The 72089-nt window shown below is 38.1% G+C and overlaps 1 protein-coding gene and 4 long non-coding RNA genes across 8 annotated transcripts in view; 3 read left to right on the top strand and 2 right to left on the bottom strand.

The window, feature by feature from the left end:
- Positions 1-184, bottom strand: part of LOC124153433 (vesicular integral-membrane protein VIP36) — a 22915-nt gene extending 22731 nt beyond the window's left edge. For both annotated transcript variants that reach the window (XM_046526578.1, XM_046526579.1), the window contains exon 1: positions 1-184. This exon is cut by the window's left edge and continues 33 nt beyond it. In XM_046526578.1, coding sequence (XP_046382534.1) covers positions 1-94 — 94 coding nt within the window. In that variant the 5' untranslated portion in view covers positions 95-184.
- Positions 185-13982: 13798 nt separating this feature from the next.
- LOC124153432 lies at positions 13983-19282 on the top strand. Of its 3 annotated transcripts, XR_006863650.1 has the most exons (7): positions 13983-14285; positions 14458-14744; positions 14925-15190; positions 15357-15563; positions 16780-17179; positions 17577-17727; positions 18367-19282. It is a non-coding gene; the product is annotated as an uncharacterized LOC124153432 (long non-coding RNA). The 3 variants fall into 3 exon arrangements; XR_006863651.1 differs by lacking the exon at positions 17577-17727; XR_006863649.1 differs by lacking the exons at positions 16780-17179; positions 17577-17727.
- Positions 19283-27535: 8253 nt separating this feature from the next.
- On the bottom strand, positions 27536-34361 carry LOC124153427. The gene is made up of 3 exons (XR_006863643.1): positions 34049-34361; positions 32731-32971; positions 27536-27803 (listed from the first exon to the last, which is right to left on the bottom strand). It is a non-coding gene; the product is annotated as an uncharacterized LOC124153427 (long non-coding RNA).
- On the top strand, positions 30217-50338 carry LOC124153430. The gene is made up of 4 exons (XR_006863647.1): positions 30217-30402; positions 30883-31231; positions 36013-36119; positions 49649-50338. It is a non-coding gene; the product is annotated as an uncharacterized LOC124153430 (long non-coding RNA).
- Positions 50339-50594: 256 nt separating this feature from the next.
- On the top strand, positions 50595-53202 carry LOC124153429. Its single transcript, XR_006863646.1, has 3 exons — positions 50595-51391; positions 51863-51960; positions 53130-53202. It is a non-coding gene; the product is annotated as an uncharacterized LOC124153429 (long non-coding RNA).
- The last annotated feature ends 18887 nt before the right edge of the window (positions 53203-72089 follow it).

The raw sequence follows: 72089 nt of genomic DNA, 5'->3' as shown, positions 1-72089 counted from the left end.
TCATGTAATCTTTCGTATTCCATTCTGCACAAATATGTGAACTACTCAACAGGAACAAAATATATGATAAAATATAAAACACTTTAGTCCGCATAATTGGTTAACGCTAAAATGCTGACAAATAACGCAACACCTCACAAGGCCGGCAACGACAAGCAGCTTCCTTGGACGGCTGTCAGCTGCAATGCTGCCAACATCGCGAGTATCGCGAGTTTTTTGTTGTACAAAAAACTGAACGAAGTAAAGCGTCATGGCGCCCGATTTAAAGGGGCATAACCACGGGCAAGAACCCTACATAACCGTAGCCGCGGCCATGAATAACGCATTATGTACTTTGTTATACATTAACAATGCTTATATTATAATGTATTTTACATAGCTGTGGCATAACATAGCGTCTAAAAAAGATCAACTGGGAGTCAGCTCCTGCATTAAATCCTGTTCACAATGATAAAAACCTTTACATAATAATTTTCAATAAAATTAGAATGATCTGTCCTTTCAGTACTTCATTCGGTGAAAAAAGTATCCTTGCCATATTGCCCGTGCTTTAAAAAAGACTGCCAAAGTAGAGCCCCTCTCCCACGAAATGAGGAAATACCTATAGATTAAATCAAGAACCATATTCTGAATTAGTACCTATTATGTATCATTCGCGAAGGCATTGCCGCGGAATGCAGTCGTCATGTGCAGGCATAAAGCTTGTGAGGGCCGTAGCCAGAAATTTTGTCACTTGTGGCGACTGGCCACGATACATCTGCTGAGGAGACCACTAGCCTAGGGACATCTCTTCCCGGACGCTTAACTCTTCGGTAGGTATAGTTTCATGTCATAATTTCTCATAATAACTAATGGATTTTATTTCCAGAACTATGCCAGCGAAATTTGCGGCTAACTAATTGACTGCATGGTTTTCCGATGATTTGAAATTGACAACAAATATCAGTATCGGCAACTCCCACGCCTCCCAAACAACCCCAAAGCAAATTTTCGGCAACTTGCGTCGTCATGTGTACTCATGGGAGTACCCAGCGAGGAGCAGCTGCCCCCCCACACGGAAGCAAAATCAGTACTGAATTGAAACGAGAGCATTCAAAAAAATTTCTTTAAACTCACGAAAAATGATATGTTTAGTATAAGAGATATGTAACTAAAATAAAACTATTTTTTCAAGGAAATAACCTCATAAACTAATATCAAAACTTGGTTTGCCCCCTCCCCCTAGACCATGGCTTGCCCCCCCACCCCCAAGTTATGATCCTGGGTACGCCCTTGCGGTAGAGATATCTTAAATACTAAAATTCACTATTCTTAAATAAAAATTATAAAACAATTTTTTTAATGAGTGCAACGCAATGAAGCGTCGATTAACGTATTGATAAAATAAATATGCATTTGAAAAATATCACGCGAGATGGAGGGAGGGGGTCGAGCCAACTCTCACGATATCTAACAAGTGGGGAATTTCCAAAACTTGCCCAAATCACCTCACGTAATTAATCGACGCCCCCACATGTGCTTACTTGTGAGGACTTATACCGCGCCAAGTATTTACATGCTCTTTAATTTCTCAAACCAATGTAACGAACGGCCCGTGACATAAATCACGGGTCGCACTTTCAAGTGTGGCTTCTTGACCTTGGTGTCGGGAAGCGAATAATCACAAACAAATATTTAAAATTCTTACCAGATTTAATTTCCCTTGAAATTCCCAAATTATCCATTCAATGAAAAGGCATAAATTAATAACGAATTTGTGCGTCCAGAATAGCCAAAATTTAGGATATTACCAAAGTCTCGGGAAGGGGAGGAGCTGCTGGTGATGGCACCGGTGGATAGCGAGGCGCTTCGGTAGCACGGGCCATTCGGCCCGCGCTTCGATGCCCGCCAACGGCTACATTGTGACTGACTACTGATGAGAGATAAGTGAACAGTGACTAATTATGAGTAACTGGTGGTGAGTGATGACTGAGTCTGAGTGACAATAGCGTCTCCACTGTGCCATTATCTATAGGAAAGGTGAAACGAGGATGTTTTCGACTAAGGGGAATGGGAAGAGGAAGGTTTAGCTGTTCTCGAAAGTGAAAGGTACAAATCCCGAGGCATAGCTTGACATCGCTGGCTATTCTAAGACGTCACACAACCAGGGGAGCAGCTAGGAATTAAGGCTAGGGGAGGTTTAGGTGCAACGAAATACCGGGGTGTGTGGGGGTATGGAATACCCACCAGGATAAGCGGTATGTGCGAGATTAATTAATTGCGGAATTTTAAGATGAATGGTTCAAAATGGTGAGTTTTACGGCTTTCTGAGGGATATTTTACTAATCCTTACACTATTCTATTAGTAATATCAATCCAATTAAGTAAAAGAGATTAAACAAAACCCCCCCTCGCTGCGCCACTGCACACCACCACATATTTACGCATATCTTGGAAATGGAAATCTTCCATTTCCGGATCACTACACCAGGATCGATGGGGAAGAAAGCCGTGACACTTTTTCTACATTTCCTGTTTAGTTTCAGAAAATAACATCGGAATTGAGAGTCCAAAATTACTCTTGCGATCTCTCTTAGTGAGTGAATAAAAGTAAAAAAGTACGATAATACTTCATACTAGAGGGATCGGGTGTATTACGACGACATCACCCCTCCTCTTCGCTGACTATAATATTGTATCATCCTCCAACCCAACTCGCACTCCCTCCTTCTCCTTACTACGATGCACTTCTCGTTTCCCATCTCACCCACACTTCGTCTACTTCCCCCCAACCCACTCTTTGCACATGATGATACTGTCATGGTGGCATTTTCTCTTGCAACGCTGAATCAACCCTCTTTAAGGAAGAAATAGGAACTTATAAGTTGACAGTAATGCGGCTCCCAATGCCTGGACGGTTTGGTAGGATATTTGGAAGGAGGCGACCGACAGCTGAGGTCATTTGTGCCATGAGGGAACGATGGGTGGAGGGAAACCCAGCGTGGGAACGTGCCCCCCCCCCCCCAGACCCTTAAAAAATATGCAAGATTTTTAATACGGTCCCATTATCCTTTTGCTGGTGATTGATCACCCGCTGCCAAACACCCTAGAGGTGGCTCGCAGGGTATTATGTAGATGAAGATGTATCATTGCGTTCGTTTTGTATTACGAGGTATCCTTGTGCCCCCCCCCCCCCAGAACAAAATCCTGGATACGGCCTTGCTTGTGCCCCCCCACCCCCAGAAAGAAATCCTGGATCCGCCCCTGATTAAGGGGACCACGGCTTTACCTGCCATCGTAAGGACATTCGGATGGAGTGATATTCTTGAAGTACCCTCCTCAAAGCACCCCAACTGTGGAAGAGTATGTAAAATGCCCAGCACCCACAGGGTTTGAATCCGGACCTACAGGGTAGGATGCCGACATGTGACGTTAAATCATGGTCCCCTAGGCACCTTTCGTAAGAACCAGGCTAATTCAGACTTCGGGTTTCTCTACACAATTACTTTCCTATTCTTCCCTACGTGTGGCGCAGCGAGGGGAGGGTTTTGGGGGATAAAACCCCCCCAGAGCTCAGAGAAATTCTTAAGTTTAATCCAGTTTCCTTAATTGTATTGATATTACTAACAGAATATTGTAAAGATTCATATAATATCACTCAGAAAATCGCAAAACTCACAATTTTGAACGATTTTTCTTAAAATTCTGAAATTTATTGATCTCGCACGTACCGCTTATCCTGGTGGATAATCCATACCCCCACACACACCGGTATCAGTTGCACCTAAACCCCCCCCCCCCCCCAGCCTTAATTCCTAGCTGCGCCCCTGTTCCATACAGGCGCGAATGTCCTTAGCTACCGGTCTTTTTATTCTAATACCAGGCCATGCCGTTTTCTGCCATTCCAGCCGGAAGTTATTATATAGCGCATGTCTGATTATACTGTTTGACTAAATATGCGATGCATATACTAAGGAGGCTAGTGGCCTCCCTAGCATTCTCATAGGGGGCAATCGGCACTAGGTACTGAAACATATTTCGGGTCCGGGGGGGAAACTGAAGCCCTCAAAACCCCCTCCCTGGCCTTGGATGTAAAAAAATCGCACCCATGCTTGTCACTGCGTTCTAAGTCGTGTGTAATGTGCAGTGCTCATTAAGAAATGTCTGAATGAAGAAAGCTCTTCTTTCACCCTCACATATCTTTCCCGATCATCTATCCAATCTCTTTTTAAAATTACTAACATGAACCTGTGTGAAAGGCCCCAATCTAGCTGCATAGCTGCATGCACAAATACCTGATCTCAGCGCGCCGAAAATAACCTGACCTTTCGCTTTTACTTGAACCTTCTCACTCATACCTCTCATGACATGAACTTGGGAGAGGCAAAGAACTACTATCTGGGACTTTCCGTCCTGTATGATACGACATAATCTATCGCATTCCATTTGAGCAGCTTGAGGAAATCGGACGCAGTTGAGTCGCAGTATTCGCCTCGCTCTTTCGAGCGTCTATGCCTGAGTCCCATTTGACTCTGGTACCAGAGAGCATTTTGCAACTCCCCCTTCCACAGGCACGCTGGTTGGGGTCTCGAAGTGCGGTCGATGGGATGGGGTTTGTTAGGGGAGGTGGGGATAGATTCGAGTTGCCTCGTCTTGCAAGAGCACGGCCGAGTGACGATCGGAGGTGGTCGGAAGACATTAGCATAGTTCGCCTAACGTTATCTCATCTCTCTCCTGCTGCCTCCTATCCCCTCTCTGATTCTCCCATGCGCCTGTTTCGCCGTACCCCCACATTCCGTTTTGGTCATACGAGTGGCTCTAATGCCGGTATCTTCGATAATGTGGCTGACCCAGTGACGGATACAGAAAGGCATCATATGGTTGGGGGCAAAAGACATCTTAAACTTCCTATACTCTTATCGTAATGAAAAAGTAATCAAGATACGTGCAAAGTTTTAGAATGTTTTATTTGAACTGATTTTTCACACATTGAAGGCAATGCCATTTTGTGACATTAAAAAGTTACAATTGTTGTTCAGCAATCTTCGGCAATGCGAGAGGCCCCCTAAAGAGAGAGGCGTGCGTCCCATATATGCATCCGCTCAGTAGCGTGGCTAGGAATTTCGTTCGGGGGGGGGGGGGGGGGGGGAGGGGTCCAAAACAATGACCCGGCTCACCGGCAACCCGCACAACAAAGGGGAATAGTCCGCTCGCCGCTTAAGGACAGGGCTGAGCAGGGCTTTCCTTTATGATGACGCAAAGTACTATCGTTTTCAAAAGTATGTAGACACCCACGAGCCCCACTTAACTGATGTGGTAGGGTCGGTAAAAAACTTGGAAGGTTGGCACATGAGGTAGCCTGCATCTCTCACCAGTACGCCGACATGAGCCGACGAGGACGGACGCGGGGGCGATCGGGATAGCTAGACAGGAGTCAAACTACAGGCTCAAATGCCCTAGCGGATAGAATACACTGAGGAAAGTCGCGTCCACGCACACGTTTTGGCCGTCTGGAGAGTTTTCATTTGGGCTCCGTGGCGAGGTTGCTCCTCTCTTTAGATTCAAATTTGGACTCACCGAGAACACGGAATGTTTATGTGGCTCCGTGGCTGAGTAGGATTATTACACGCGCATTAGATGCACTAAAGTTGTGGGGGGGATTCGAATCTGAGCCAATTGTATTTTTTTTATTTTGTGAAAGGTCTGTTGATAACATCAACATAACAGATATAGATTACTCAATACAAAAAATTAAACCGAATTTTTTTAGCGACTAATTTGGAAGAGGTGGTAATTTGTCTTTGCTACTGTCCGTTGAAGAAATGGATGATATCCATCCGGTCATAAATTTATAATTATTTATTGTTGTCCGATCAGTGCGGTGTGGTCAGGTTGGTCGGTCGAATATCTCCGGGCCCCCACAACGCTCGCGTCTATCTCGAAGTGTATATGAAAGGTGTAATAAAAAACTCATTACTTGAACCAAATTATTTTTAACAATTATAAATTTCTAAGCTTTGATTATTTTTTATTTACAGCTTAATCAGCATACAAAGTTTGTAAAAAAATAATGAAATAAATGTTTTAGAAGATAAAAGGGAACCTTATGCGTTTTAAAAGGGTTATTCGAAAGTTATTTTGGAGGGTTTTTAGATTTCAGCGCGGTTTTAAGGTACAAATGTTCTAAACAGATAATAAGATGTGTTTTTCATGTGCAGACTGTTTGAGAATTTTGTTGCTCGCAGGAAATGTCAGCTTATTACATTGTAATCTTTGTGAAGTGTCTTAGCTTTCATCGTGGGGTCAATCCCTTTCAAATCACCGAGGCAATGTTGCTCAGCATTTTTGATTATCCTGAATTTTTTATCATTGATTCCCTACAAGTAGACAATCACAAAACACCATTTGAAAAAAATTTACAAGCCATACTTTTTTTTGGGAGACATTTTTAAAAGGGCGAATAGGCCTAAACAGTGCGTGAACTACCACGATTACTTTTGTTACGTGTGCGGTCAAATTACTTTCGAGGCTCAAAGGCGGAATATAACCTTTTTGAGACAGTGTTTTAGACTTTATTTTGACTGGCCGTTGGGTGACCTGGGTACAGGATCGGAGCCTTCTGCGATATGTAACAGGAGTGAAGGGCTTCTCACTGGTTGGACTGATGGAAAACGTCATATGAATTTTTCCGTCCTCAGGATTCGGCGGGAAGCTAAGGATCATATTTCTGACCACTATTTTTGTGAAACAGAAATTAAAGAAATAACACCGAAGTCAAAACACACAGTAAAAGATCCAAACACCTAGAATCAGCCCCACACTTGAAAAATTTACCAGTGGTGGAACCACACAAAATGTTAATCTTAGCGAATATTCAGAAAGTATCTGAGAATGATGGATTCGAAAACTCGAAAAACTCAATTTTCGGACCAAAAATATCTGATAGACCTCATTTTATGACGCAAGAGAATTTAAGTGATCTATTGCGCAATTTAAATTTGTTTAAAAAGAAGAGAGAAATATTAAGATCACAATTGAAGGGTTGGAATTTGCTGGATCCAAATACAAAAATTGAATGACGAATTTAAATATTTTTTTCTTACGAAAACAATCTTAATTTTTGCAATGATGTTCTCCCTGTTATGGATATTCTTAGTTTTGAATACAATACAGATGATTAGGTTCATTGATTCCTTTAACGTCAGTTTAAAGGCTGTTTTCTAACATAATGGAATTGAACTCCCCTCGAAAGCATTAGCTCACGGAACTGACATGCAAGAATCTTACCAGAATACGCAGTAAATTTTTCATTACGCAAAATTTGTGGAAAATTTAAAGTAGCTGCACTTTTACTAGGCATACAGTTTGACTGCACGAAATATTATTGCTTCTTCTGCGATTGGGATAGCGGAGACAGAAAAAATCATTACTTGAAAAAAGATTGGCTATAACGCAAGCACTCGTTACTGGATTCAAAAATGTCCTTTTCATCTTTTTTACGATCCTAAAAATATTATTTTGCCACCTCTAAGTATTAAATTAGAGCTTTTTAAAATAAAAAAAACTATGTGTAAAAATGGTTCAGTTTTTACTTATTTGAAACAAATGTCCTAAAAATCAGTGAAAAACAGATAATAGAAGGATTTTTTATTGGGCCAAAGATTTTTTTAAAGAAGCGCTGAAGAATTCGGAATTTTGAACACAAGAGTTCCACAAAAAAAGCGCGTGGAAGGCATTAAAAAATGCATTTGAAGGTTTTCTAGGAAAGAGAATGGCTAAATATCACCACAATATGGTGGTTAATGTAATTAAATTGCACAAAACATGAGCTGCTCTACGTATTCAAAACAAATCACTTCATTGCCTCACACCTGGACTTTTTCCTACAAACCGTGGCGCCGTTAGTGATCAACACGATAGGTGTTTCCACCAGAATATTTTACTGATGCACGAACGGCACCAACAAAAGATCAGCAACATGTGATCAGATTAGTGGTGGAAACTGAAAAGGGATTCGACAGAAGCTAAATATGCGAGAAAATTACGAGTGAGTACCCATTTTTCACATTGTTTCAACTCACAATATATTTACTTAAACTCCCTTGAATCCCCGTTGAATCCGATTGTCCTAAAAAAACTTAACGTGATAGAAAACATCTGGGCCCAGTTTCGGAATCAGCCCAAAAAATACCAGACGATCGGCCAAAAACATGGCTAGAACAGGAAAAATTATTTTTTGGTTGATCAGTGTTATCGATTGAGTTGCAAGCATCATGATCTACGGCTAACATTGTGATTTCAACAACGAGTGTATCTGGCTATTTATTGAGTATTGTCCATAATATGAGTAGAGATTTTTATCAATGGAAATTTGACAGTAGCAAGGACAAATTACAACCTCTGCCACTTCCCCTGCTTATTTCCACTCTTTGAATAAACTTGCTCAGAAATAAATCTGTTAAGGCAGATTGAGTCATTATTTAAAAAATAATTAGTTACAAAAAAATTCGGTGTTAATTTTTTTTATTGAGTAATCTATATCTCTTATGTTGATGTTATCAATTGACCTTTCACAAAATAAAAAAATACAATTGGTTCATATTCGAATCCCCCCCCAAAAACTTCAGTGCATGAAATGCGCGTGAAGTATTCCTTCTCAGCTACGGAGCCACAGACACATTCCGTGTTCACGGTGAGTCCAAATATGAATCTGAAGAGAGGAACAACCTCGCCACGGAGCTCGCAAGAAATCACATCGAAGGCCCAACATGAGCGTGGACGTGAGTTTCCTATCCACTAGGGCATTTGAGCCTGTAGTTTGACTCCTGTCTCGCTAGCCCGGTCGCCCCCGCGTCCGTCCTTGTCGGCTCTTGTCGGCTTGCTGGTGAGAGATGCAGGCTACCTCATGTGCCAACCTTCCAAGTTTTTACCGACCCTACCACATCAGTTAAGTGGGGCTAGTGGGTGTCTACATACTTTTGAAAACGATAGTACAAGTAATTATGCTTCATCCAAATAAACAGAAATGTGGTGTTGTAGTTATCCGGAGCTTCAAACTCTTTCAAATAAGTAAGAAAGGCTAGAAAAACAACACTAAAGAGCATTAGTTAAAATATATTTCCATTTTAACAATACGTAAATGAATAATTAACAAAATAATGCTCTAAATTACAGCAATAATCTCCTAGTATTTCCACTTCCGGCAATTTCATCGATTACTTCGTCACTGCTCATTGGGGCTGGGTAGTGAATAGATAGTAGAGCAAGTCCATTTAATCTTTCAATGCCCACAGAATTTCTCAAGTAGCTTTTAATTCTCTTGAGAGATGAGAAGGATATCTCTACCTCTGCTGCTGAGACTGGTAATGTAGCAAGCAGCTACAAAAGAAAGGTTATTTCCATTGATATCTTTTAATTTCGACCAGAAATCAGTTAAGAATAATTTTAATTTTTAAAGTTTTATGTTCCGCAAATATTTTTTTAGTATTTGTCAATATAAATAATTTGATTGAAATATGTTTCAATGATGTATCTAAAAGAAACCTATTAAAATGTGTATCGTTAGAGCAAATAAAAGTACCAATATATAATTGTATACGCCTAATTATGTTTATAAAAATAAATAGTTACCTGAAGTGAATAGTTGATAGCAGGGTAGAAGTTTTTGTCGCAGGCGTTAATAATCACCTATTCTGTCTGTTAATCCGGATCAATATGACTACCCTAACTCTTTTGAATTTGATACTATTTAGAGTTCCTTCAGCATAAACAAAAATAAGCCGTTCGGGTGTGCCAAGCGCTACCACCTAGCAGGGTACTCTGCTACCTGCTAGCATCCAGCGTCGTATCAGCGCTCAAAGCCTCCCCCAAGGTCACCTCACTTGCGGCAGCGGGAACCAGAACGACGTCATACGGAGTTTTTCCCAGCATTCATACTTAGCCGTCGCGTTTTCGTGCGCTTGAAAATTTTCACTTTTCATTTAATCGCGAAAAATAGATATCAATATTAAAAAATCTAAAAGCGTAGTAATACGTGCTTCAGGAGTAATAATCTTTCGATTTAGGCAATAAAAAAATAAAAGGAAACCACCCTATTGCTGTTTAAAAATTGTCTTGAGATATTTTTTCAGCCTTATCAAATAATGAGGAGAATTGTTTAATAACGCTGCTATCTTCATTTTCGGACGGGTCACGCAAATACTTTAGTCGTTCGACCGTGTCATCAACAATTTTAAGGGCAGACGAGATGTCACTTTCAGGTTATTGGAAGTACTTCGAAAGAGGAAGAGTGATGGTAAATATGAATTCACACACCACCATTGCTACAAGGAAACCTCCTTTTTCAACAGAGGCCATGCAGGAGATTGGCAGCTGAAGACGATATCACTCTACTAGAAGTAGATAACTCTTGCAGAGTAGCAACAATAGCTGGAAAAACTTCAACAAATGTATTGATAGAATCTCGTCTTTTGATGAATCTTGTGTCACACAGGCGGAGGAGGCGTGTTTTTTGAGAGTCTGGTACAAGATTCTCAATATGTCTTTTCAAAACATCACCACTTTGAGTATTATTTCTCATCATATTGACCACTTCATATATATAGTTCCCAAACAGTTCCTTATGTAAGGGATGTCTAAGGAGTCACTCAAAACTAAATTCAGACAGTGTGCAACACAGTGTACATAAATAGCTTTGGGATGTGATTCGCGAAATCTTTTATGTGCGCCAGGCAAATAAGCACAAAACGTTGAAAAACCATCGTACCCCTGACCAATGACTTTATCCATGTTGAGACCTACACTTGCACAAATGGTTAAAAAAGATTCGTAATTGCTTTCAGAAGAAAAATCAGTTATGTCGGTAAATGCAATGATCTTGCAATGATAAATCTTTTAGGATAAGTTTATTGTCATTCGAAATGTGTCGAATGCAAAGTGAAAACTGCTCTTTTCCAGACACATCTAGCGTTGCAACTCCTAAAATGGAAAAACAATCTGCACTGTTTACAGATTGAACAACTTTTTTCTGCATAAGTTTTCCAAAAATGTCAATAATTTCATTCTGTACTTCAGGGCTAATATAGGTTGCATTTCGTACACAATTAAAAATGTGGTTTTTCAAACTTTCGTCAGTGATTGCTCGGTACCTGAGCAAGGCTCGAAATTTGCCTTCCTTTTCTAAAGGTTTTTCAGCCATTAGTGGCCCACTGTCCCGATGTCCCCGAAGGGGTATTTTATTTTCTCCGCAGAATATAATCGTGTCGATTATAGGCTTGAGTGAAACTCTGTTTTATTCTGCTTCTTTCTTCCTCTGCGTATACAACATTATTTTGATGTCTTCTACTCAGCCAGAATCGACCTTCATAAAGCTTTCTGTAGCTACACAACAAAATTTGTGGTGTTCAGAGTTACTGTGAGAGGTAAGTTTATCTATTGTGTCTTTCCACTTTTTATAAGACATAGTTACAAAGGCTCCCAATTTTTGGTGTTGGCCTTGACCAGTGAATGCATTGGCAAATAACACTCAAAACATACAATAAGTTCCATCCTTAACCTTAGAATAAGCAAGCCAATTGAAACTTTTTAGCCAGGTACTCCGAAACTTTAATTTTTTTATTGTTAATTGCGGTTACAGGACAAATATAACTCTCATCTGGATCAAATAAATCATTCAACCCTTTGCTTTTCAAATCCACAGATTTATAAAAGTCTGTTTTGGAGTGAAATAACTGGTCAGGAACAATTCCCATATTTATAGGGGTTAGGCCAATGATGCTTACTTGATAATCTGTAGGCCTAATACTATTCGACTGGTCACAAGAGGATGAACTTCACGGAGTTGGAATTAACGGATCCAGAATTTTTTTCTGAGGGGACACAACGGCCGGTCAGGCAAACGGTCCTCTCATACTTGAGATTAAAACCAACTTTCTACAGATACTATTCGAAACAGTCTCTTTATTTTAATATGAATATTAAATGAAATGATCAAGGCTCTGCAAACGCAAAACAAAACGAAGGCAATGATAACCGTATTAAAAATCTTGACTACTTTTAATCGTCTGGGGTGGCACGTGCCTCCCTCTAAATCCGTCTGTACTAAATAATCTACGATATATTCACTTTGTTTTAATATGAAAATTATTAACATGAAATTGAACGATTGAGACTCCGTAATACACAAAATAAAACGAACTTAATGATAGCCGTATAAAAAATCTTGTCTATTGTTTAAGCAACTGGGGGGAGGGCACGTTCCCCCGTGCCCCTCCCCTAAATCCGCCTATGCCAGTAAATATAGTCCTCAAGTCTGGGCAGATCGGCAATTGCCGAGGGCCCTGAGCTTAGGGGGCCCACACAACGACCGCGTCTATCGTGAAGCATATATGAAAGGCGTAATAAAAAAGACTCGTATTACTTGAAGCTAACTGTGAGTTTTTTGAAATTTTTAAATGTTAAGTTTTCATTGTTTGCTTTATTTACAGCATTCTCAGTGTGCAAAGTTTTATATAGAAAACAAATTAAATAAAAGTATCATAAGATAAGAGAGAACCTGATGAATTTTTGAGAGGGTTACTGTAAGAGTATATTTTAGAAGTTTTTTTTTAGATTTATGTCGAGTTCTAAGGAGGATATCCACTAAATATATGATAAAACCATAATAAATGATTAAATTTTTAACATTGTGAAATTCTCACTTTTCACAGTACTTTCTATTACAAAATTTCTATTTTTATTAACTTTTATCGAGTTTTTTTAAGAGCCAGAATAGCGTCAAAATCCATTTTTAGGCATGCAATTTCTTAAAATTTTCCGAGGGAGGACCCTCGAGTCAGTGGCGAAGCCAGGGGGGGGGTTTACGGGTTACAACCCCCTAGACCCTTTAAAAGAGGCGACAAAAACGAGTAAGATGGCCTTGATAAAAAATACTTTATTTTAACAAATACTGGTGCAAAGTTACTGTTTTTGAGTCCTAAAAATCACGTTGTCAGCATCAAAAATCCCCGGATCCCCCTTTATCTTGGGGTGTTTTCCATACACCCTGGAAGGGCCCCGTAATTTTCTATAAACCTTTCCCCTCCATGGCCGGATCCAGAATTTATCTGGGGGGCACAAGGGCTTGGCAGGCAAACGGTCGTCTTATATTTGACATTTAAAACGAGATACGACAATTACTGTACGAAATATTATCTTTCTTTCAATATGGACGTTATTAATGTGAAATTAAATGATTAAGGCAGGCTCCGTAGTATGTATAACAAAACGAATGCAATGACAACCGTGTTAAAAATATTGACTATTTTTAAGCGTCTGGGGGGGGAACACGTGCCTCTGGACGCCAGTGGCGTAGCCTTGGGGGGTCCGCCCCCCCCCCAAAATATAAAAACACAATTATTGTCCTTCATAAAAGAAAACAAAATATTGAACAATCAGGAATTTACAAAATGTTGCTTTGACAAATTAAGTTTTTTCGATTATGAAAAGTGTTGAAATTAATTTAAAACAAATTACTTAGTGCCCGGTTTTCAAAAATTTTCCCCCCTGGTTTTGGACCCTCCCCCCCCGAACGAAATTCCTGGCTACGCCGCTGCCGGACGTCCCCTAAATCCGCCTATGCCCTCCTCCCTAAACTCGCCTATGCCCCTCCTTTCATTTAAAAATTCCGTCTTCGCTACTGTCCCGAACTCCCCCGTAAGATTGGCCCCAGGCCAAGGGTCCCCATTCAACCCTGACCGCCCCTAATGGTGAGTCGGTCGTTGTAGTCTCCCACGTGGGTGCGCAATCAAACTCCAGAAACTGGCATGTCGCTCGCGAGGGACTGGCCCAGCTGCTCGCTGCTTGCGTGGCAGGGAAAGGGGAGGAGGCGGGGGAGAGGGGGGGGGTGGGGTGGGGTAGAGGTAGGGTGGGGTAGCCACCCCCTGAATAGAGATACCCCCGACACCCTCTCCTCTCACCAGTGAACTTCTATATAAATTGCGCAGCTTCGTAAGTAAACGGTTATTTTGCCGGTACTCTTCAATCACAGAGGTGCGTCTTCAGAGTCCTAAGTCTTCAGTTGGTGGATGTCATTAATCTTACTGCGCTACCCGTCTCTGGTTCACTCCATCTTCGCAATTTCGCTCTGGTGCAGAAACGCAACTTCGTCGTAGTGCATTGACGACCAGATAGTGTAGTTTTCTTTAATTTTTCCTTTGATGATTTAAATCAAGAGGCAGCTAAATTGATTTCCGGATTTTAACTCTAGTAACCTTTCGCATTGTCTAAGATGTGCGTTCGTTATGGCGTGGCTGCCAAGGGGTCGTTTAGTAAGTAATGTACATATTTAAACTATTGCTTGTATAACGATTTATATTTGGTCGTGCATGACGTAACATTTTATGCACTAATACATGTAGTAATTCTTGAAATATTTTTGTTATTCTTTGCGACACATATTAGGGGTATGTATGCTAACGTTATCAATTTTCTTATTTCCAGGCCGAAGTTGAAGTAAATTCCATAACTAGCCCAATCAGATTACTTGGCGGAATTTGATTTCGTTAACTTGTACGTGGGATGTTTCAGTCGGAAGAGCAAATTTCCTGGGAAGAGTATTTCTAAGACTTTCTTCCCACTTTATCCGCTATTTCAAATGGCTGGTAAAGATTTCCACGAGTTTTCGACTGTTATACCTCCTTTCGCACGACTCTTCATTGCAGCGCTGCTCGCTGATAATTTGCCTTCGTAAACCTGGAGAGACTGCGCTACTTCGGAATATTTTAGTGGTTAGTTTAATTCCAAATCTCTAAAGTGGCCCGTGCTTAATGTAATTGGCGGATATTTTATAATTTATCCATCAAATGGATAAAGAGACATATATTCATCTAATTACCGCTTTAATTTTTATCTTGTATTGGTTGGTTCTAGTTTTTTTTTTGACGAAGTTTTTTAATTTTCATTTACAGGTCTCGTGTCCAGCACGAACACCGGGAAACTGCGATTAGGGTGCTTGCTGAAAGTGTAAAAGATCTGGGGGGTCAATTTTTACCTGACAATAGCTTCAAATCGCCATTTCAAGGAGGAACTTGTTGACCGATTTGAAAGAGACAAGTGAAATAGTCGCTATGACGTGGGCTCTTAGATGAAAATGCTGAACGTTGATCCATCGTGTCGTTTTGTAGAAATGCCCTTGGGCCAAATCTTGAATTCTTCGGTGACTATTGTTGAAATGGTGAGTCAAATCTCTTTGTTCACACCTTCGGATCGCCGGCGTTTTCTTTGTTCAATCACTTAACGTTAACATTAAATTATATGGTTGAGCTACTCTTCTATTTTGCTTAAGTTCTGATTGATATTCTTTCCCTACACCGTAATCATGATTACATTTCAATTTTTAGGCCTTCAATGACTCTACTTCAGGCCTCCACATTCAGCATTCGATATTACCTTGCTGTGCGCTCTTCTGCAACATCGTAGTGCATCAGCTGTTTCGTTCAATTCTCCCGCGAGGGACTACCATGTGAATGAAAGCTTCAACTGGCTTCAACTCATTGCTGCTGTCCAGTGGGAGATTTCGTCTGGAATTGGGGCATTATGCCACGGCTGTGAGTTAATATTTCCTTCATTACAATTCTAAGTGACCATAGTGATCTCATTCATGTCAGTGTGAACAATGTACGTCGTACGTCTTCAGATTGAGATGAAATTGTTTGTTTTTGTTGCGGAAACCAGTTAGAAATATACATTGGAGGCTCGATAATCTGGAAGTGAGAAGGGTAGTTGGAGGCGTAGTTGTCGAAGTCAACGTCATGTAAACTGTTTCGGTTTTAAGTTTTGGTATTTGCCTGGTGTATTATGTGGGAAGTTATCCCGGGAACTCCGGCGAGTGCTTCCCCTACAACCAGTGTTTTTTTCTGACTCTGGCACCGTCATCAGAAAGTCTTCTACCGCGATCTATATGAATAAATCCTTATTCAAAGACCTGACGATGTAAGTCTGACATATACTTTGGATGCACATAAAACACTCAATTGGTGCCAAAAAGCGCACTAATTATTAGAATTTTCATTCTATCTGCGTGAGTAAAAATATTTTAATACTCATCTAATGCAAAGACACTTAATGGTACGGTTTTACAAACTAGATTTGCTTAACCACGCGTAGAATACTGTGATCAAATAAATTTCGGTGTGTAGATAACAGTACCATTTAGGTTTGAGAAATTTTGTGGCTCAATAATATATTTTTTTGCCTTAAGTGTCATAAAATATCTTTTACATCAATAATGATAACACTTGTCTTGAGCTCATGGTTTTCCATATGTACCTGCCGTAAATGATCAGAAAATAAGAATGGGACTACCAAAACTCAAAATTGTAATAAATGTAAAAAATGTAATAAAATGTAGTAAAATGTAATAAATAATTGTAAGAAAAATACTCAATAGTTCATTGTCATGTACGTATAACATTTTGTGTACATTATTATATTTTTTGCACTCGTCATGACGTATCCAGAGTGTGAATATTGAACATACAGTATTATTGTTATCATAATTTTATGTTGATGCATTTTTATTGCTTGCTAATGGTTAAGTTCAGTCTTAACAGTCATTCGTTGCCCATTCAAACAATAAGCACAATTTTTTGCTGAAATTTTGTCAAATGCACAATTTAGTTTGACAGGGGTAGGCGACCGCCCTCATAGCTTCTGCCTATGACCACTGCGGAAGATGCTTTGAGACACGAATAAAATTGTAAGACTGGTAACAAAGGGGCAAGCAACATTGATTCTTTTCTTTCGTCACCCTTCATGCTTCAGGATTCTTATCATCATTAGACTACGTAGATTTCCGCGGTGTTCAGGTTCCAATTTCTCCAGGTTTCCGGTGCAACCGCGTCAGTTTGTTGGTGATGATTTGTTGATGATTTGAAGGATAATTCTCATGGGATACACTCATCTCACTCACAATGACACTACCCTCCCTAATGTTCCTGCCATCACCACCATGATGTTTTTGATGTCTTTCCTGCCTGCCTTTATTGAAGATTGGTGTGTAGTGTGAAGTGCATGGTCATTTTTTTCATTGCCCCAGTGTTGGTGAATATGTGCTTTTATGTTTGGGGGCTAGTGTTGTGCAAGTAATAATGAGTGATTGTGCATCGTGGGATCGTCGATGGAAAGCTGAGTCTTTGCCGACGTGGGACCTTGCTGTGTTGTGGTAGGGACTCCTCGACTCCTTTCCTTGCATGATCTAGGAACTGCTACATTGGCAAATAGCTTAGGCCAGTGTTGCGTTCATCGTAGGGCCCTTAAGTTGGATTTGAATGGGAATGGTCTTACCTGCAAATGGTGTACTGGTGTGTTTATGTATTGATTCTCATGTGTTAGTCATTCCGGTTAGGTTTAGGTTACCTCTGAGAATTAATGCATGCTTATCTAATATACCATTGCCTATTTTTTCCATTGCCACTCAATTTTGGTTTTAGTGGGCGATAGAAAATGAACACTTAGAGAAACATATTTTTATGGAGGGAGATTAAAAATTGAATTTAGTTAGGAGACATTTTTATTTTTTTACTCACTTCTTATACCATTGACGTATTGCCAAATTTCAGGATCCCCATCTTCAATAGGTTGGTAGGTTTGCTGAGTCTTGAGGATAGTACGTGTAACCTGGCTTTGCTGCCATCAATATGTTAATGGTTCTGTCCTTCAGTGTCCAGTAGGAATTGGGAAGACCTCCACACTCTTAGGAATGGGTATTAGGTAGGGCCATGGGACTTCTCTTTTCATACTGGCCCTGTTGATAAGGTCCTTGAAAACTCATTCTTAGAATTAGGGTTTCAATTCTGCCTTTTGAACATTGAAACATGAATTTTTGTGAACATAAAGGCTTCACTACACTTGTCACACATTGATATCCATTGTGTTTTTGCTTAATATTAGATTTAGTTCTTAACTGGCTATTAGCATTTTAGTAATAGTAATGTGATTGTGAAATGTCATTTGTTACTACTACTGATTTTACTTTTCAGGACCTTAAATCCCTTTATTTACATCTTTCATCTTAATAATTTCAAGATTATTGGAAGAGAATTCAATTTTAAAGAAATAAATTAGTTTTATACTTGCTCTTTATGCAAATTGTTAAAGATTTTTTAAATGATTAAGTTTTTCAAAAATAAAATTTTAAAATTTTGTATGAAACCTGATTTTTTTTCTTCTAAACTAAAAGATCATATCATTACTACAACTCGAATTAAGCAATGTTAGAAATTAAATTTTTATTTTAAATTTGAAATGAAAGAATATACATACCTAAGTTTGATTTGTGTTGCATGATTTGAGTGGAGAAAACTAATAATGTTTCTTTTCTATTTCTTCCATGTGGTGGATTGATTGTAGCCTATAACCCTCTGTGGTTCCTGCTTGGCAATGCAACCTCATCTTGCTGCTACACTACATATCTTGGAAGTCATCATCGCTAGAATAACTGTGCCTTGGCTTGGCTTTTTTTAGGCAGAGTGTATTCATTTTTTGAGCGAATATTTATTCCCCGAGACTGGGCACTCACTGTCAGGATCAGAATAATTAATTAAAAATAGTTTTAAAAATTTCAATCGAGACTACTGCATTTAAGAGTGGAAAAGTTATGCTCTTGTAACTCTGTAATATTCATCTAGCTTCTTTGTCTATTATGGCTTCCCTGTATACCCCAAGCTGTGAGTCATTCTTGTTTAGATGGTTAATATTTTTTTCACCTTCAATGCTTCAGTGATGTCTCACTGCAATGAATTCAAATACCCTCTCTTGTTATTGTTAATTTATTTAATTTGATTTGATGGTAATATTGACATTAAAATGCTGATTTATTCTGATTGTGATGGTTTTGTTGCTTGGCTAGAGCACTTAATGGTAAATCTTCCCCTCAGAATTCATAGATATCACTTTGGTGTAGTTGTTAACATTTCTGTTAACTTTTGTTATGGTGTGAACATTTTCTTGAGCTATGTGAATGAAAATTATCAATTTCAAACTCAATTAATCGCTTTCATAAAGTTACACCTCAAACAATCACTGTCAAGGCTAAATTATTAATAATGGTTTTCACTCTTCTTGGTGTGTAAATATTATTGTAATTTAATATTTTTTCATAATGTTTTCCATAAATTATTTAGAATCACTTTCTATTTCTGTCCTTGCTGCTCCTTGTAACAATTAATGAATATTCATAAATGATATTCATTCTGAGCGTAAATGCTATTTCTTTCACCTGAAAAATTGTAAACCTATTCCCAAATACATTCTTATTTGCTCTTTACATTTTTTCCTTTCTTTGTTAAGGTGTATAATTATCCTGGTATATCTATGTAACTAACATCAATCTTGCTCATGCAATTTGTAAGGTCACGCACATGCTTTGGCCCCTCAATAATTAGTTAATTTCTAAAAATTTAGAAACTTTTTTCAAATATGTAAGAGAAATTTCAAATAGGTCAACTGGCACATTCATCTGGCCATGACATGCTGTGGTACTTGGTACTACAGAGTTTGTGGTCATGGTAGAAAGAATTGTTACTGTAAAAAATTGAATCATGAGAGTTGTCCAATTTATTAAATGTAGCCTTCTGTTGATATTGCCTCTGATAAGTTTGCTACTTCATTGTTTTCATCACAGGACATTTACGGGCAAAGATTTTTTTTTTCTCAAAGCTATTGCAGTGATGGTAGGTAGTTTGCTATTCTACTCTTGAAACTTCTGGTGTCGTGGAGTTATGGTCTGGTAGAAACTGAAAAGTAGTACTGATTCCTAAATGATTACATCTCAAAGACATTAATAATAATGCATTAGTTAAGGACAAATGACTCAAACAATAAAAAAAAAAGATTGTTTCCACACCTTCATGCATGGAAGGTCTGCCATGGAAGGTCTCTTCTGCCATGCGTGCAATGAATGTGCATTTGTCCACATTCACACTAATGGTCATCTGCTGGAAGTCTACTCTTGGTCCAAATGTCCTAAGGAAACTAGTCTTGATCTGGCAAACATCAAGCAGACATTCATGCAAATCGTGCCCCACTGTAAACACTTGTCCTTTTCAAATGTAAACTTGTGGTAGCTTTTATATGCATGCAAATGGTGTCATAATGAACCTCATCTTGAGGTATGCTGATTCAACCATATGGTACTTTTGCTGATGCTAAATGACATATAATTTCATAATATTTCAAGTAATTATTGGTACCATTTATCACGAGAGTAGAAAATTTGAGTTCATGTAAATCAACCTCTAAATCATCCAAAGGAAAAGTAAATTTCCTCTCATAGGAATAATGAATTGAGAAGATCAATTCATTTACAGTTTATACCTCACCTGCACTCTCTCTCAACAATCTCCCACCAAATATTAAGTGCTAATAGGGCATCTAAAGGAGTGCATTTGATTTGGTGAGCGATAGTTGAGGGTTTGCCTCAAACAATCAATGTCAAGTCTAAATTAGTCTAAAGTCTATGCTAGTGGTAGCTTATTGGTGTAGACGGTTTGGTTGCTGGTCATGGGGTCCTGAATTCAAATCCTGGTTGAATATTTTGAAGATTCACAAGAGCACCATGTTGGTATACAAGTCCTTCCTGTTATCCACTTTATACTTCATAATCTATAAGAGGGCAGAGGTCTTGTGGATGTGCCTGAGAATAGAAAAACCTCAACCAATTAAACCTCTAAATATATTTGATGGGGTGTGTGGAGATGGGATGCGTCTCAAATAGACTCTTCCTCTCAAAAGTCAGCCTCACCTTCACGAGGTACACCCTGTTTCCACAAAGGAGGATATGGGGACCGGGTAACCTCCAGTATAAGGGGTCCCCCCACTACCAAGTGCTAACAACCTTTATTAGGGTGGATGGGACAGGGCATCCTACTGTCCTTGAGTCTCTTAAAGAGAAGGGACTTCTAAAGGAAGTCAATGGTAAATGTGGTTTTATTTTTTGCTAAAATTCGTTTTAAAACCATGTGATTTTGGTGTTATAGAAAATCTTGGCGGTGTTATTATATAAAACTAAATGAAGGAAATAATTCAAGTTATATTGGTTCAAGTGCGCAGCGAGGGGGGGATTTTGGGGGATAAAGAGCTCATAGAAATTTTTAAGTTTAATCTATTTTACTTTATTGGATTAATATTTCTTATAGAATAGTGTGAATATTAACAAAATATCCCTCAGAAGGCCGTAAAAATCACCATTTTGAACCTTTTATCTTAATTTTTGCCGGCAGAGGGCCTGCGCACCTCCAGCCATAGGCGGATCCAGGGGGGGGCACGGGGGCACGTGCCCCCCCCAGACCCTCAAAAATATGCAAGATTTTTAATACGGTCCCATTATCATTGCATTCGTTTTGTATTGCGAGGTATCCTTGTGCCCCACCCAGAACAAAATCCTGGATACGGCCTTGCTTGTGCCCCTCCCAGAAAAAAATCCTGGATCCGCCCCTGCCTCCAGCTTACACTGGCGGGTAGGCAATACCCCAAGCCCACATGTATTAGTTGTGCCTGAAACCCTCCTTAGCCTTAATTCCTAGCTGCACCCCTGAAGGTATATGAATGGTTATGTAGTATTGGCGAATACGATTCGCAAATGACAAATCCTCACCACCTTATATGTGAATACTTTGATAGCCATTCCAGAATTTTTGGATTGTCAATTGAGTTAGTGATTAAAATTGAGTTGTGGGATGTTTGTAGGTTCCCTTTTGATACCCTTCACACAGTTGTTGGTGGAAGGTAGGACAGCAGCCAGATACAACAAATTTGCTTAGTTTTGATTACAGCTGTTGCAAATTGGTCAGGAAAAGCAGGGAAAGAAGCACACACTACTAAAAATAATCCCCCCCCCTGGAAGTAAAAATAGCAAAATTCTTTAGTAAAAATCAGGAGTAGATTGAAAAGAAAGTTTTGAACAATTTTCATTAAACCTACGAAAAATGATTTTACAGTAAGACATGCAACTAAAATAAAAATAATTTTAAAAACTGATAAAGCTCTGTCATAATTTTCTTAAAATGTTGGTTTCATTCACCTTATCCATGCTAAAATGTTACAACTTTAACAACCATGGCTTGCCCCCCCTGGTATTGATCCTGGGTATGCCCTTGTGTGTATTTATATTCATGTATATTTAAATATGGAATGCAATAGGTTATCTTCGTATCGTACCTAGATATTTAAAGGAGGCGACCGATAGTTGAGGTTATTTGCGCCATGAGCGAAGGGTAGGGAAGGAAGGGTGGAGAGAAACCTGGCATTGGTAGTAGCCTGCTCTCAATGAAAGGCACCATTCCTCTTAACGTACCATCCGACCCCACTGGGTAGGGTGCCAACACTGTAGCCACCACACCAAGCCGATGCGCGATTGTCTTCGTTGAAAATGAGTGAACAAAACATTAAATTAGCCTTTTACTTGTATCGACCACTCACTTGAAGTTTTTATGAGGAATATTGGGCCTTGTTTGTGCGAGGGTTTGAGATCGGATACTCAAAGTGCCGAAATCAATTGAACTATATTTGACCAAATTTCTGCTGATAAGTGTCCCGAGAGGTCTCTTGACATTGATGCTGCCCTCTGCATTGCGGCCAAACCAATGCTTGAGGGTTGCTAGAATTTCATCAGCACTGCCAGCGGCGAAGATATTTGAGTCCCCCGAAATTAGTATCAAGGTACCCCCCACCCTTAATGTGTGAGTGAAATTCACACTTTCGCTTTAAAATCATTTCCTGCTCACATGGCATGGTGTTGTATCAGGAGATGGAGACCGGCAGCTAAGGCCGTTTGCGCCGTGTCCGAATGATTGGAGAGGTAGAGCGGAGAGAAACCAGTAGTGGATAGAGAAAACACTCAAGGGGCGCAAAAGATATTTTGAGCTAACTATATTTTTATCGTAATGAAAAGTAATCAAGTTACAAGCAAAGTTTAAGACAGTTTTATTTGAACTGATTTTACGCATATGCAAGGCAATGCCATCTTATGACATGAAAAAGCTAAATTGTGTTTCTCCAATGTTCGATCACAATGCCATATTATGACATAAAAAATTTAATAGGTATTGTGTGGTTCTGTAATGTTTGGCAAGGGGGGGAGGCGCACCCCCACTACCCCCATATGTATCCGCCTCTGAGAGAAACCCGACGCTCTTGACGAAATGCAGGAAAGGGAACCACGGCCCATCCGAAGGACGGAGTGGGATGCTTGAAGTATCCTCCACACAACGAACAAGCAATGATCGGGTGACCTCTGAAAATTCTTTGCCACGGCCACGATATATACCCGGACCCACGGAGTATGGAGCTAATGTCACACCAACCCTAAAAGGATGACTAAATTGTACGTGATTCATTAAGGGTCTCTTGCGAATGTCACGCAAGTTTACACAGTTGGAACGGGTCGTCAGAAAAAAGTTACAAGTGCTCATCACAAATTAGCTACTATCAATGATGACATTGCTGATGGAGATTGTTAATTGGTTAAATAACTTACTTTTAATGCGAATTTATAATGGTGATGTTACATTAATTGCTATGTGTTGAGGAGATTGGGCTGTTGCGGTGGCTAGTGTGCTGACTTCTCACCCTGTGGGTCCGGATCCAAAGGCTGAAAGTGCCAGATATTTTACGGAGACTGCCCACCTGGGATGCTTTGTGGAGGGCACTTTAAAGTGCAGCACTCTGTCTGTTGTTTGAGACGTTAAGCCATTGTCCCCTTGGTGCTTTTCGTAAAAAGCAAGCTAATGCCAACACTGGGTTTCCCGTCACCCATCATTCCCCCATGATGCACATGACCTTAGCCGTCCATCGCCTCCTCCAACAACCTATAACATTCCTCACAGTTACCGAGTACCTCGTGGCTGTCAATCCTCAAGATGATTGCATCAGCACTGCAAGAGAAAATACCGCCATTACAGTGTTATCGGAGGCCTTGGGAGCAGTGGCATAACTAGGAATATGCTTTGGGGGGATGGGAGGGTCTGGCCGTGAGCCCCCCCTCCGTGCAACAGGGAGTCTGGGAAAATGTTTGAAAAATTACGTGCCTGGAAGTACATTATACATCATTTTGGCATTTAAAATTTCACTTTGAGTGAATACAGTACTTATATTTCAATACAAGACGATAGTTTAAAATATTTTTTTTTTAAATTTCTCTGAGGCTTTGAGGGGGATCTATCCCCCTCTTCCCCCCATATTAGTTACGCCACTGCCTTGGAGGATTGGGGGTGTGGGGGAGGGAGAAGTAGGTTTTTATAAATAGAATAGAATAGATATTTATTCATACTCTGGGTTAAGGAAAGCGTGGGTGGGATGGGGAGGTGAGTAAGGTTTCGGTGAGTGGGGTTATTATCGAAGATACCACTCCTCAAGTTACCAACGGAGGAACAGCGGCCAAGTTGGAGTAAAGGCGGTGGAACTTCGAAAGGTGAAAGAGGGGGAAGTGGAGGGGAGGGAGGAATAGATACGTCAAGCGAAGTATTCCCCGCCAACCCCCATCCCACGCAAACGTCCACAACCGGCACGCATCGGTGGGAAGGGGGAGCGCTAGCTGCGAGGCACTATCAACTATCACAGTCAAATGGGATCCGGGCAAAGACTTACAGAAGTGCGAGGTGAATACTGCGACGCAACAGCGCCCATTTTCCTCAAGTTGTGCTTGCTGATAGCGATAGACCATGACGTACTGCGCCCGAGGGGAAGTTGTGGATAATATTTCCTCGCTTCTCTCGAGATCTTGTCATGAGAGTTAAGAGCAAAGACGCTGGAGGGCTGGTTCTTCTCGGCGAGCGCAGAAAACGTATTTGTGGATGCAGCTCGAAATTTGTCGTTAACGCAGACGCTAAGAGTTCATTTGAAAAAGAAAATCGGAATATGGTTTGGGAAAGGTAAGTGACGAATAAAGAAGACCCTTCCTCAATCAGATTTTTCTTCACAAGAGCTGCACATTACATAATGATAAAGGCAGAATGCTGATGATGGCAGATACACGCACGGATGGGAAAGTTTTAAAACCTATTGGATGGTCCCCATCCGCAATTTGCTTGGGCACCTTTGTCCGCGATATATCTGGCCACCGGCCCAAGGGCCTCCTCAGCTGATGGGCCTCCTCCAGGGGCTCCACTGGCACTCTGTCCGCGGATTCAGTTACATTTCACTATGTCTGCCCCTAATCACCTTGAAGAGAAACATTGACGTCTCTTGCTCAAAAGTTGAAAACATTTCAGAAAAATCAGGCAGATTCGGTAACACGCGCCTATATGAAGACCAAATCATAATAGCCACGTCAGCTTCGGAAAACCAACGATGACTATAAAATGAGCGCTACGCGAACGAATTTTATAGCTAATTGGTGAAATACATTGTTTTTTGATGCGTGGGAATCGATTACAGATTGCCAGTTAATGCTATGTGCTTACCACACCAAACCACCCCCGAAGTAAATTTTTGGCTCAGTGCCTGTCAAGGGTAAAAATTGCCGCTAAGAACTGCTTTAGCTTTAAAGTTATTCGGCTAGAAATGAAGGCCGATGTAATTTCACCATTGGTACAAATTTTATCATAGCCTGATAAAAAAGGAAAGTAGCTGCCTACCTTTCGTAAGTTTGTGACGTTTTTGAAGTTAAGGCTCATCAACTCTTAAAGAGAAACCTGAGGGAATGAGTCGCTCGCTAGTAAGTGAATTAGAACGAGATGTGTGATACAGATGCGCGAGAGACCGAGGAAAAGCCATGATCCGTTCGTAAGGGTCCATGACCATGAGCTTATCCAGCCGGAGGCAGGGGGGACAACTGTCCCCCCTCTCCAGAAGCAAAAATAAACTTATTTCAATACAAAAGTTATGAACAGATTTTCCTTTTGAAGAAAAATGACATTGGTATAGGACATGGAACTATAATAAAATTAATTTTTTCAAGAAAATAATTATAAAACTGATATAATGCTCTCATAATTTACTTAAAATTATGGTATCATTTTCCTTTTATGTTCCAAAAAGTTACAACTTGAACGACGATAGCTAGTTTTACCCCTCCCCCTAGTTTTGATTACGGGTACGCTCATGGTAGTGGGGGGAAGATATAGGGAGAGAAGGGGGAATATGGGTATCAGAGAGTGGGGGTGAAGATGAGAGAGAGTGGGGGCGGGGATGGAGGGAAGAGGTGGGGGGAATGGGGATGAGGTAGGGGTGAAGTAGAGGTGGAATGGGGTATAATGCGTTTGGGTAATATATGGTATTAGTAAAAAATAACTGATTTTATTGATGACAATATTTTGTACTTATTATAGGCTCAATGCACCTCGCAGGATGCTTTCTGAATATTTTTATTTTACTCGGGTTTATTGTTCAATGGCATGATGGTTGTAAAATTTTTCCAATAATTTGATGTCATTCCATTTTACTGGATTTGTACCAGTACTTTTATTTTCACAAACATTCAATGTAGAAGGTTTAATTTCTATGAGATTCACGAAGATAACGCTATTTTTTATAGCATTTTGGATATATAGTCAGATGTATACTAAAAGTAACGTAATTTCCTTCACTCGCATTGAGTAGTGAATAGCAATTTTTGGCATGTAATTTAATATGGATTTAAAATCACCCAAAGGCACGAAATAGCAAAAGCAATAATACAAATAGACTAATTAAATTGTACAATTTCTTTTTGCAACAAGAAAAAGAATGAATAAAATTGAAGTAAAAAGACAAGTAAATTCTGTAAAAGCCACAATTACGCATTATTATGAATATAAACATAGCAATTTTACAATAATACGAAATGCAATCAAGATCAGATATAAATAACTGTACGAACCGTGACCATGATATATGAAGACCTGCCTAATCTAAATTATTTCGATGGTAAGGTGCAGTGTAAAATTCCTACTCTCCTGCCCCAAATCTTAAATACTGCTGGAAAAAATACATGGCATTATTAATTAACGAATGAACAAAAAGATCCCGTTAAGTAATATCAGCAAAAATGCACAAGATATAGGGAGATATCTCATAGAATGTATTAGAGATCGCAGTATCATATGAAATACTTTACTTAATAGTTTCACATATTCATTTACAAAAATAACCTGGACATACCGTTTTAGCCAGAGAAAAGTCACATTCGCATGTCATCAAAAAACCTCACATATAGTCAGTCATTCATACTGTTGAAAATGCATTACTTATCCCTGTTACACCCCCTCCCAACGATGACGGAACAGTTTGGATTTGAGGGGGGCATGCACTACACTACTTTGTACACCACATGCCAAATTAACAAGAATAAGAAATTATAAACAAAATGAGTAGCAATCAAAAATACTACTACCATTCACTCATTCATCAATACACATTCATCCATTCATACAGCCCTGCCTACCTATATACCTCAATATGTTCGCCTGAATTAATCTAACGCCGTAATACGAACTAGTGGCCACGATATACGAATACCTGCCTAATCTGAGTTATTTCTAATCGACGGTAAGACGCAATATAAATCCCTACTCTCCTGCTACAAATCTAAACTAGGGCTGGAAAAAATACATGACATTAATAACAAAGTAACATACCATGTACATTGTACATTAATTTCGACAAAAGTGCACAAAATAAAAAAAACAACTATCTTGATGTTCGATTTCTCTAATTTTCTGGCTTCCATTCTTCCGGAAATATTAGCTCTTGCTTTAATTTCTTTTCTTGATTCATGTGAGCTATAACCTATCTTCAGGTGTACATATCACGGACGAGTTTTCCCTCCATGAGCTTGGAATAGCTATCATGTAGTTGTCCGCATGCTTGACCTATAATAAAATAAAAAAAATCTTTACAATTTAACAAAGGAGCTACCGAAAGAGTTATATCTCGGGTCAGCGTATACCAGTCTGAGGAAGATGTTAATTAAATATTTTTTAATGTATACAAATCTTAAAAATTCGTAAATTCAAGAGTGGAGATTTAAAAAATTATCCAACGTTGACCTAATCGGCAATTTTCAATGTAATTATTTTAAGATTGCAAAGATAAAATTGGGCATCGAAGAAAATTTATGTAGAAAAGGTCACGGGGACCCAAGTGACATTATCATGTCACAGCCTTTTATGACTTACTTTAAGACTTCATAGATATTACTGAAAATGTATGGCAAACATTCATACTTTTATATATATTACATAGATACAATTATATCAATAAGAAATCGATGTGGAATCAAAATTTGCCATTCATGTTTGCAATCAATTTGTTTATGGAATCAAAATTTGCCGATAGTATCTGTACTAATAATTTCAAAGTAAAAGTCTTCCAGGATAACAGGTACGGGTCCAGGATTTCTTTCTGTGGGGGCACAAGCAAGCAGTGGCGCCGACTCCATGGGGCCTGAGGGGGCCCGAGCCCCTTCAAAGATTCGTTTGGGGGGGCGGAGCCCCCTCAATAATTCAAGAAAATAATTAAGTTATATTATGCTTTGTGAAATCACAAAAATATATTGGTAATTTTTATTTCCCATGTTTGACGATAGTTACCTTTTAAAATAAATTCAACAATGTGCATTGAAACAAATAATTATAAGGTTTAGCAGGTTAACTGAATCAAGTGGTGTGAATCATGCTAGTGTTTCGGTGCTGCGACGCACTTTGAATATAACCTTTTCCCGGGGCAAGACCTCCGATATGGGCCCCCCAATATTTTTTATAAGTCGGCGCCCCTGCAAGCAAGTCTGTATCCAGGATTTTGTTCTGGGGGGCACAAGGATACCCCGTAATACAAAACGAACGCAATGATATCGGGGCCATATTAAAAATTAAATTCTGTCATATTCGTCTTAATTGATCTAGTACTAATTGATTTAAGTAAATATCTTAAGATTTGCTCATTATAGAAAAACAATTTTAGCCCCTAAAAATTCGTATCCACTACAAGCATGAAGAAATGATTTTTACAACAAAAACCTATTCCTTCAAAGTATGTTTTGATAAAAAGTTCTTTTTAAAAACAAAATGTCTTCATGAAATGCATAAAAAGAAGAAATTTAGTGGCTCTGTCGTAAAAAAAGTATATTTTTTTAACTTTTACCTGACATTCGAGCGTATATTAAATTCGGTAAGTAATCGCAATTATGGATGTACTTCAGCCGCTTAGTTTCTTACCTCAAATGCTGATGACATTAGATCGATCACTTTAGGAGGTTAGGCCGATTTTGAGGGCCACCCTCGGTTTACGAACAGAACCGGAAATTTCGCCTATCGCATCACGACGATTATAAGAGGAGATGACAATTTGGAATTCACCCAGAATAAAACCATTAGCCAAGTATTGCATGTGATGGAGGCGGCCGAAAGAAAACGTCATTCGCGCCTGGAGAGCAGGTTTAAAAAGGGCAGGGCGCTGATACTCGGTTTACACCACGCACGTACGGACGACGCGTCGTTGGCCGGCCGCAACGGTCGCAGAGAGCTATGAAGGGCACAATTTTCGGGAGGGGCATGAAATCTCGTCTCGTCGTCGTCGTTCTTGCTTTAATAATCGATTAAGGATTTATCATAAAAAAACATTTGTCACATGTGCCATTCTTTTACAATGATAAAGAACTCTGCCTTGGTGATTGGCACCAGGATTCTTAAACACGTGAAAGGATGTTATTTAATGCTTGAACTTAAGATTGCACCATGTAACCACCCAAGTTGTACAGGAGAATGGACAGAAAATAGAATATGTTCTAATTTGGTTCCTTAATTCACGTGTTAACTCGTAGGTACGTGTATACATCTGCGAGGAACCGTGCAAGCCACCATCAACGCCAGGCAAGGGGTGATTCCACGCCAGGCATGCAGTTCTCATCTGAGCCTTAGTCAGATACGCGCTCGTTTACTGGACAATAAACATGTAAATGTAACTTGCACTTGTAAAACTAAAGTAAGAGCTCAAATGAGCTCAGAGAACTCTGCAAACATTTCCTGTAAAGCAAACTATTATTAGTAAACTATGAAGACTATGTAGGTATGTGACGTCACGAAAGGTATTTTCTGCCCTTTTTTGTGTTGAGCGTTCCCCCACCCTCACCGTTGCCGACGCTCTTTAAGTAGTAACTTCCCCCAACCACCAGATCCACCCAACGACGCGCAAATCGAATCTCTTCAGACCGCCTGCGTAATGCACTCCGACTTAAAATCAAGGCCAACAATTTTGACACTGCCATGGACTATTCGTGTCAGGCAACCTCCCCTAATATCCTTAGCAGTTCCCCGCCTTCCATCATCTTTTGTTGTTGGTGGGCAGTAAGTAAGAAGCAGTGCGTCACCAAAGGTTTTGATGATTAGCTCACATTCTGCCATAGTGAAGGTTGAGTCTCACAGCAGTTCGGTTAGTGCGGTGAGGTGGATGATCTCTCGCCGATGACTACTGGTAGGTGATATGTTTGTTAATAACCTATTGTTCCATGCTATTTATACTTATTTAGACATATTTTTGATAATTTATGTGCAAGAAGAAAGCATTCTTTGGCAAGAGAATTTCGTCAAAATTATTGGAGTTTTTGTACCCGGATTTTGGCATAGACTTATCATGTTTTGTACATATCACAAAAATCCGCCTGCAACAGCAAGGTTTAGTCACGCGATACATTTCCACGTACAAGTTTATGCCTGAATTCATGAATTTTGTACACGATTTCGCACATGATTCGTCCAATTAAAACTTTTGAGAAAAGTACATGAACTTGTACTAGTTACAGTATAATGCCAGGCCCTCAATAATGGCTTTAATTGGTATGAATCGCATTTTTTTCCGCTGTCGCAATTCCTTCTTGGCATATAAATTGAGGTATAGTGTCATCCATTGAAATTTTTTGCGTCATAACTTAAGGGCTATTTCTTTTCTTTTTAGAGTTTACGAGAGTTGGAGTGAACAATTTTAATTAATTCATTGAATGAAAATAGAAACCTAAAATCAAACTTTCAACGATCTCTTTCAAGCCTTTGGGTCAACCGTCGGAGTATTATCATCAATCATACTGCTAACAAAATGCGTATCTCATGGAAATAATGTGAAGTTACCTGCTGTGTTACTCAAGAGCAGGAGCAAGTGTTCACTCAGCTATACAGTGAAGTGAAAGTGTCAAAGGTTCATTGTCAGTTGTGTCTTCTATGTGAAGTGTTGGTGAATAAACATACCTAGGGGATTCGACGATGTAAAGCTAAGCTATGCCGCCGATGAACCCGACAGGAAATAAAAGGTAGGGAGTCATCTCGTCTTGCAGTGTGATTCAATATGAAATTTAAGCTTTTTCGCGGAAAATAAGTTCAATCTGGTTTTAGGACTCACTTTCTATGAGGAGAAGGAAAATTCTTCAAAACAAGGTGGCGTCTTTTTGAAAAATGCACGATTTTCTTTGAATGCTGGTTCAAGTTTTTTTTTGTGATAAAGCGGGATAAAAGAAAAAAGATTTCAAATTAGTTCGATAGGTTTTAAATGAAATCATTGCACTTTTTACTATCGTGTGACGCTACCACCAATTTTCACTTGCACGATTTAGTTTAATTATGAATTAATGTGATAATTAATAAAATTCGCAATGTTCTATTATATAAATTAGACACCTTATGAAGTTCAGCACTCAAGCGTCATTCCTAACAGTTAAAACTCCATCAAAGCGTCTGAAAGTGCAAGTTATGTGCTGATCAAATTCTCAAGGATGCATGAATGGAGTGAGAATAGGGTAACATAGAAAAGAACAGCTGGATCACAACATGGGGAGAGTGGGTTAGATTGAAAAACTTATTTGGCTGGGGGAAGTAGATAAGCTTCTTCCCCCATTCCCTGTGCGCCCTCGAAACATTAGCATGCAAACCTACGTGATGCTGTGATCGCAGCGTGCATGACCCTATTTGACCGCATCTTTCACCCATTTCATCCCCAATGGTGATAACTGGATAATTAACTCAGTCTTAAGATTGTGTACCTATCTCTCTCATGAATGATATGACTTAAAAGAACATACTACTACCGCTCGACCGAAGAGATCTTTGTAACCGTTTGGAAGATGAAATAAAACGTGAGGAAACTGTCCTGGTATATTTGTAAAACTCATCGTGATTTTCGTAAATTCAAAAATTTAAGCATTCAATTATTCGGCGAATGTTTTGCCACCTACACTCACGCCAAAGAGGCGGACGAAGTCTCTTAAGTATTATTTGACTACGAATTATTGAATTGCGCAATACTGACAATCAAACCTCGCAGGCGTAGACTGAATTGCCGGTGAGACATCCATAAACATTGTCATGCAAGAGCGCATTGATTAAAATCCATTTAGTTAGCAATTAAAAATGACTGCAGTGGGGGTGAACCGAACTTGGCGTGAGCTGAAGCTGATATTTGTTTAATCATTTCCAGATTGCTTTTTCTTGCGGTATGCAAGCATTTTAATGACGGAAAAGGGGGCTTCCTTGATCGCTAACGGACTCTCCTTCACTTAACCGCTATAACCTCAGAGCCTCTCTTGGGCATACCTCTTTGTGGCGCCTAAAGTGCACAATTAATGGTAACTACAATGGTTTTAATTTGGGGAAAATTAAAGCACAAATTTTTAATTATTTAAAACATTTTTAACTTACTCAATATGACAGTTTTTATACCATTATTGAATAATAATGCCAACTAAATCAACTATAACTAATTTTAGTCGTGAAAAACATTTAATTCAAATGATGAAATGAATACATAATGACTTACCTCGAGTAAGATTGCACGATGAAGATCAAGAATGTTGTATGCCTTCATGGATAGAAATCAATTACATTGGTTGCTCCTTATATTTTCCTTGAAGTAGCATCTTCCGCAGTTACATTATATATTCATTTGGTTACATAGGCTCCAGTGTTGTCCACAATGAACAATTTAGCAATCCTTTTTGTGCAATGATGACAGCATCAGGCTAGTCCTCACGGACATGGCTTCAGTTGAACATGGATATCTGGGAAACGAATGTGCGAATGACCAGAAAAAATAAATACTACTGTCATTTTTATTTTTCATTGAAGAGTTACTCATTTCAACGACGTTCAAATGGAAGACTAATGGCTTAAATATTCAGCTAATGGCACTATTTTGAGGCCAAGAAAGGTGTGCCATCTACTGACTAACACCATTATTATCAACAAACGCAAGAAGCCTTAGAAAGCGTAAGCGATATCTGTGGAATTGCGGATGAGGATGATCACATGGTTGTCTGAAATTATAACACATATTATTACGAAGATAGGAGTTCTTTGCTGATATTGAAAGCTCTGTTTTGTCATTGACTAGGTTCCACCGTATATTCTTGACTTGAAAAATAAATAATTTGTGCCAGTCATTTTAAAGTTTAACCGCGATTGTACTTAGGGCAGCAATTATGAGAATATCAAATAGCAAATACGCAGCTTACATAAAGATGGGCAAACTATAGAACATATCCGTTTCGCAGAATCTTAACCGCCGAAATAATATGGAGATGCCAAGAAAAATAGGCCGGTATTATCCCTATGTGATTTTTATAATAGCGGGTTAAAATTTAAAAAAACATTATTATAGATGGGTTCAATACGTCTTGAATGCAATGATTGCACTTATACTAGTGCGTGACACTACCACCAATTTTCATTTAATTGAATGGAATCTTGGATGCTCAATGCTTTAAGGTCTTCATATTAAAATAGTAAATAAATTTGGTACATCGATGGCAATCAAGTGAGTGGTGAAGGGGATCATTTTAATGCACTCTCTTACGGACTCTCCTTCACTTAGCTGCTGTAAACCTCTTTTAGCCATACCTCTCACAATTATACTTCTCGATTATATACTAATCGCATAATGGGATTAGTTATTATTTATCGTTCATGAACTCCTCAATATCTGTTCACGGCCCATCTCTGCTTCTCATTCTCCAATGCAATAATTTCACACGATGTGCTATAGTAGTGACGTATGCGCAAGAATAATCGTGATCACACCAAAATTACAACTACCACCTCTTTTCAATATGCAATAAAATTGTAATGTTCTCACTTACCTCAGTTAATACCGCTGCATTTCGTCTTTGCATTTCTGTTGATGGTTGAATGTAGTTATCGCTCCCTATCCTCGTTTCCCGTGAATGAGACGGTGACTTCAACGAACGAAGAAACGACTGAAAATTGATTTGAAGAAGTTAAAACTTGCAGACTTGTGATTATACCGGAAAGACGTATGGTGAAGGACTAGGGGGTGTGTGGGAGAAGGGGAGGAGCTGGATTGGAAGCGACAGTTGAACGTAGTTCGTTGAGAAATTTCTCGTCCATATCTATCGTTTTTTGTTAGGAGATGAGGTGTTCTGCACTGACCTTCGATATTACTGGAAAATTCAAGAATATTGATCCACGTGTATTGTACCAATTGGCCGTTGAAAAAATCCCGCGCTATTGTAGTATAACAGCGCCACCGGATGAACAAATATTTTTTTCGCGCGATATAGTTTTTAAAATAATATATATAATATCGCCGTATTTACTGATATATTTTATTGGATAAAATTTCAAATGAATTAAAACCTACGATATTCAGTTGCTTCTATGGTTTTCGTTTCCATAAAAAGAAAACGATTCGAAATTACCGTGACGTCACAGGTATTCGTCATGTGGCCGGCGGAGTGTCGGAGGTCCCCCTCCCTCTATGCATGGACTTCACTTCGCGGCTAGATCTCTTGGGGTAAAGAGGTGAGTACTTGACCAATTCTTTTGACCAAGGATTTTTCGTATTCTCTTCAATGTTCTGTCAATTCCCTGTAATGGAGAATTATTCGCAAATACCATTTATTCAACTTCAAGTAAACGTGATCAGATTGGCTATTATTTTGAATAAACAATTTTTATTACGCCAGCCGTGTGCAGATCTTCTCTTCAGGTCTTCAGATCTCTGCAGGTCTTGAATACCACGTGAGGGATCTCCCGTTTAACTTAAAGTTAGTTTCACGGTAGTGTTTTTTTAAGAATGCCGGTGATAGTGAAATATCCCCTCAGGTTAAAATCGTCCGGTTTTCACTCTCAGACCTTTGAATTTTGAATTGAAATAATATATTTTGTGAAAAGTATATCGGCGATGGTCGAAATGTCAGAGCGATTTTTTGTGACGAATGGTTGATTATTCATCGTGTTTAATGCCTCTTGACTAACATAAGTACTAAGTGTATTCGTTTCTGAGCGTTATTAGAGTAACTTTTGAAAATTGCGTTCCGTTATGGAGTGTCGACATTTGGAATGAGTAAGTAACCTGTGATTAGTTTAGCCTTTGAATTGATTGCATTTCTTAGGACATCAAAGATAACGGTTTGAATACAGGAATCATGATTCTTGCAGCAATCCGGTAGCGTACTATCAGTTCTCCGGTGGCTTAGAAACTTTTTTCCGAAAGTCAAACTGATGATTTTTATCGCTGTGATTTTAAATATGAGGGATTTAAAGTATAAGTGGAACAGCGTAATTCATGAAACCCAACTGCTTCGTCTTTGGTTATGAGAGACCCAGAATTTTCAAAATTTAGCTCCTATCCGTGAGCATCACTCATCAACCCTGATTCGCCCTCTGAACATTCTCTCTCATTGCTAACTGAATGTTGAATTCTTCCAATTATTTATTGTTTCTAAAAGGCATTTTACAAAGTACGCAATGTTTAAATCTAGGAAATAGCAATCATCAACTTCCACTCTGATATCTTACTGCCAACCCGAACCGCTGTAATAATCGGTCATATAATTTTCATGAGTAAGAACTACAAGAAAATATTGGCGATTCTAATTGCATTTACAGGGCTTCATTTGGAATTTTATTTTTTCACTTATACATTCCATTAATCAATATACATTCCACCTTCATGGTTGTTAGAGTGACAAATTGTTCTAGGTTTTAACTCTACCATTATCCTTTAGTAATGCTCCATGTTAACTGTAAACTTCAAGTGCGTGAACATTGCCAGCCTCTAATGCGAACTTTTTCTTTTCAGGTGCACGAGTAATATGGGGTAGCGAATAAACTCCGTGGTACGGGTGGGTTTTAAAGGGAGAATTGCGATGAGGTTACAAAGAAGAGGATGAAGACTAGAGAAATTAGGTGAGTTAATATCATCCAGTAAGTGAACATTATTTGATGGACATTTAAATATTCCCATGCATAGGTCTGCTACTTCTTTTTGTGTCTCTTAGTAGTAACATGTTAACCAAATTATGTTCAGTTCGCATACAAACTTATTGTGATAATGTTTTTGGCTAGAAGGTATTTTATATTTTACTATTTTCGATAGTGTTTTATGCCACTCATACTCAGATGATTAATCAGTGTGATCCTCCGTGAGAATGGTGCCTACGAATGATACAGGAGTAATTTAAAATGTTAGAGGTTTACGTAGCTCATGTAAATTTTGAGCGATTACATTTTACTATATAATGGTGCCATGTGGAGAGGGATGGAATATCTCAAGCTCCATTTCATACTCTTCATTTTTGGTTCCTTTGAAACGATATCCGAGGCATTTCTATTCCTCTCTAATCATCCCCTTGTCCCCCGAGGGTTGACTACGCCAGGCCATCAAGATAAATGCTTCGAAACACGTCCGATTATAATGGTCTGTCTTGTACTAGAAAATTTGACGGGGCTTCTATTCTCTCCCACTCTTACGAGAAATTCCGCATTCCTTACTCGGTCGATTCAGTTCATTTTCACATGAACGCATCACCAACTGCTTCTCGACTGCTGTAATTGTCCATGATTCATTGCCATAAATATTAAGTTCTGCTGAATTCTTTCCTTACTTTATCTCATATTTCCTGCTCTTACAAGTAACTAGATCCTTTGTTTTTCTGAAAATCGCTTTGCCTCATCTATACTATTGATTGTTTCTTTCTTGCCTGTTCCATCGTTGGTATTTCTGATTCCCCAAGAGTATAGTTGATTGACCTCTTCCACTGTTTGTTTTCCTAGTTTTACATTATTATTGACTTCGTCTTTTGCTACACTGTAATATTTTATGGTGATTATCAGATGAAATAATCTTTTTAAATGTTAAAAAGTCTCTGCTCATGGATATTCATGACATTGAGACTCGTGACAGGTTTTCTTTGATTTCATCAAACCTTTCTAGTTGTAAATGTTGAAAATTTCCTGAGAAATAACACAGCCTGGTCTCACCCTGTTACTAGTTCTTGATTCTTCATGGCTAGGTCATAATTTTATCCCTCCCTTTAGTTTTATTTTAATTGTGGATGATTAACCTGTTAATGTTAGGCACCTGAACTTCTTTTAAGATTCTGAGAATTGAATTCTTAATCTACCATGCCACTGCTGTAACAAATGCTGGTCTTAGCATTTGGGCTCCCATCTTCACCCTACTCGAAATCCTTTTCGATTGTTTTCGTGGTAAGTCTCCCTTCCTTGTAAAACTCTTCCAGATATACAAACCATATCTTCACTTGTATTGATTTCAATCATAAGTTCTCCGTTTTTTGTCACTTTCGTTGTCTCATCTGACCCTCTATATTTGAAATGGTTCCTCTGGGCTGCTTCAACTGTTACCCTTGCCTGATGTTTTTGAATGCATTCGTCGTTCGGGTTTCTCTGACCTCCCTGGATTTGCGACAAATCACGTTCCTCATTCTCATTTATCATTTCTTAGTTTTCGTATTCTTATGCTTCGGTAGTATCTTCAGCGAAATTCAAGACTTTGCGTGATCTATTTGATTTTACTTCACCGTAGAACTTCTTTAACTGCTTCTTTTAGTCCACCGCTTAAGTTTTTCTAACTCTGGCTAAAGTTCTTCTGATTTCTCGGTCACATCCGATGCCCTTATGGTCTCCTCTTCTTCCTGAAGTAAGCCTTGATACAGAGTTTTATTTTAATTTTCTACTTGCCCAATGCTTCTCACCGCTTACTTCAGTTCTTTGATTATTTTAGGTAGACATTACATCGCTATAAGCTATAGCCACTATCGGTATAGTTAGGTCCTAGGGTAGCTATTGTCGTCCTATTCATGGTTCCTGAATATTTCTTTTAGCCAGAATTTTGTCTATTTAGAATCTCCTCGTCTCTACTGGCATTTTCCTTGTGTATTTTCTTCGCTTCATTTGGCTTGCGTTCAGTGCCAGTCTTCATTTTGGGTTCATCATCCCTCTTTCACGGTTATTCACTCGTCTTGACCTTCGCCGGTGATAGCATTACAGTCACCGAAGGTTTCTTCACCTCTTACCTGCTTGATTACTTCTGTGGTATCTTCATAGACCTACTCCACCCTCGCATCTTTTAGCATTTTTTTGTAGGCTTGAAAACCTCCAAAGCTGCAGTAGTTCTGACTTTTGGTTTTTAACGTCACCATTACCAACCTTTTATTAAACTATGTGTAGCTTTTTTATCGACTTTCTTTCTAAACTCTATCCCCGCATCGTCATTGCAGTTTATTAATCTTGCGTGTATTATTATGTAAGTAGCTTCCATTCCATAAATCGCAAACTTCAGTCCATTTTATTTCTCTTATTCGTAATACTTCGAGAGTCATTCTTTAAATTTTCATCTTCAGGTATTCTTGTCTTTGAAGCGATCTTACGGTTCTTATTCTCATCTTCAAGAAAATGTATCACACTTCTTCAATGTACTCCCTCGTGTTACCTGAAATTGTAATGGAGGACTATTATTGTTTTTACCTGGGCAAATTTTACTCAAGAATAATACCATCATGTATGATTTGAGTGGGGTAGCTTCGACTTATCTGGATAATCGTGGTGGTTGCCCCTAATCTTCTATTGCCCCGTTCACGCTACCATCATTGTCAACCAGCGTAAAGATAACGTCAGAACCAAAGCGCGTCAAAAATACCATGGTTTGACACTGGCGACAGTTGATAAGTGGTAAAGCAAGTCCAAGCAAAAAATGAATTGACTAGAGTAAATAACCAGTTGGATGGAAATAGAGAATATGCAGGAAACAATTTTTATGTTAATTGCAATGATTTTCAATGTGTATGTGTATCATGAGCTTCTTATGAATTTAATATTTGCATTTCAGCGTCGTCGAGCATTGTTCCTTGCTACGTAGAAGTTAATTCAGATGTGTTCGCCCATCTAATCATTTCCTCGATAGCGTTGTTTGCATTTTTCTGCTGCTCTATTGAATCCGAATGAAAGTGACTATTAGTAATAATTTGGTTGGTATCAACAGCATAAAATACTACTTGCCCTAGATTCGGATGTGTAGACAAATCATTGATGTATGTGAAGAAAAGGGGACCTAATCTTGAGCCTTGAGCGTCATTGGGTCACGCTTTTGGTGATTTGGAATTGAGATACACTTGTCGTTGCATTGCAGTTATAGATATTAGTTTTCTTATTTTGAAGAAGGACATGATCCAATCTGATGGTATACCATAAATTAAAACTATTTTACTTCAATTCAAGGGTGGACGAACTTGCAGACATGTGCCTTGATAATTGTTGAACTTATGAGATAAGAGAGAGAGAATGTGGAGTTTTTTGTGATATTTAGTATCACCCGACGTTTCTTACTTTATATTCTCTAGTTATATCTAACCAGCAATTAGTCTGACATTTAATATTGGCATGGGAGTAACTTGTGTTCAAGGATTTACATAAGTGATCTTCTTTAAAATGACACAAAGAATTCTTACCAAAAGTCATTGTGACCATCAGATTTTGATGAAGGTAATTTCGCACGTATAACATTATTCCAGCAAAATAGTTATAGAGATTCTTAAATATGTCCGTAACAATACAATGCGAGACATTGGCAAATTCACTACGACGTATAGTATATAGCATAACTTACATCAAGCTTAATTATTATTTATGTTCATCAAATTACGGAATTAATCTAAAGCACTTTCCTTTGAATTAATTATGATGAATAAAGTTCAATAAAAACGTACGTATCCTCTCCGAATTCTTTAATTTCCGTTTTCTTTACTCCTATACCACCTTGTTGATGCTTCGGCTTCTTTTTCTAACCAGCCGTTAACCAACTTGCGTTCACACAAGCATAAACTACCGCCAACCATGGTCGGAAAAAGGTGGTCATAATCCCAACCACGGTTAACGGTAACTTGCGTTCACACCTCGCTTTGTAACCATGGTCGAGGCTGACCGGCGTAAAAATAGCGTAGTGTGAACGGGCTATAAGTCGCGGTAATATAGTCGTTAAATAGATGTCACCACGTCTGTAGAGAAAACTGTGTCACTTTACCCATCAATTTCTTGCACCTTCACACTTGAAGAGGAGCTGCTGTCATCTCCCGTCTGTGGTAATAGGAATACTGGTTGGCGGCATCCTATCGCCAATGATTTAAAATAGGACTATTGGGCTGAAACGCATCAAATCAATCATAAGCAGCGACAAATATCAAAAGTTTTCCGGGTGCCTCTTTCCATGAATATTTTTTAATTTTCCTTGTTTTTTCCCCTTGTTTTCCTGATCACCATGATTGTGGTAACCCAAGTATGTATGAAGATTATACATTAGTGACTTGGGGGCCTATTACGAACGTGCGGGCGGTGCGCTACCGCCGGGCGGAGTTTTCGTTCGGTATACGGTATCATACCGTCCCTTGCGATTACGAATGGGACGGTCGGAAAGTCACCGCCGGGCGGAGAGTACGTGTCAGGGGGTCGGTAAGGAGCGATGCGGCGTAAGTGACGTTTGTATGAAAAATTCTGAGCTCCTTCAGCCCGAAAATGGTGTAGCCAATGGCAAGGGCGTGCGGTGTTCCAATTCCGCGGCAACTGTTCCTAGCAGACGAATATTTCGGCAAGAGTTGTTGGCAGTCGATAAAGACAGTTAGTGGTATTTATGAATTAATAAGGATGTGTCCTTCGTTAATTCACCTTAAAAGTTTGACAAATGAACGAATTTTGCTCCTCAATTCTTACTTACAGGATAAAAAGTTGAATAAAACAATAATTAGCAGTGACTTGCGGAAGATATCATCAAAAAGTCACGTATGAGCAGACGCAGGTAGTGACAAATTGCATGGCAGACCATCGAAAAATTACGATAGAAGTACTTTTAGGGCCAACGGGCAAGGTTAACCACCAATTCCATCAGAGCTTTGACCGAAATGCCCATTCTTAAAAATATATATGAAAATCCACCACGAATACTTAGCTGGAGAGCCTTAATCACAGACAATATGACACTCAACATCTGTGAAATGACAAAATATCTGTTGCTCTGCATTCCTTTCGTGTTAATAACGGGGTTTGGAAACCATATGCAAATTCAGAGAACAAGAAAGGCAGTTTTAAAAATAATGAAAAATAACTTTTTTGCTGTTATCTATGAAAAGCAATGGAGAATTAAAAAACACAAGATATGCACTTCTGGTTACAAGAAAATTTTATTTCAATATTATGTGACAGAGTTTCACCATTTCTTTGGTTTATTCACGGGTAGGTACACAACCACAGCAAAACAGTCTGCCCACAATAAACATGTGAGATCGCGAATCGGTTCCGCGGCAATCACACACACAGGCTACTACTTATTTCAATATTTCAGGTAAAATCCACAATCGATACAAGCTCACACCATTATACATAATGGTAAATAGGCAAATACGATCATCAAAAACTGGAAGTCACTACCATTCTTATATTCATCACGTAAACCTTACAACCAAGAGCTCGCTATGATGAAAACAATTATTTAATCACTGATTTTAAGCCTCACATTATCCTACGCAAGTGGCACAGGTGACTTTTCTCACTACAACTCCTTGGTACGATTGATATACTAGTATAAACAAATTTCACACATGGCTTTGAACTTGATAGCTTGGTCGTGAACTGTAATCTCTGCGGTGAATGACGAAGGTAAAAACGCCACTGACAATTCTTACATTACTATCAGACACTTCTCGATAGCGTAAACCACTGTTTACAAACCAACCACAATGGAACAGTGATAATTACAGCTCTTGGCAGATATTTGTCAACCTCGTCAAACTTTGTGCATTACAACCACTGGTACTGTGATTAACGGTAGTTGTCACATTGAAAATACTATTTTGAAACAAAAGATGTTCGTAGAAATCTCCAAGCAGCGAGCAAAAGTTACATTCATCTCACAATTCAAGCAGTTATAACGTTGAAAATAACACTACTTTGGCACAGAAGATGTTCGTAGAAATCTCCAAGCAGCGAGCAAAAGTAGTATTCACCTTGCAATACAATCAAGTTGTCACGTTGAAAAAATAATATTTTGCCACAAAAGATGTTCGTAGAAATCTCCAAGCGGCGAGCAACAGCTGTATTCACCATACAATACAAGCACAGGCAGTCCTTTTCCGGTACCTATGAAGAAATGGAAGAAGTTTTTGCACATAAAAACATAGCGGACATTAAAAAACATCCAAATTGTTCTAATTAAATAAATGAATGAGGGTCAACTTACAATCAACGTATCCATCTCCTACGGCCGTGGCTCAGACGGCTACAACATTGTTATATGGGTATTATAAATTTTTTGTTCAACTGCTCCAGTCGGCTCCAGTTTTATATTTTATACGCTTACTCAGGCATTAATATCATAAATAACACAAAATATGATAGCTTCCGAGTTTCTATCGTCGGATATTTTGTTTTAAAAACGCCAGCTCGACCCGAAAAAGGTAAACAGACGTCCGCCATTAGGGGGTCGGTATCTCACCAATGGTAGCTGGCCGTGGTATCATACCGACCCCTAAGCCGTGGTATGATACCGACCGGTGGCCACTCGTAATCGCTCGGGGGCGGTAAACGCGCTTCGGGGCGGTATGATAGCGCAGGCGGAGTCTCACCGCATGCGGTGAGCCGTTCGTAATAGGCCTCTTGGAATCACGTGAAGGGAGAAGTTATGAAACTGAACATATTGAAATGGCCTTTTTGGTACCTATTAAAATCAATGTTCGCTATCGTATTCATTAACTAACCTAAAACAAAGTTAATTCTTAACTCCAGCCGCAGATCACTTTATTCAATATGAATGGCAGCACTAAGAGTTATTCCTAACTGAAAGGCGAATCTCCCGGTTCATTTCAGGAGTTGCAATGCTATTGGGTAGGGCTTGAGATCTTTCGTTAATGAGGATGTTTAAGAGCTTCCTCACTAAGAGCACCTGACATTAACTTATAAACAAGAATCTCCTTTCTTATATTTTTGTATTCATTTGCGGTAGACATGTGTAGATGCAGAGGATTTTTATACTGATTGGCTGACTCCATAATGATGAATTGCGGTTATGAAGCGAACTGCGACAATAAGTTCTTCCGTTTTCCTTTATAGTTTCTGCACCTCATCGTTTTTCCTACGGAATATTATGATTATACATATCATCTGCGATGGCCTTCATAAGGTATTAATGCGTTATCCTAAAGGATTCAACGAAAACTGCGGAATCCGTTAAATAATTATACCTTATGCCTATACTCATCCATTGTACGCTTCTATTCATCTTACAGTTAGTTCCCGTGAAAATTATTACGCGTTACGTAATTGACCGTGCAAGTTGAACTTCTCATGAATATGCTTTTAGAGTATCTATATCGATCTTATTAATTAACCTTCTAATGGATATTTGTGATGCTTAATATATAGATAGTGAATTCGCTCATTGATATCTATTTCGTCCGTATTACCGGCTCATTGTCTGAATTTCATCCTTTGTATGCTTCTATTCATATCGGTTGTCATTGTTTACTTTAAAATCATCTTTATTTAGCATATTATTATCGGATATTCCACTATCAATTGTACTATAGTTTTCAATAATGTGCAGACACCCACGAGACCCACTTAACTTATGGTCGGTGAAAACTTGGAAGGTTTGCACTCGAAACAACATGCATCTATCGCCGTCAGGACAACAAGAGCCGACGAGGAGCCCCATTGGAATTAAGATTAGCCGCTGGAATACAAGAGCATACTCACTCGTCCACGCTCGCGTTGGGCCCGTGGCGAGGTTTTTCATTTCTTTAGATTCATATTTGCACTCTCCGTTTATGACTAACTAATACGTTGATACGCAGCCGAGTAGGTCTCTTTAGTCCGCGGTGGTTGCCGTAAAGTTCTGGAGGGGTTCGAGTCCTAAGTAATCATTTCTTTTTCATTTATTATAAGAGGCATTCTTACCATCAAAATTATCTATGCAGATGACTCATTAAAAAATTAATGCTCATTTTTTTAAACGAGTAAAGTTATTGAATTAAACTTAGGCTCAGAGGTAATTCGCATTGCGAAGATTTTCATATCACATAAATTAAACTTGGGAGCGGTAATGCTGGAAAATAACGGGATTTCCAATAAGCATCGATAGGACTCCATCTGCGGTAGCTCAGTCGCATTCGCGTCCGCCCTCGTCGACTCTTGGTGCCGCGAGGTTCCAAGCTTTCAGCGTCCCGGCCCGGTCAATTAAGTGGATCTCTTGGGTGTCTACGGATCATTGAAAACGATAGTGCATCTTATTAATTCACATACTTGAGCTTAAAGTTAGCCAAACTTCCAGCCGAAGATACCTATAGGTTGTTGAGTTGAATCCTGTATCACCCAATCATTTTTTCCGTCCTTATGGCTGATAGCTCTAAAGATGTTTTCAAGGACTAAAAAAGTGATCGCTCGAGCCATTATTTCCTGAATGACAGGGACATTTACACAGTCCATTTTTCATACTATCAATAAGCATCCCGCACACATCTCGTCACTTTCCGTATTTGCCACTGTCATTCAATAAAGATCCAAGTTTGGCGTTAGGGGTGTTATTGATAAATATATAGGTAGCCACTGTTGAAAACAAACCCAAAACCCTTACCGCCTGCACCTGTATGTTAACAGGCATGGCACAGAGTTATACAAACTTTAGCATATCGGGTTGCCGTAATGCTGCTACAACGTACAACGCTCCTTCGCGCCGCCGACATGATGGGAAAGTCTCACGGGATAAATGAAAGACAACAACTGAAATTTACATGTATATCTAGAGACCTTCAGGCAAATAATATTTCAATTTGTAATGGAACAATTCTGACGTAAACCCTATAAGATATAACTGGGGCCCATAAAAAGTTTATCCCAATCAAAACTCCTTTAACTACCCCAGTATCTGAGCACCCCAAGTACCCCCAACTAAGTAATAATATAAATTGTCCTGTTTGCATTCGTATCCGATGTGATTTAACTTATTTTGGTGAAATACGTCAAGCTATACTCTTCTTCTCTGCCTTCTCTTCACCAGAAGTGAGGGTAATGACCTCCGACGATATGTCTTACACATCACCATGCGCTTCCTCCATGGTTACATCGATGTCATTGATGACAGAAACATTGTGTTCAGGTTTAAGAAACGTAGTGTTTAGCCTCATACTTATCGAAATAGTTTTTTCAGATATCTGTACATGTTTTTGTGCTCCACCACTTAAGGATCCATGAAGTTCATATGCAGTAGCCGTTGAGGCCCACTTATAAAGTGAATAGTTATAGTTTAAATTACTTGTGGAAATATTTGTTAGCAAACTAAGATCCTCCTTAGCTATATACTTCAAGGAATTCCTCTGCGATCGATAGGTTTGATAATCCAAAGACAAACGAAGGAAAAGACTTTGACAAAAGCTACTCAAATCAATAAGTCATCAACCACTTATAAATTTGAAAAAAAAACAATGGTGAATTGACAGTGAATATATTAGAAACAGAACCACCTTCAATGTTCGCCGCACAGCTGGATGCCACCTTTACTGGGTGCCGATGTTGCACATTCCCACCTTTAGGAGGCTCTGTCATTAGATACACGTTACTACAATAAAAACTTCTCGTGGTATTTTCAACATTCTTTCCATGCAATTCTTTACCAAGTTGTTTCTGTATATTTTAATTAATTTTAATTAAGAGATAAAAAATAAGTAGAGATATTCTGAAGCAAAAGACAGAAAAATACTCGAGTCAATAACTAGCTAACTACTTTTAAATTTGAAAAAATGTGGATGTGGCGAGGAGCGTTTTCAAGCAGTACACCAAACTCGAGAGCGATATGGTAAATGATAAGATAAAACTCTAAAATGCACGTTATATCGGATAATTCATGCTTCGGAGGGGTCAAGATTAAACTTGAAAATTTACGTAATAATGGATAGTTCAATCTTCGGAGCGGTCAGAAGGTAAGAAAAAATGGATGATACGTCTTCGCTCGACAGCTTACTCTCGAAGAATGATACTAAGATTGGTTTGCTGTTAGCTGCCGTGCGTTTGAATTGTGGGAAATTATGCCAAATATGCCTTTAGTTTTAGTTTTGTCGACTCATACTACTTAGCATCTCATCCTCAAATAGCCTGGCCGCCGCCCCGAAAACAAATATTGAGCAAAGTCTCGCACTTGTCTGTTTCCCCACTCAAAACTGGTGCGACCCTCGATGTATCGTAGAGACTAGCTGTTCGGCAAAAAAAAACATCGCATTCCCGAGTCGGAAACAATAAATAGCATACATCTGTATCAATTTTTTGTAGAAGAAAAGGTATTTCGCGGTAATTATGTACGTAATCTGTATATGTTCCAATCCATCATTCATTTTATCACTGAAGAAATCTTCCGCATGCATTTAAAATAAAATATATCATTGGACAAAGTGAATTGTGACTATACTCAAGTGTGCGAACAGGAAATTTGACTGGCGTCTTGTCAAGTTTTCATGGGGGTTCTTTTTTCTTCTCTACTACTCTGCTTAGGACTTAGCATTTCTCACTCATCGTCAGTCAATCCGTTTGATCCTCATCATTACATATATTTCCATATGGATGGATATATGAGGCTCATCATTCATAAATATCATCACTTTTTAATCAGTGGTGGAGGCTTTCGAAAATTGGTGATCTCTTCACTGCTGTCATTGTTCATGCCACTCTTTTGTAGAGAATCAGTGCGTAAAGATTTTCCCATTGGAACTTCGCAATGAAATGCTATTTTGTTTTCAGTTCGAAGGATAATCGGTAACGAAGTTCCAAATGGGATGTTTTATGATACAAAGCTGCGGTTCCTAAAGTTTTTTCCTCCATTACTCTTCTATATGTAAATAACTAATATTATAACCACAAAAATGTCAGCGCCCATTTTATGACATAATTTCACTACGAGTAGGTGACACTTTCAGTAAGAAATAATTCTATAAATAGATATTTGATTTCAACACCCTATATAATATGTATACATATTTCCTGGTGAAGAGATACATAACTCCTGGTGTCCATCATTACCAATTACTTTCGGCGTACCCCCAAGGGGTAGGCGTGCCACAGGTGGGGAACCGCTATTGTAAAGCATTCGAAAGTCTTCTTTCCATTTATGATGCAAAAAACTTTTCTGGATTCATTTGCAACGTGAATGGAAACGTAGTTTTTGAGGTTTATGAACACAAGTTGTTGGCTACTTCATTATTGTAGAGAACTAAAACAATGCCTTCCTACTTCGCTTTATCGCCTGTTCATTCGTAGTTCATTCCGATTCTCCTTTTTGCCTCTAAACGCAGAGATTATCATCTTACAATTACTACAGGTGATATTTTCCTCACTCGGCCGTGCAGTCATTTCAGAATTGAAACGCGATATATTTTTCCATCCATTCTTGTTATTCACGTCTTTGCACGGTAAATTTTGCACTCCACGTTGGTTTGTGCATCAGGCTGTGCAACTTCTCGTCTCGTGGAAAACTGGCTTTGTTGCCCATTTGAATTATTTTTTCCGAATGCGATGGCCTGCATTCGCCCCTGGTGATGAGTGATCAAATTCAGTCTCCGACTCCCAGAACGCTAACTCCTAAACAAAGGATCCCGGTGTTCCTCAGAATTGCTCGCAATAACGTGGGCACGTACAACCTTCGACATATCGTAGGAATGAATTTGTTGGAGAAGAGAGACATCCGTGAATCTTGATACAGTCCTTCCACACACATGTGCCCCTTGTTTTTATCCCCTCACGGTTTTGATTTTGATCGGCATCATGATCATTTCTGGTCAGCAATCCTGAGATTGTATTTACGCAGATCTCACCTGAACTCTCTTAACAGCTGATCTTTTCACACCAACGTATTTCTTCTATTTCACATCCGTCGTTACTCGTTCCATATACTGTATTATAGGTCTTCCTTTTCCGTTATTGTCATCTACTTGTGCCTCAACGATTGTCTTCTTCAGGCCATCATGTCTCAAGATATGGCCTATGAGGTTGTCGTTAGTCTTCCTGCGAAGGTTTTCATGAGGCTTCTCTCCTTTTCTTCTTAGGTCTTCCTCATTACTAGCGCAATCGACCTATTTGATACTCATCATTCTTCTTAGCACCACGTTTTGAAGGCCCCCAGCATTCATTTCTCTGCAACTGTCACTTTTCGTCCCTCACTTCCGTAGGGAAGCTACTCCAAATATAAGTTATAATGTTAAAATAAGTTATAATAAATAAAGTTTCTTTGCGTGTATGTTTAAATTTCCCGCCGTAAGTAGTTCTTTCTTTCGCCTGGGCTATTTTTCTGATAGTAGTAATTCCTTTCTTGAATCTTCCATTGCTAGTTATTCTACTTCCCAAATAACTGAGTTGACATTTCGATAGCTGTAGATAATTTTATTAGTATTTCACGTCACAATAATGCCTAAATTCTTACGTTTTAGGAAATGGATATTCATTCAGGTCCCACAAAATGAGCTAAATGTAGAATATTCTGAATTGAAGTTGTCAAACGAACATTCACCTCGGTTTTGGAGTACTTCTTCCTTATGGTTATTGCATTATATTTGCACTTTATCTCTTTTGCATTAGCTATTTTTATCGCCTGTTTTTCCGAAAGGTAATTTCATCTTGCAAGCAAAAATTCACAGATATAATTGGCCAAGGACAAGGTTGAGAAAATGATTCCGCTTAAGTAATTCCTAAGTCCCCAAATGTGTACATTGATTTAAAGGGCCTTACAAACATTTAGAATGGTTCATTAAGATTGAGATCTCAAAAAGAAAACTAAGTTATCGATATTAATTTCGCAATTTTAAAATTAAGGCGGCAGCTCGATATTTATTAATATTTAGTGTATATATCGCTTTTATAAAGCTAGTAACATGTAATTTAATGCGTATTTTTTAACTTCATATACGCAGCATATGACTTCAAAGCCTAAGGCGTTGGTTATATATTTGACATGATGAATGGATAAATTAATACTTTAAGGATGAATTAATAAATGAAACTAGAGAACTTCCATATGTTTTAAACCTTGAAGTGCGACTTATTATTTTTCTATCAGCGGATTGAAATTTTTGAACATTTTATTTCCATTGGATCAGCAAATATTGAATATGGTGGGATTTTTATTTGCTAATTTTGGATGTGTGATTGACTACTCAACGTTTAAAAAAATTCTGGATCTCCGAGTCGCATGAAATTGAGTTAGCTGTAGTTAGTCATAAAAGAGATCAATGCATGGGAATATTAAAAGAACGTAGTGCTATTATAAATCTTTTCCCTATGATTTTTTCCTATGACTTGGCTTTTATTTAATTTCCACCTTGCTCATGTTATTATCTCCACAATTATTGACATTTACTCAGTGAACTAACTTTGAATCTCTTTTCTCTTCGTTGCAGAATCAGAGAGTTTGGAAAAAATATCATCCAAGCAAGGAAAAGTGGAATCACCAAATGGAGAAGTTCAATTCATCGGCTACAGAGGAAATAAGAAGAGAAATAAGTCTTCAATGTGGGAAGATGAAGTCTTCAATAGATGAAGTGAAAGGCTCTTCATCGCTAGGAATTTTAGGCTAATGAGGGATATTTTTATGCGATTCTCTAGGGTTTACGTCGATGCGTCTTTTATTAATGCAATCCCGTTTACACACAAATGACACATGGTACGAATCAAGATATGAAGGAACAGAAAGCAAAGCGTCGAAATTGACTCGGAGAGTAAAGAATGAATACATGGTTATATGGTTGCAACTAACGAGAGGTTATGATGAATGGTACCAAAAATCAAGTGAATAAAAACTCACAAAGATCATTGGCCAAGATCAAGGTAGAGAAAATGAAAACAGCGCTAAATAAATCCCAAAGTCCCCAAATGAATACTGAAATAAAAGGCCTTATAAACCTTTAGAATGGTTTATTTAGATTATGAGATCTCAAAAAGAAAACTTAGGTAGGGGTGTGTGTGTGCGTGTGTGAGTGTGATGGTAGTTTTTTGTTTTGGGGAGGGTAGTGCTATGTATATTTTTGTATGTGCTACTAATCCTACCTCTCCACAGATTGGATTCATCGCTGGATTTGAAGAAAAGAAGACAACGGTTGAAGTGCGTGTGTGCGTGTGCGCGTGCGAATGCGTGTGTTAGCTTTGATTTGGGCCATTCAGGCCGACTGATTTGCGTAACGTAAGGATAGGCGATTAACATGCGTGCGTTATTTTTAGCCCTTTGAACCAAGGTTTGGTATTCACGCTAATCCATTGCAGCGTACAGGAATGGGACTTTCACTTGGATTGAGTGCAAAGGTACCCCCTGTATGTTGTCGTGGAGTGCATACTAGGCTTTGGGGATTTTTAGTGCAAGGGTATTTTATTTCTTGTGTGTGCTATTAATCCTACCTCTCCCCAGGTTTTGAAGAGTAGAAGAGGACAGCGAAGTCATCTCTTCACTTGAAGATTAGAAGAAAGAAGACAACGTTTGAAGAGGACCGCATCACTAGGACAGTGCGAGTGTTAGCTTTGATTTGGGCCATTAGGGCCATAGAAAATTGCGTAACTTAAGGCTAGGAGTGCAAGGGTTATTTTATTTCTTGTGTGTGCTACTAATCCTACCTCTCCCCAGGTTTTGAAGAGCAGAACAGGGCAGCGAAGTCATCTCTTCATTTGAAGATTGGAAGAAAGAAGACGACGGATGAAGAGGACCGCATCACTAGGACAGTGCGAGTGTTAGCTTTGATTTGGGCCATTAGGGCCAAAGAAAATTGCGTAACGTAAGGCTAGGAGTGCAAGGGTTTTTTTTATTTTTTGTATGTGCTACTAATCCTACCTCTCCACAGGTTTTGAAGAGCAGAGGACATCGGTCGAAGAGGACATGAAGAAAGTCATCTCTGGATTTGAAGATTAGAAGAAAGAAGACGACGGATGAAGAGGACCACATCACTAGGACAGTGCGAGTGTTAGCTTTGATTTGGGCCATTAGGGCCAAAGAAAATTGCGTAACGTAAGGCTAGGAGTGCAAGGGTTTTTTTTATTTTTTGTATGTGCTACTAATCCGACCTCTCCACAGGTTTTGAAGAACAGAAGACAACTGCAGAACAGGACATGCAGTATGCTTACCTATTTCGCGAAGAACATGGCGCCATCTCATTACAGTAAGATTACATTCCGCTTCAATTCGAATTCATACATTCGAGATCTCACTTTGAAATTAAAATAGCTATTTCTATTATAAAATCAACTGAGAAAATGAAGATTATTTTGACAAACGTTAGTTTTTCGACTAACATTGTTTCATTTTTTTCATATTTTATATTTCCAGCTTTGAATTATTTCCGGAGTAAAATTTTAAATTTCATGGAACGATATTAGAAATATTTTATCCACAATTTCAGTTCAATGGGCAGTGAGTGCCCATTACTCTCAATATATACAATTACTCTGTAAACTTATTTTTGTCTATTTTACGATTTATCTTAATTGCCTTTCTATTCTCTTGCTTATAGTTAGAATCATTTTTTAAACAACTTCCACATTCATTTGATGTTTAAGTACTTAATTTTTTCAGTATTTTCTGGTTTTCAATTCTGAATTTCAGTTAACATTCGAAATTTTTCTCTTTCTAGCTAAGACGCATTCCCAGAATTGAATATCAATTTGGGAGAAGACAGAATTGCTCTGGATTATGGAGACATTTGAACGGATTGGATGCAATCACTTAATGGTAAGAAAGGATTTAATTTATTTCCTTTAAAAAACTAATACATGTGTTGTGACCCTTCTCTTGAAAATCATAAATATTATCCTTTTCATGAACTAAGAGAGTCACTTTTTTAAAACATGTAATTTTGACTTATGCTAGTAAAAATAATTGCTTTTTGATTACTTGCTTCTTTGATTATTGCCTTTCCAATTCGATATCAAGATTTACGATCCAATAACAGTAAATTATTCTCTTTTGTAGTATCACATTGAAAAGTTTGTCTTCTAACCATGAGACAGGGTCTTGCCCTAGTCACAAATTTTTTTATGAGATAGTATTTCTTCGAAAATGGATCATGAGGGAAGATTTTCATTGTTATTTCTGAATACCTTGATTGTATTTATTGTAATCCTTCATTTGGATTTTAGGATGCTATTTTTTCTTCTTTTCAGACTTATCGATTAAGTTCATACTCTCACTTCTTTCCTTTGACCTAAGAAATGTACCGACTATCTATATATGCTCTAATTTAGTGAATAATTTGTTGGAATCAATATTTTGCTATGATATTAATGTGAAAATAGTTTAATTAATTACTAGAAAATAAATTAAACAATTCTCTAGATAACAAATCCATTATTCGATTTATGCCGATTTGGCTTTGCTAGAACTTATTACAGTCGCAGAGTATATATGCTGTAATTTCGTGAATAATTTGTTGGAGTCATTATTTTCATATGATATTAATGTAAAAAAAGTTTAATGAATTACTAGAAAATAAATTAAACGATTCCCTAGATAAAAATCCCATTAATGGAACATAATGGTCATGTAACCGTAAACGGAATGTCAGTGCTACACTATTACACATACTAGTTACTGCAAGATTATGAATGTGTATCTTTCTAAAGACATCAGTGTGATAATTTATGCCGTTTTGGCTTTGCTAGAACTTATTACAGTCGCAAAGTATTTTTACTTATATTAGGAATGATTTTATTACATTCACTCTAAATATGTCATTTTGCATGCTTTTGTATAGGAATTTATTTGAAAAGCCTCATCCAGTTCTTACTAAGCCTGTCTTTCTTTAGTTTTTATTTCAAATTTAATTTTCAACAGGGAGGGTAAAAATGCGATTTGGTAGTTATTTGCATCGTTAGTACATGTGATGCTTCTTATTTGAACAGGTGATTCTGCATTATGCTGCGTTTTCCTGGAATAGCGGTGCATCTGTCAGTGTCACTTGAGACGAAGATTGAAGAAATGGAAGAAAAGGGCCTGGAGTCGTGTTCATTTCATCAGTGTACTTGGACTATTTGTGTGTGCTTTTTTATTGCTGTGTACTTAATTGTAATTTATTTATTGTAATGTGTTTTTTTTCAGCGTTAAGGGGGATGTAGGCAGGAGAGTAGGAAATCGTCTTCGACATGCGTTGCTTTATGCGCAGGAAATTAGATAGTACTGACGTAGTACTTAGGTATCTTAGCTAGGATCAGGAACCGTAGTAGGTCCGTATCGTTTTCGACCTCGGGGGGCCGCTGCGATGTGTGGGTTCTTTAGATTATAATGGGCTGGATCGTAGGTGTGTGAATGTGTGCTTGGTATGAGTGAGTGAGTGTAGTAGTAGTAGTAATAATAGTAGTGTTAGTAGTAATGCTAACACTAACTTCCCTTCCTTAACTAAAAATCCTTCCCCACCCTCCCTCCCCCTCAAATCCAACCTGCTCCCTCTACGTGGGGAGGGGGAGTAACAGAGGAAAGTCCATGAAAATCGATTGGTGATGTTAATGAATGATGAAAGTAAACACCTGATTGAATCGTGACTTTCCTCTGGCTAAAGCAGTGTGGTATTCTAGTGTCTTCTCAAATTCTGTGAATGTTCTTAATACTTAGCAGGATAGGTTTGGAGGAGTGATGGATTTACCCAATTTTTTTCTTTTGTAATTTTTGCCGTTTATGTTGTTTTCCCCAGTATATCCTTTGGTCTATTGTTTGAAATATCTTATGATAATCTTACTGATTCAATTATTGTGTGGTTTTAAATTATATTTTGCAGTTTTTATGTATTCATCTGTTTTGGGAATTAAATTTGATTAAATAAAATATTTTCTCTTAACTATCATTTGGTGAATGAGTGTTTCTGCTTTTTTTTAAGAATGGAAACATTTTTTTAAGAATTAAAATAATAGTAAATGAATCTTCTATATTTATTTTTCACTTCCAATGGAATATTATGCCAATGAAGGTTTCATTGATACATTAATTTTCACTGCTCTGACCAACTTTCCTCTATGATGTGCGTTGATAATGATATAAATGTAATCGTATGTTTAAAATAATGTGACATTTCAAGTAATGCACATCAAATGCATAGATTTCTTAACAATTAAACTTGATTTTTAGTTGATTGCAGAGCCTCTTTATAATTCGTCCTGTGTGCTATATTATAGGAATATAATTTTTGTTATGTACAGAATCATCTTAAATGATTAAAAAATTTAAGTACTGTGCTTTTTCCATTTATTTTTTGTTAATGCCTTTTCTTCAATCCTGTACATTTTGTCCAGTCTCGGTTTCTTTAAAAAATTGATCTGCAATGCAAATTCCATTCTTACAACCCTATCTCAATTGTTTTTCGATGAATTCATTTATTTTTCAATGCGATTATATTGAGTATATTGATGGCTTTGGCGGAAAATATTTTTTTCAGTAAGTTGAGTTGTTTTAATGAGTGAGAAATATTTATTTCTTCTATTTTTATTGAAGACAGGCAAATGCCCAGCAGTGATGGAAACATTTTTTCCGCATAAATGGTTCCAAATGGTTCTTAACATTGTTATGCAATGGTTCTTGGTTTTCTTGATAATGTATTTAGGGAGAGAATCTCGGAGAAAATTCAATAGTCAAGTTTCATAGTCAAGGTAAATGATAAAACTATTTCTATTAATAAAAAAACAACTGTGAACCGGTCCGGCTATACCAGACAAGGTGGTGTCATTACAGGTGTCGAAGGGGTGGAGAAACAGAATTGTCTTCCAATGTGTATACAAATTAGACGGTTGCATACCACCGTTAGTGGCAAATTGTCGCAGCCGGTATGACCCTTAATTTTAAATCACCAGTAATTGATATAGATGTCATTTATTACGAATAGTGTCTGTATATGATAAAGCAATTAAGCTGAATTACTATGTCACCTGATTCCATTTTTTAGAAGCTAGATTAGCTACACTTCACGAAGGTAATCGCTGGGATATGGTTACATAAGGTAGGAAGGGAAACGCAAGGAAAGGAGAATCGAAGTGGTGAAGACCGATCTATTTAATCCACGTTGATAAACGCAACTCATTAATTCACCCCACTCTCTCTTTTCGGATAGGCCTCAGAGCTCTTTTGGCAGACGTAGTGATAATTATTCACGTTTCTGTGAGAATACACAAGTATTAAAAAAAATTAAGCAATCGTTTTTCGGGGAGAGGAAGAATATGTATTCAGACAAGATCCATTATAACAGCTTATTGAGTATTCAATGATCGCCGCACAGTTGATTGCCTCCTCTACTATGAAATGCCGATGATGCATGTTCCCACCGATAGGAGGCTATGTCATTAGATACTCGTTACTATTATATTAACTTCCACTTGGGATTTTCAACATTATTTCAATGCAGTTCATTACGAGGTTGAATACTGTATATTTTAATCATATATATTCTGAAGGGGGAGGACGGGTTTTGCAGCAGTGGCCTTAGAGACTATACCCAAAATGCATTTCAATAATGGCGATTATAAGGTGACAACTTCAATACCGTTGGCAGGGGGAGTTAATGCATCTGCCCTCAATGTGGATGAAGTAAGTTGCGAAAACCGAATTATTATATTAATTTTCAGAATGTGATGATGGAATATAATAATATACATCAATTCATACTGCTGTGTATCAGCCAACAGGTGGTTCTGTCTGAACATTAGCACGGGAGACTCAACTATCGAATTTTTAAATGTCAAATGCTACCACCTTTCCCCTTTTTACTTCACTTGCTAGAGGCTATGTCAAGTGTTAGTGGCGTGCTGAAATTATGATAAGCAAAATTGTATCTTTTGTTTTGAATATAGTGTGAGGGTGGTAACTAAACCCTCAACATATTGAACTACTTGTTATCAATCTATGGATACGATCGACTTTGTGCTACATTAGTATGAAGCAATTCGGTTGGAAGTTATTTCTCGCGGTTCGCAGCCAGGGAGAAGTATGGACATTCTGTGATGTGAATTACGTTTTTTTTGTGATTCGAGCGCATATGTCGGTTATTTAGTTCATAGTATAAGTTCATTAATTACTCTTCGACCTGGCAGTATGTCTGTTATTCCGTTATAGACTTGACATCAGTAGGTGAAAATGTTCACCGCGAGATTCATTCAAATATGTATGCGAAAAATGAATTGTCCAACCTTTATTGGTGAGGAACTGCTAAGAGTCATCTATCATTTTGGTATTGAGGTTCCGGTGTGTACGCATATTGCTGACATGCTGACGGATGAATTTGAGATTATGCATCTTTAAAAAGCCACATCCGAAAAGGATTAGTTACTACCACGCTGTGCGGAAGTGCAAGTACCTCATTGTAACCGTAAGTACGAAAAATCACCTTTTTATAGTCATCTATAATTTAACCTGAATAGAAAAAAATAATGTCTCTGGGCACTCAACCATTTAGGTAGTCAATGCAAACTAGAAAATTTCTAGGACCCTGGGCAAGTTTGTGTATCATTAGGTGATAAATGGCTAACGCGGGAACCACTGGTAGTGATTTGTGCCAGTTGCACCCTCGAAAGGAATGGTCGTGATCATAATTTTGGACCTCACCCAATACTCAAGGGTCTTTCACGAAAAACTGGTCTTATGATAATGGCCTGTTATGAGGGGACCATGTGCAGGACTGCAAAAATATTGAAATTTGTACATTCGTAGGCCTACTCATTGTTCATTATCTCATAATGAGGCATCTGCCGCTCTTGCAAATCTTGGACTCGGCTTGTTGCAGGTGGTGGGAGGATTGGGATGCAACAAAGACCAATCTGCCATACCAATGTTCTGCTTTGTGAGGATTCAGTACAGAGACTTAAGATAAGACACACCTTTAATGTATGTCAAAGATTTGATGTATGTGTATTTATGACCGAAATCCCTTTTGTATTTATTTGGTTTGTTTTCTGTTTTTGAGTACATTTGTTGTGTTTTATTTGTCTGTGAGCATGTTTGTTTTTATTTTGATATCTTTTTTTTGCCGATTTGATGCTATGGTGATGAGAGATAAATAAGTTATTGTTAGTGAGAGAGCCATTTTGAAGTGAATGTAGAATAAGATTAAGATTAAAATACAGTGTGTGAAGTGATGTTTTCCTTTGGTTTAATCGCTGTGATACGTTAGATTTTCCCATCATGCTTGGGACTTGCTGACCATTTGCATGGATGTCTGTCTCTATCATCAGCAGGGGCGGATCCATGATTTCTTTCTGGGGGGGGGGGGGCAAGCAAGGTCGCTATCCAGGATTTCTTTCTGGGGGGGAGGCGGACAATGTTACTTCGTAGTACCAAACAAACGCAATGATAATGGGACTATATTAAAAATGTTGCATATTTTTTAAGGGCCTGGGGGGGGGGGGCGGGGTTACGAGCCCCCGTGACCCCCCCCCCCCTGATCCGCCTATGGTGTCTGAAAATAAAAGTATAAGAATTGAACCTGATGCTTTTTGAAAGGGGTATTTGAAATGATCATTTTAGGAATTTTTTTAGACTTCCTTGCCATATCAAGGAACAAATTCACTAAAAACATAAGAGGACCATAATAAATTATTAAATTATATACGCTGTAATATTCTTACTTTTCACAGTATTGTTTCTTACCAAATTGCTATTTTTTAATCAACGATCATCTTGTAATTAAGATCCAGAATAGCATCAAAATCTATTCCGGTTATGCTACTTCCGAAAATTTTCCAAGGGAAGGCCCCAAATCACTCCATATTGCCCATGTGTTTAATGGTCATAATTTCTTATGATTTACCCACAAACATTTTAAAGCTTTCTAAATAAGGCTAATATATCTAGCTTCCTTCGTTCTATATGCTTTACTCCGTCATCAAAATGTAGTGGGTGAACAATAATATGTGGCCCAAATAGCTCCATTGAGAATCTGACACTATTGAGGAAACGAAATTGGTCACCTGCGGAAGGGAATCCAGAGAGGGGTTAGTGGGCCTATAAATCCCCCTGCGGCATCGAATTTCAACTAGATAAAATGGCAATTTTGTAATACTGCTGGGAAGTTATCCCCCAAGTTTCCCAGCCAGCCCCCCTTTGTCCCCTATCCTGGAGCCGTTGCTGTTCATATAATTTTTTAGATTGATTTTGACACCATCCATTGTATTATTGGCTAGCTATGATTTTTTAAATATGAAATTTTCCTCTCATTTCTAACAATTTGAAATGGTTCAACCTGAATCACTTAGACATTATTTTCCTATCCATGCCAATAAATATACAATCTTGTTCCAGGAATGAAAAGTCACTTGACCTTTTATTTATTTTTTAGCAACTATTAATTTTAAACCATTCCTTGCATGAAATGGATGCGAAATATTCGTTTTATAAGATACTTATCCCTCCCAAATTTTGTTCCCAACCTTTGTCAGGTCATCCATCCATATCATGTGAAACAATTTTTATCAATTTTCTCTGAATATTTTATAGAGATACACTGTGCATAACATTCAATTCTTACCCTGAGCATTTTTATCTCCAAAATAGACACTACATGATTGTAAATTTGAATAAACAAAGCATCATTTGAAATAATTAATTCTTGAAATCGTATCATGAAAGGTGGAGATCTGCGAGCCATATTTGGATGTTGTACTTTTTTTTGGTCATAAACCATTGCTTTTACTTACTAAGTTAGAAAGTATTATTTTTCAATCATTTAGTTGGGCAAAGAGAATTTTTGTATTGCAATAACTTTCAGAAAAATCTTTACATATTAGTGTATCCATTATTTTTAACAAGTGCCGGTGCATCACATTATCATCATTATTCAACATCAGTAGTAACAGGTCTACACTTGATTCTCCTATCAGCTAATATTTTCACACCTGTGTATTTCTTCTTTTTCACATCCTTCGTTACCAGTTCCATATATTTTTTGAAAGCCTTTTTTCCGTTCTTTCCCTCTACTTTTCCCTCAATAATTGTATAATCTGGCCATCATGTCTCAAGATTGGACCTTTAAAGTCGTTCTGTCTTCTTATCAAGGTTTTCATGAGGCTTCTCTTCTCTCCTACTCTTCATTGGACTTATCGTTACTAACTCAGTCGATCTATTTGATCTTCATCATTCTTCTGTAGCACCACAATTGAAAGGTCTCTACCATTTATTATTTCTCTTCTTGGTGGACACAATAGGTGGCTTTAAGGTAAGCAGCAAGAGTTCTTTTGAACCCGATGGAAAGTAAGGAAGTTATTGACTTTTTGAGGTGAATATGTTTACCCAATTATGGATTACTCGTATGTATGAGGATCCATATTTTGGGGGCTTAAAATACTCAATAAGCGGACACAAAACTACTAATGGAAACAGGGAGGCCGACATATAAATAATATTGGAAGGGGGGGCATTTCGGGGGTTATGAGCCGGGAATTTTTTATTTTTATTTTAGATGAAAAATAGTGAGTTTTAAAGTTTTAAAAAAGCCTTTTAGAGGAGTCGTATGATCAAAATTAGAATCCCGAAAACTCGACTCACTATAACTCGACACATCGGGAAATTCTACAAGCTTGACACATCCCAGACGAAACGGCAGCGTTCGGGGAAGTGTGCTGGAAGTTTTGTAGGAGTGTTCAGGAAGCGTTTAACGGTATGTGGACGCTTCCCGTCAGCTTCCCGAACACTTCCTGAACAATACCTGACTGTTGACGCTGTCGACCCTTCGCTTGCCGAACGCTCCCTCGCAAATTCCTGGTTGAAAAGCTTCCCAAACACTTCTCGAACAATGAAGGATCTAAGGTAATCACGGCGAATAGACTGGAGGAAGATATCTCGGCTTTCCAGCCGGGTCAAAGGGTTTTTCAGCACCGACTTTTCGAGGGCGAAGTCTGCCATCGTCTTCAGGGTGAAATTTTCGAGAAAATTGAAAAAAACAAATAAAAAAAAGATTCACCCTGAAGACGATGGCAGACTTCGCCCTCGAAACGTCGGTGCTGAAACTCCTTGGACCCTGCTGGAAACCCGATAACTCTTCCTCCACTTCCCGAACACTCCACGTCTCTCGACACTTCGGCTTCGCTGACGCTTCCTCGTCACTCCCGAGTTGAAACGCTCCCAGGACGCTCGCGCGACGCTTTCCATACACTTCCCTTGGAGTGATCCAAAAGCTCTCCGAAATCTCCCCGGTTTCTTTACTCGTTTCTGAACACTTCCCTCGCGCTTTCGCGAATAGGGTGGGCCTATTTTGGTCATAGCACGTCCTCAAATGATTGATAATTAGTCATTTATAAAGGATGATGGAAAGAGTAAATAACAGTTGAAGTTGCATTTGAGAGAATTCACAAACAAACCACGAGAAGCGGGAGCGTCGATGAAGTATTTCGGGAGTGGAAGTAGCGGTTGAGTGTTATCACGGTTGTACACTAAAAACTGCTACGGCTTTACATAGTGCAATTTATGGTAGCGAAGAGGATGGACGTACCGCCGTAGATTTCCCAAGTCCCACCGCCGCCAGCGAGGGTCGCACCTTTTATTGTGGCGTAGAATTTTTAGAGCGGTAGACCGGTGGTTACTGAATCCTACTCGCACCCGAAGGTCAAAGGTTCGATTCTTGGACGCGGCATTTTTTTCATAAATTGTTTCTACCTTTCATTTTACAAAAGCTGCTCTTCATCATTATTTCTATGATTTACAATATAAATTTTATTTTTCTGTGTGGAAATATTTTTCTGCAATGTGGCAGCGTCAGGTGTCAGATGGACACTTCCCGAACGCTTCCGAAACGCTTCGGAAACACTTGACCGCTACTTCCAGAACACTCCGTCCGACTCTTCCATAACACTTGCTCAACGCTTCCGTTTCGCCTGTTTTTTTTTTGGCTTTGAAAAAAGAAACAAAACATCAACAGCACCAGTGGCACCGACTCCATGGGGCCTGAGGGGGCCCGAGCCCCCTAAAAAAATTCGTTATGGGTGTGAGGAAAAAATTGGGCTTGTCGATTTTCCCCGTAGTGTACAGATATCGAGATTCGAGGTATCAGGGTTCTAATGTTGATCATGTGACTATTCTAAAATGCTTAAAAAACTTAAAACTCACTACTTATTAAATTTACCGGTGCAAGATCCCCGGTTTGGACCCCCCAATATTTTTTGTATGTCGGCAACCGTGAACAGCACGGTATTTTAGTAAAAAGCTAATTTCATTTACAGTTATAAATACGCTCATAGACTATTACAGTGGAGGGAATATATAGCTCTGAACTAACAGAAATTATTTTCAAATGTATCCTAAAGTATCATAAAAGAATAAAACATGAAATATTGCTGTCGCTCAGCAATAGCACTTTGGTTAATAAGTGATATAGCTAATTTAAGTTTACTTTGAATAAGACTCGGGGTTCATTAAATTACAACATGATTTAAACGTTAATAATTTAATACAATTAGTAAAGTTATATAGTAAGGCTAATACTTTCAGCTAACAAGTATGTAAATATCGGGTTTGAATTGGGTCTTACTCTCTAAAAATACTGAAGTACTTCAAAATAAATAACACAGTGCTGTATTAAGAAATATAGATATAAACTTAATATGTAAAGACAGTACTGAATTATCATTAACATTTCGAAACTGAAAATTAAAAATTCTGCATGTATTTATACATTTTATAAAATTTTTAATATTGCTATAAATACCATTATTAGGGAAAGAGTGTCTTTATAAAAGTGCAAATGTCGACCGTCTGACCGGATTACTGTATATGAAGTCGTTGATTACTTGTCGGATATCCAAACAACCAAATTCTTCCAAAACATCCCGGTGGGCATGGAGAACAGCCAAGTTGTTCACTTGCTTCTGTCCCATTGCTGATCGAAGATATTATTTAATGACCGTTCTGCTGTCGCTGCCATTATTGGAACAACTTGGAGAAACTAATTGTACTTCACTGCTTCGCATATCTGCAGTCTCTTGTGTAATGTACTTTCATTTGTTACGCACGTTTTTTAAGATCAGCTGTTTTTTATTAGCAATATCGGCTAATATATGAAAGTGTAAGTGCAGTCTCTCAATGTCTAGGTCAATTTGAATAACTCAGTTCATTAAAAAAAAATTATATTCCCTCTGTTTACTAAAAGCAAACATTCTTGTTTAACTGCAATAGTCTGCGTGAGTTCAGTGGGTGCAAATCGCTCAGTAATGCAAGATTTCTCCGCTTCACAAACTTCATTGTAAATAGCTTTGTAGTATTTCTTATGGGTTTTGAAAGTGTGCGGTGAGATAGCGTCGTCGTTTTTATATTTATTTGGCATACATCTATTCGGAGGAAGCGAAGGGTCATCAATCTGTGAAGGTTTCTTTTTTAAACACAATTCCCAAAAGTGTTCAAAACTATCACGCCTTCCATTCATTATACAAATCATGCCCTCATATATTTTTCCTAGATCAGCAACAATTATATGAGGGCATTGAATTTTTTTAAAGACATCCTCTAATGGGTTCATTAAATTGAAATAAAGACGTAAAAATAAATAAGTCTGTGGTTGTATGTACATCCAAAACTAACTTTTGTAGTTCATAGTCGACAATGAGAGCACTGTCCTAGTGAATTATTCATTGACAAATAAAGACAAGACTGAACGTTTTTTATAATAAAAAACAGAGTTCGTGATTCAGTGTGGGGAGATTCGTTTAAGCAAATAAAGTTTTCATTCAGTGATGATTATGGATCATCGACAGTACGAATACAGAATGATACTCGTTCGTGAATCGAAACATCACTTGTTTCGTCAACTATAATAGAATAATTTTGTCTTCTTAATTGAAGACAATACCATCCTCAACAGTCTTACCTAGTAGATCAATGATCTCGTTTTGAATATCGTGGGATGTCCACTTGTGCCGAGTGGCGGGTACAGATGGGGGGCGCAGAGGGCGCGCGCCCCCCCCTTGCGGGTCCGCCTGTATTGCCGAACTAATAATAAACTTAAATATACTTTGCCTGTGACTTGATCATCTTTTATTACGATTAAAGTAAAGACAACTCAAGATATGTTGCGCCCCCCCCTGAGTTTTTTCTGTATCCGCCGCTGCTTGTACCCCGAACGCCCTAACCAATCATTGAACTCAGGTACGTCATTCTTTCGGAATATCCACTATTGAAAAAAAATGAGTTTACATCTTCGTGCCCGCTAATCGATAGTCCTTTTTTGATATAGAAATTGCACGGTAGTAAAAATGGTTTCAAGAGCTAAAAGGCCTTTCTTCATATCACTATCTAACTGTTCATTCAAATGGGAGACCACAGTTTGGGATGTGACAGAATTTAGTCTCGGAACACATTATTTATTCGTAAACGTATTTTCATGAAGACGGAATTTTCCCAGAGCCTTTTTCCAGTTATAAAAGCCTATGGAAAGAAATGCATCTTATTTTTTGAAGAAAATAGTAATAGATTTTTAGCATCTGCCTCTTCGCAGGTGTTGTAATAAAGTTTTTCGGTAGATGCTTCATGTTCTGGCCATGCATGCATTTGGTCAGCCAAGACTTCTGAAATGATCTTCCATTGCCGGATTGTCCACGTTTCGGCTGTGAACACTTCTCGCCTGATGACGATGAAGCAATTGATGACACAATAATTGTAAGAGGTTGACATGCAGTATCATTAAATTCCAAGCGTGCCTTTTTAGTAACAAATTTATCCATCGCAAACTTAATTTCACAATACGCTAAGAGACTGAAGTAAACAAATTAAATACAGTCACATAAAAGTTTCTCTTAAACACTTAAGTCGAAACGGTAAACACGTCTGCACTGAAAGAAAATTCGTGCAGCCGTTTGGAAACACATAGCGAACATACTGGCATCCTTTCTATGGATATATGTATATAGATACGTGTTTTCCTGAAAATTCTAAATGCGGTACAAAAAAGTTTCATGAGGCCGAAGGAACAAAATCTTTCAAATACAATATATCCTAATAATTAACGTATGAATGACTGTCCATTTCTTCTCGCGAAATAATCATAAATAGCATACAATACAGGAAAATTCTTTGCCATGTTGTGAGTGACGATTTACGCGAGACTATTTTAATTTTACGTAAATTTGGTATTACGTTACCAGTCTGAATTATCGAATTATACATTGTAATTTTTAACTTTCACAAATTTTTGGCCTGATCACTTTATTATATTTTCATTGTTTTACATGCCAAATCACAGAGCAGAAAAATGCTTGTTTGGAAACGATAAAGCAAATTAAAGCCATACCCGGTACTTTCTCGAATGCATCTCAAAGTATCTTTACTATCATAATTTATTTATTACCATCATAATCTACTTTTCCCATCATTAGCGATTTAGTATATGTATTTATTTTGTTTTACCCATTTTGTTTGAATCAAAGTTGGCTACTTGGGGAAAAAAGATTAGCTTAATTTCAAATGTAGAATATTATAAAATATAAAAACGTTTTAGAAAGCGAATAAGATATATTTATTTAGCAAAAATCTTTCATTTCAAGTGCGCCATGTTGTTTTATTGTTGTCATACATGTTAAGTTCAATGTATCGCTTGAAAATTGGCCTCAATATGTGGGATTGAACCCAGCTACCGATATATTTTCTGTCTGAAAATCCGGAGAAGCCCCCAGATAACATGAAGTTATATTTATTCACTGTTGTAATTAACTTCTAGATTTCTTTGCCGTAAAATATCTGTAAGTTTTCTGTTCCAAAATCAATTAACTAATTTTGGCTAAGTCTAATAAAAATTTTTGAATAGAAAATTGTTGAAAAAAAAACAGAGTTGATAATTTGATTGGTCAATGTCTTCTACCCGAATTTATCGGCGCGTCTCCCCTGTGGTGAAATCACCACATTAATTGAAGAATTTCATTCATTTGCTGACGAATTTGGATTCCCGGTTCAAGGTTTTTTGAGCTTTCGTATATCGTTATTTTTGTGTCCTCTTTGTGAGTTTAACCACGCTGATTAGAATATTACTACTATTTAATTTAATTAATTTTAAACATGGCACAATAGCAAAATCCGTTCACAGGCTTCGAATAGTAGATTTTTGAATCGATTCCCGCTTGTGGGTTTTGACCAAGATGATTACTTCGTATATCGTGCTATGTTGATTATAGTAACGTTCAGTTATGAGTAAGAAATTAAATATATATAATATATGGTTTCCTTTGAAGTCATGAAGTAGTCAAGTTTTCAAATTAAAATGCCCAAGTTTTGTTGTGGCTCGAATTTACTTCATGCGAGTTGGTATGCAAGTAATCAATTTACGTTGTTTGGGCCGTCATATTCACGATTAATTAAATATGGAGTTTTTAAGCTGCATCGGTAAATAATCATCGTAATTACTAACATTTCCATGATGCCATAGCCAATCGCTTATCTAAAAAAACGTCCAATATTCAACGCACATATTGATGAAGTAAGGTTGGAATATTACTGTCACAAAAACGCAATGTCACCAAACATTTTTGATGAATTCGTTAATTTATATCCGAAATATTGCAATTTTGGCTGTGGCAGCAGTGATGATTCGCTAAATTTCATGTTTCAGGCTAATATAATATAATAGGAGCTATAATTCGAATGGTGAAAAGGATTTGTGGGCATTGCCATTTACAATATTTATGATATTTTAATCTCTGTGCATTTCTGTTACCATAAAAATCTTACCATAAAAATCTTACCATCTATGATGCATGATTATACTCTCGAACTAAAGCTGTGGATGAGAAATGGGGACTCACTTTTTCTAGAAGAAGGCAAAGGGAGAGAGTGAAAAATCGGCTACATCATACTATCGCGCTAGGTTGCGTAGAATCAGAGATTCCTCAGACCCTTTTGCCGTGGACGAGCTCGTTTTCGAGGGACTCGACTGCCTGGCTAAAGAAATTGTGCGTAGATTTGTGGCAGGGTTGAGACCACACATACATAGTAGTAGCACAGTTGAGCACGGCCTTACCCATTGAGTTGAAAGTAAGTTCCGTAGGCCCTCTGTACACGTCACTTTTATGGTCAAGGGAGCATTCAAAAAATAATGGTAGCGATAATAATCTCGGACTCTGCCAAAGTAGCGTGTCCAATCATAGCCACCTAGAATACAAGGCCTGTTCACTGCTTTGTGACGTCACTCAGAGAAGTGCCAGGGAAGTTGCTACGGTACTCGGACGGGAAGTCGTCCTTCGCTGGGCATTCAGCTGTCTCCAGCCAATAGAACGCCAACTTTTACCTAAATTATTACTCATGAACTTGCCTTTGCCGTGAATAGTGTAATAATTATATAGCCGTCCAGTTAATTGGCGTATTTGAATCACATAAAATAAATTACAAGAGTGAATCTTTAGCGATGGGAACTGAAACCAACTACTATCGGCGCAAAAAAGGTAGAACGTTGAACTTAAGCATTTTTATGAAATTCTGCCGAGGCTCCATAGTGTTGTGTCATATATACTATGTTATACTATGAGTCTCACTTGTCAGAGTTACTGAGCAAGGCATATCTTCTCAGGATATTTTGTTTCTCTCTACTAACACTCCGAATTCATTTACCCATTTGGCGCTACACAAATTAGAAAAGAATTTGTTAGTTGTCTTCTCTTTAGGACAGACATATGTTTATGCTTTACCATCTACAGTATGTTTTGCGGAAGACGCACGCGATAGCATCAGTTCCTAACTTCACCTTGCACGAGTGGTTCCGTACTTTCCAGGGTGGGTTGAAATGAAATTAGCGAGTGTTTTTCGTGTGGGTTTAATAAAGCCAGGTTTCATTTTCATTGGTTTTACTTTTATCCGTCTTCGGACCAAGGCCCTTCCGAAGAAACAAGTGAGTACTTTAAAAGATTGTCTGAAAATAATTTAATATGAAGAAAAGCATCTGGGAATGATGAGCGTGAATATTGGAGAACGTCTCGGGCTGTCAGCAAGCACATGACGGTAGGGGTGGCGTTAAAGCGAGCTACCTGGTGAAAACAATAAGTGGGATGAAGCCGAGGCTCAGGTGGGCGTGCCGCTGACGATTAACGTAACATTATTCACGCTTTACACATTGCCTTGATTACATGAAAAATATATTATTAGACAGGAAAATTACAAATAATTGCCAATTTTAGGCCTATGTGATCCATCTCACAACCAATCACGGCGCCAGCGAAAGCGTTTGTTTTAGGCATTAAATGAACATTACTCTTGTGAATACGCGTACTGGAAATGGCGTTTCATGGATTAGAATTTATACATCAGAGAGAAATCAATAATAGCAGGGTGAATATCGAGTGGAGAGCAAACATTTTTAGCGAGGTTGCGTGTTCCTCTAGGATATTTAAAAGAGAATCAACAATATGATCTAAGTGCCTCGATGAAATACTAGTATTCCTGTAATTGGCTGAAATCTTGTTATGAATCCTATAACGAATATCACAATTACTCGCCAAAATCCTAGGTTTCCTGGGACAAAGGCAAACTAGCCAAACATTCCCGCATCGATCGTTTTCACGCATTCATCGTTTTTTTCGTCCATTCCCCTGAAAAACGATAGTTCGAGGTGCCACTGTATTTTATTTATCTAAATCACCATTGTGCTCAATATTCAAATCTTATCAATAAAAAAATCAGGGTAAATAAAAGAGAAAAAATATAAAACAAGAAAACATACAGTTGTCCTCAAGATTTCAAACAAGCAGAGCATTTACATTTATGTACATCATTCACAGTAGGAGGTAATTTTGATTGATGACTAAAAATATTTTATCGTGACACCACTTGAACACAATAACATTGTCGAATGTTTCACCATAGTAAACATTTTTTAAAAAGAGAGAGATTAAAGAGAAACCGATCTCAAGCAAATATAGGCTATTAAAAGAATATATAAGGAAATTCAGGCATAATTTTTATAAAATTATCACAACTAACTAGACAAAATAAACTTGCATTGGCTCTCGGAATTTTAAAGGAATTTTTGAGTAATCATTAATTTTTATTACATTCACTAACAAAAAGGGTAAAATAGTGTTTTATCGAAATACAATTCCTCTGATTCTTTCGCTGGAAAAGTTAATGACGATGCACTTGAAATCAAAGCAAAGAATTCCTTTAAAACAATTCCCAAGTTGATGATTGAAAAATACAAGTACATTTCAAAGTATTTCCCGCATGACTTTCAATGGTTTTGGGAATCGTAAGAGCTATTTAGCACAAAATATTAAACTAACTGACCCGGCGAACTTCGTACTGCATAACAATCAATGAACTTACAGTTCAGTTACACCATTTATAAACCAAGAGCGGCTGAGCTATTTTAATCATATTTGATTTATTACAATAAAAGAAGAATACAATTTCAACAAAAATACCTAAATGAGTATCAAAATTGCTTGTTAAAAAGACAGTTTCTTTATTGGATCTACATAGGGTGAATCTGAGCACGTTTACGCGGATTATTTTCAATGAATTTCTAACGTTTTAATTGAAGAAATTTTGGGAATTGTGGTTTTATAAAGCAGTTAATGAAATAAAAATTACACGCATTTAGTTGTTAGCTATTTGTGTTATTAACCGTAAAAAATGTTTTTAGGCCTAAGTATGTTGCGTAAACTTGGCCCGTTCACGGGGCAGGTTAACTCAACGATAGACCGACGCTTTACTTATGCACAAAATCGTGTAAGAAAAGCCCCTAGGAAGCAGCATTCGTATCAAATGACTATGTGCACCGGTTATTGTATCTCAGTTTGGAAAAAACGCACTGCGTAAACGTTTTGCATGCGTAAACGGACCACGGTGTGCCCTACACATTCGGGTTTAATGTCTTGCGTCAAGCACCTTCTGATAAACAACAGTTTTTGTTTTATTATCAGGCGTAAGATAAAACGGATAAAACTAAAGAAATATAGTGAAGAAAAGCTGTGACGCAGCGATGAGGGTTTTTGGGGATAAAACCTCCCCAAGAGCTCAGAGAATTTTTTATAAAAAAATTTTGTTACCAATATTAGGGGGGCGGATGAGTCACAAACAAAACAAATTTATTCACACGGCCGCAAAACGCACCATTTTGAACCATTTATCCTAAAAAATGCCTGAGGGAGGGCCCTCACGCTTCTCTCTTACCTTGGCGGGTTTTCTGTACCCTACAGACCCCCAGTATTAGCTGCGCCTAAAACCCCCCTATCCTTAATTCCTAACTGCGCCCTTGAGGCGAAGGAAGAAATACAGCGGATGGTTTACCGACTCGTAAACATACCACATATAATTGACCATGAGAAAATCATAGGTTTTCATTAACACATGAGTACAAACATCATAAAAACTGAAAGACTGGCCTTGCGATTTGTAAATCGTTATCACGAATGCAACACGAATTGGAAATTGAATACGCTTAAGCTCAAAAGGGCATATAATTTAGGATTATGGAATCTTCGGAATGACAACTTCCTCATCTTAGAGTTTTCCTTTGAGCAAAGTCGCGTGAATCATATTCATTTTCAATTTTTCTAATCACCAAACGCGTTCCACCGGATAGTTTTTGTTGGTTTAGGTTTCGAAAGATCATGAACAAAGAACCTACATTTGGCTGTAAACCGTGCCTTGGTAAGCCAGGTACATCCAAGGGCTTTAAATAATTATGAGCTCACCTTCCGATGAGACTAATTTGCAAAAATTACGAGGAAGTGATATGAAACTGCTCGATTCCACGTCAGGAACAGGGACATTACCGATTGTCAACAATTGCTCGGATATTTGTTTACAAACACTTACGAAGTTCAGCTATTAAAATGGTAGAAACAAAACAAATAATTTAATTTGTACTTTTGACCGACTTATCAATTATTGCTGTGTTACTATCTCCTAAAAGCATATCCCTAAGAAAAAGATGAAATTATTTAGCGAACTTTTCCTATTTTTAATGTTCTATATGTTATCCGGGACTGAGACGAGACCAAAGAACCTAATAGCATTAAAATCGGAGCAGCCGTTTTCGAGTTATAAGTGTTTTAACTAACACGATTTTTGACTTTCTATTGCATATGTAGAGGTACTGAATGTAACGTTATAACTAGTAGTGGTGTAATTAAAACTTAGATTTAAAAAATCATTTTGTAATGTCCACTCGGAAATGAGATTTGCTCAGAAATAAGCCTAGTAATTATATTAATTACGGCAATTGAAGGTAAATATAGCAATACCGTCACAAAAATGATACACATTAGGAATAACTTGTTGATGAGTCCATCCGTAGCTTTTCAGTGGAAAATATCATTCATAATTACGTTCGGGGAAACTAGGAATAAATAATACATATCTTATTATTTTTGGTAGGTGTGAAATCCTTTCTTCTTATTGCATGCAGCCACTTTCTGTGAAGCTCAGGGTCTTTCGGAAAGCTGAACACTTTCACTTTTGGTCCACTCCGATAATTGCCTTTGCATCCAGGCACGACGCAAGTATTAGGCATTTTATCGTAGAATATTGGTTTATAAGATGAATAAAATAATCCACAAACCAATATCGTCACTATAATTATGCAAAAACTCCACCAACACAACCAAACACACACGTTTTCTGCCTGTGGGCGTCTCAACAAAGCAAACAAACTCGCAATGGCGTGGTAGCAACGATAGCACTTCCGTACGTGACGTCATCACAATTTGAGAGGCTAGTGAACAGGCCTTGTATTCTAGGTGGCTATGGTCCAATGCCATTGAAGAAGTAACAAAAACTCGCAACTCAAACGAAATCCTTTCTAAATGGATCCACCATCTATTACCGAGAGAATAAAGGAACTGGATTATTCGCAAGCATGGAAATATATTTCTGACTTGATTTATTTATCATAAGCATTACAAAGTAATTCCTTCATTCGATTGAATAATAAATTAAAACATACATTAATTTATTTAAAACAATAGGTTTACACAAAATACAATCATTACAAAATAAAAATATGCAAGTTAATGTCTTTTCAATATATATATATATTTCTCTTCACCTAGGAATTACCTTGCCACACAAATACCTGGCACGATAGGCTATTTCGATGGAACTCACGGAGCCATCAAAGCACCAAAATAACAGGGAAACTTATTTTTAAACTGAAGTTCAAGAACAACAAAAGTTAAAAAAAACAAGTCATATCATTTCATCAATGTTATGATAGTAAGTGGAAATCTATTGAAACAATATTTTTCAAAGGAATACAATTAAAAAAGAGAGTTTCTAAGAATTATTTCTAAGAATGACAAATGAAATTTTTTTCGATTATCCCTACGCAATTTTTGTCTGTTCTTAGAATTTGAAATTTAGCCCTTTTACCGACTTTATTAAATGTTATGTGAATGTGGGCATTAGCCAGTGGAAAATTTTTGAATGAAGTAATAAAACATTTTTTTAACTTTGAAACATCTCTAATCTCTCAAAATGTTGATGCATGGATACCTTTGCCTTTCTTCAATTGAAATTACTCATTTGCAACACCCTGGGAGGTCTCCGCCATTTGGGCCTCAGCAGCACTTCTCACCTCTGCCTCCTTCACCATGCGTTCATCGAGTGATGTGGAGTTATCATCTGAAGTAAATTTATTCACGACGCTTTAGGCTTCTCAAAAAATTGAAATGAATGTATGTTATGAACCAAATATTTAAATAGAAAATTACAGCCAAGATATAAATACTCTGACATAGCGACGCAATGCTGAAAATTTATCGGCTATCCATACCTTTGAAAGCAAATAATGGCAAATGGTATGTAATGATAATTATCTATCATGCCATCAACATATGCAAAACGTGCCTCTGTCCTTTTAAAAATATTTTTGTAATGGCTCCCCATCTTACGGTGAAAGTTTCTCTAAGATTCTCAATGGAATG

This window comes from Ischnura elegans, chromosome 2, assembly GCF_921293095.1.
Source record: "Ischnura elegans chromosome 2, ioIscEleg1.1, whole genome shotgun sequence".
Taxonomy (NCBI): Eukaryota; Metazoa; Arthropoda; class Insecta; order Odonata; family Coenagrionidae; genus Ischnura; species Ischnura elegans.
Note: the sequence above shows the minus strand (reverse complement) of the source record. Positions and strands in the feature narration are given on the sequence as shown.